Source organism: Neoarius graeffei, chromosome 9 (assembly GCF_027579695.1).
Source record: "Neoarius graeffei isolate fNeoGra1 chromosome 9, fNeoGra1.pri, whole genome shotgun sequence".
Taxonomy (NCBI): domain Eukaryota; kingdom Metazoa; phylum Chordata; class Actinopteri; order Siluriformes; family Ariidae; genus Neoarius; species Neoarius graeffei.
The window spans coordinates 71,615,730-71,687,818 of record NC_083577.1 but is presented as its reverse complement, the minus strand read 5'-3'; the positions used below and the strand labels follow the sequence as shown (position 1 = coordinate 71,687,818).

The 72,089-nt window shown below is 41.8% G+C and overlaps 2 protein-coding genes across 2 annotated transcripts; one reads left to right on the top strand and one right to left on the bottom strand.

Moving 5' to 3' along the window:
• The first annotated feature begins 16,041 nt into the window (after positions 1 to 16,041).
• On the top strand, positions 16,042 to 40,385 carry tmem198a (transmembrane protein 198a). Its single transcript, XM_060928842.1, has 4 exons — positions 16,042 to 16,210; positions 22,406 to 22,981; positions 34,599 to 34,873; positions 40,233 to 40,385. Exons 1-4 carry the CDS (start codon positions 16,042 to 16,044, stop codon positions 40,383 to 40,385), a joined length of 1,173 nt encoding a protein of 390 aa, XP_060784825.1.
• A 6,180-nt stretch (positions 40,386 to 46,565) lies between these two features.
• Positions 46,566 to 66,943, bottom strand: desma (desmin a). Its single transcript, XM_060930196.1, has 9 exons — positions 66,316 to 66,943; positions 58,517 to 58,577; positions 58,290 to 58,385; positions 51,422 to 51,583; positions 51,050 to 51,175; positions 50,571 to 50,791; positions 50,344 to 50,399; positions 48,244 to 48,338; positions 46,566 to 46,981 (listed from the first exon to the last, which is right to left on the bottom strand). The coding sequence occupies exons 1-9, from the start codon at positions 66,885 to 66,887 to the stop codon at positions 46,940 to 46,942; spliced, it is 1,431 nt and encodes a 476-aa protein (XP_060786179.1). The 5' UTR covers positions 66,888 to 66,943; the 3' UTR covers positions 46,566 to 46,939.
• Between the last annotated feature and the right edge of the window lie 5,146 nt (positions 66,944 to 72,089).

Here is a 72,089-nt window from a genome sequence, read left to right as displayed (position 1 = left end):
CAGCACTGGGACCATGTGCTTTGGTCAGATGAGACCAAGATAGAGCTTTTTGGCAACAAACACTCTAATACATCACACAAGATGAGTATGCGGAAAAGCACCTCATGCCCACTGTGAAGTATGGGGGAGGATCGGTGATGCTGTGGGCCTGTTTCTCTTCCAAAGGCCCCGGGAACCTTGTTAGGGTGCATGGCATCATGAACTCTTTGAAATACCAGGACATTTTAAATCAAAATCTGGTGGCCTCTGCCCGAAAGCTGAAGATGGGTCGTCACTGGGTCTTTCAGCAAGATAATGACCCTAAACATGTGGCCAAATTTACACAAAAATGGTTCACCAGACACACAATCAAGCTCCTCCCATGGCTATCTCAGTCCCCAGACCTCAACCCAATTGAAAACCTGTGGGGTGAGCTGAAGAGGAGAGTGCATAGGAGAGGACCCAGGACTCTGGATGATTTAGGCTACATCCACACGACAACGGCAACGAGATTTTTTTTTTTTTTTTAAATATCGCGTCCACATGGGCAACGGATCAGTAAAATATCAGGTCCATATGGCCATGGCCGTAACTACCATTGAGGACACCGAGGTCATGTCCTCTGTATTTTTTTCAGAAATTTCAAATTGGACTACGCTGAATTCGAGCAGTGATCAATGTAAAACACAGCATCAGCATCCACATGTTATCTGTATTTCCCCCCAATAAAATTCACATTTGTCTAATGTCATCTGAAATCTCTCAGCCTCTATCTCTATCGTTGCCGAGTCTAACGCAGCGTCACGCAACGTAGCCTATACTAGTGTCGGCCGGGGAAGTTGGGTTTTGGATAAAATAGGCAGGGTGTAGTCTACGCTCTATCACATATGCCTACCTAACCTAACGTAGGCTAATAGTCACACAGCATTATAGAGCTTTGCCCGAGTGCAAAATGAAAAAGTTGCAACAAACTAAATTAAGGTTTGGACAGCCAACAGAAGAGCAGAGAAAGAGAAGGAGGGAAGGTGAGAAAATATTGTCAATGCAGTGGCAGACCGTTCAGTGGTGTCATGCCAACTTTCCAAGGGGAAACGTTTCATTGTCATTGCCTATTACATTTTAGTTAGCATTTCGAGAAACATTCAAAACTACATTGTCACAGGCAGCCCTGTGCAGGGCTGAGTAAACGGGCTTGTTCGAGTAACTCTCTCTCATAACTCTCTCTCACTCACTCACACACACACACAAATAATACACTCACACACTCTCTCTAATGCATAGTCTTCACACAGAACTAATAGCTCTACATTCTAATGTAATTTAAGATAATGAAATGTAAATAATGCCAATACTTCAGGTAGCTGAGCAATACACTCAGTTCAGTTTTGACTTTTATGTCAGACAAAACTCCACAGTTCTGATGGCACAGTTTTAGAATTGTTAAAGTAAATGTGCTGTGAGCCAAACTTACATTACAGGCAATGGTGAGAACACTGTTTCAGAGAATGCATGCAAATGGATCTCAATTCAAGACAGCCAGATAGACTGATGCCTTTACATTACTGCTCAGAATGTCTCTACACATACAGACACCCACAAATAACACACAAACTCTCTCACGCTCTCTCTCTCACACACACACACACACACACACACACACACACACACACACACACACACACACTATTATTATAAGGTGTAATACTAAAGCTTACAATTCAGCAGTTCACACCCTTTCTGTCATGTGTATGCTGCAATGTAAATAATGCCAATACTTTAGGTAACTGGTACTTTAGGTATGTATACTCAGTTCAAGAGTTCACTACTTTTCTACTTTTATGTCAGATAAAATACCACAGTTATGGTGCCACAGTTTTAGAATCGTTAAAATAAATGTGTCCTCCACCAAATCTATCTTTATTTATTTATTTAAGTTGTGCCGGGGGGCTTCGGTGCTGTCAGCCATGTTTGACCTTGGTATTTGAAAAATCCTGGGTACGGCCCTGCATATGGCAACGCAACGCTTGCTGAAAACGATGCAATACACATGCCACACCACTACGTGCGCTGTAAGACGGTCCCATCGGAGATACCAGAACAATAGAAGAAGAAGTAGGACGCATGCGCATGTAACGGGTTTATTTTTTTCCACTTGCCATTGTGTGTAGTGGTGGGGAAATTCTTTAAGAGCGCAGGTAGTTATGGGAACGAGGCGCTGGCCTCTTTCAGTTCGTTTTGGAAATGTAAGCGCCAATGTGTGTGAACATTTTGAAAAGCAGTCTTATCCAATAAAAAAAAAAGAAATTCACGAAATGGTTCAGTTACTTGTTTATTTAAAAGAAAAGCTGTATACAAAAGTGAATGAATGCAATGCAGTGGTTCATACAAAACAGTCTGTTGAAGGGTCTTCTGACCCTTTTCCCCTCTGCCTCCATTATAGTCAGGTAACTGTTGCTTTGTGTGGAAGGCTGTACTTTCTGTTCATCAAAGCAGGTGTAAATTGTCTGTCTGGCAGGTCAGTCAGGTTAATGTGTAAACAATTTCAATTTCTGTTGTTACGAATGATGCGCGCGAGAGTGCTGCTTGTTCTAGTCATGTGGTTGTGATGTCATCGTAAACAAATCCGTTCTACTCATCCAGACGACTTCGCAACGGCTCCGTTGCCAGATTTTTCCACTCTGGAACCCGTTCTCAAAAAATATCGTTTTGGGGCACCCAAAACGCCGGTGCCGTGTGGACGCCAGGCCGAAACGATAAACAATTTTATCAGATTCACCTGAATCCGTTGCCGTGTGGACAGGGCCTTAGAGAGATTGTGCAAAGAGGAATGGTCGAATATCCCTGTCTCCGTATTCTCCCATCTTGTGAAATGTTATAGGAGAATATTAAGTGCTGTCTTGTTGGCAAAAGGGAGTTGTACAAAGTATTAACATCAGGGGTGCCAATAATTGTGGCCCACATGATTTCATGTAAAAGAATCATTTCTTAATGTGGGATTTCCCCCCCCCCCCCCCCCCCCCCAACTGAATAAATGCACTTGAATTAAAGGTTGGATTTTTCTCTTTTTTTTTTTTTTTTTGCATTGTTGTTCTATATTGTTAAAAAAATAAATGAATTTATTAGAAGCCTAAGAACATATCTTAACGAGGGGTGCCAATAATTGTGGAGGGTGCTGTATGCTTCAATTGATTAATATGACGCTGCTAGTAAATACATCCCCTGAAACACAAACACACTCAAGGCTGTCTGAGCTCGCTGTCTCGGTGAAAGGATGGTATTGTGTGTGTTGACGTGACTCGATCTTAAATCTTTATAGATTAAGACTTGCACAGAGGATGTTGTAGGGTTTCGGGCATCTTCGGTGAGGTGTGTAATGTTCTTTCTCAGTTTACACAATGCATTATGCATAATGGTTCACTTGTGTTTTACTTTCTGTAGTTATGAAAAGCAGTAAATAAACCTGCATTGGGCTGTGAATGTTTATTCCTCTCTGCTTTTAGTTCTCTTTGGGACGGAGTCCTTTGTCAAGTATTTTCTAGTTGAGTAATCGCTTTAATTAGAAGAGGCTTTGATAAAACGCACTTCCTGAAATAATAGGTTTGCAAATGAATGGGTTTGCTTTTGAAGGCCTAGTTGGTACATGTCAGAAAAGATGGTGATATTGTTCAGTTTATCTTGGTGTACTGCACTAGTGTTTCAGGAATGCAAAGCATGGCTGCACAAAAAACTTTATCATCATAATGGCATAATAGTGGCGTGCAATGTGCAGATGTGCACTGCACTCGGGGGAAAAAAAAAACCCTCGTTTTCTTTCTATTGCGAGCTGTGAGCACTCCAAACTCGCAGAGCTTTCAGGTAAGGGTTCCGTGGTGCGATCCAGAAAAACGAGTGCAGCTTAATTTTTAAATCCTAACACATGAGGTCTTGCAGAGTTTGCTTTATTAACTCGCATGGCATATTAATGACCAGTTGATAACTTCAACAAAATAGACTTCATGTCAAAACTCTAATGCATTTCCTGGTTACACAACTGTACTTTGTGACCATATAGGGGACAGTTATAGAAGCAAGTTATTTATAATCACGCTGTCTGTTATCACCCAGATGAGTCTGGGTTCCCTTTTGAGTCTGGTTCCTCTCAAGGTTTCTTCCTCATGTCATCTGAGGCCCTGTCCACACGACAACGGATTCAGGTGAATCTGATAAAATTGTTTATCGTTTCGGCCTGGCGTCCACACGGCACCGGCGTTTTGGGTGCCCCAAAACGATATTTTTTGAGAACAGGTTCCAGAGTGGAAAAATCTGGCAACGGCGCCGTTGCGAAGTCGTCTGGATGAGTAGAGCGGATTTGTTTACGATGACGTCACAACCACATGACTAGAACAAGCAGCACTCTCGCGCGCATCATTCGCGCATCATCGGTCACTTCTGTTCACTGCTTTTTTAATGTACCAATCACTTTTGTATATAGTATTCTTTAGTGTGGATTTAGTAAACTGTGTGGGTGTTGTACATAGACAAGTGACTCAAACCATTTCTTGCCTGCTTTCTATTGGATAAGAATCTTTTGAAATTGTTTACACATTAACCTGACTGACCTGCCAGACAGACAATTTACACCTGCTTTGATGAACAGAAAGTACAGCCTGCCACACAAAGCAACAGTTACCTGACTATAATAGAGGCAGAGGGGAAAAGGGTCAGAAGACCCTTCTAGGGATGGCGAAAACTAAAAAAAAATTTTGACCGACCACCGAGCCTCATTAGCCGGTTAAAGTCGGTTAACCTATGAGTTTAACAGGGATGCAAATGGCGCGCCTTTTGGCGGATGCCGCCTTTTTCATGACTGAATCGTGCAGATCCGATTTTTTTTTTTTGGGGGGTGGGGGTGGGGGGGGGGTGTTGGAGTGTCTGAATAATTTCAACGGCATTTGCTTATTTAGTGATTTTAATACAGAATTTACTCTGATGAAATTATTCAGACACTCCAACGCCCCCTCTAAAAAAAAAAAATCGGATCTGCACGATCCAGCCGTGAAAAAGTCAGCATCTGCGCCTTTAGTTTGTGTGGAGAGATGTGATCTGCAATAACATGCATTGTTGGCTACAGACCGAAACATACTTTCAGAATGCATTGGCCAAGGCAGGACTAAACTCGATGTGCCTTCTAATAATAATTTAAAAAAAAAAAGTAATTTGTAAGCTAAAAAGCCTGTGTCTACACTTTTCTCTCACCGAGTGGCAGCTGTTTTCAACTGGGGCAGGAGGGCGGGACATGACTGAATGGGTGTTTCTGATTTGTCAGCTGTCTTCAACTGGGGCGGGAGGGCGGGACATGACTAAATGGGTGTTTCTGATTTGTCAGCTGTCGTCCTTACACTGCATGGCATGCCCCAAGTGTTTACAACACAATTCCAGGTTCTCCGCTCCAAAATCGGCAGCTTCAAAACGATTTTTTTTTTTTTTAACCGACATCCAAAAAAAAATTTAACCGGTTGACGTTGATTCGGTCAACCACCGGTCAAATGGTCATCGGTTAACATCCCTACCTTCAACAGACTGTTTTGTATGAACCACTGCATTGCATTCACTTTTGTATACAGCTTTTCTTTTAAATAAACAAGTAACTGAACCATTTCTTGAATTTCTTTTTTTTTATTGGATAAGACTGCTTTTCAAAATGTTCACACACAATAATAAAAAGTTATATAAATTATATAAAAATGCTTTTCAAAATGTTCACACACAATAAGAAAATTAAGTTATATAAAACTATGCACACTAATAAAACTAATTTGTACACACAGAAGGCACGATTTCCTCGCGTAGTCGCAGCCATCTTCTTGTTGTTGTGTGTTTGTTCCTGTGAGTGCTTCACGCCGGGTAGAAGAAGGGGTTTATGCGCATGCGTCCTACTTCTTCTATTGTTCTGGTGTCTCCGATGGGACCATTTTACAGCGCACGTAGAGGTGTGGCATGTGTATTGCATCGTTTTCAGCAAGCGTTGCGTTGCCATATGTACCTGATATTTTACTGATCCGTTGCCCATGTGGACGCGATATTTTTTTTTACCCGCTAAAAAAAAAATCTCGTTGCCGTTGTTGTGTGGATGTAGCCTGAGTGAGAGTTTTTCCCTTGCCACCATTACCTTCTGGTTTGCTCATTAGGGATAAATTCATACGTTTAAAATGTACAGTTGTGGTCAGAAGTTTACATACAGTGACATGAATGTCATCTTGGATATGAATGTCATGGCAATATTTGGGCTTTCAGTAATTTCTTTGAACTGTTCTTTTTCTGTGACAGAATGATTGTACAGCATACATCTTTAATTAAAAAAAACACTAGAATTTGGTGCACAAATTGTAATCATCTTTGGATTTTCTGAAATCAAAACAGGGTCAAAATGATAAATACAGGGTCAAAAATATACATTCAGCACATCTAATATTTGGGTAAAATGTCTCTTTGCGAGATTCACCTTGACCAAACATTTTTGTTTACCATGAACAAGCTTCTGGCAGAATTCTGGTTGGATATTTCACGACTCTTCATGGTAGAATTGGTAGAGTTCAATTCTTTTTTTTTTTTTTTTTTCTTGGCATGGACTCGACTTATAGGCACGGTCCATATATTTTCAATCGGGTTGAAGTCAAGACTTGTTTTAAGCTTAATGCTAGCCTGCTTTATCCTCCACAACCAGTTCTGATGCGTGTTTGGGTTCACTGTCCTGTTGTAAGTCCCAAGTCATGTTCAAGTTTCTGATGGTTTATGCTAAAGAATTCTGAGGTAGTCCTCCTTCATTATTCCATCCACTTTGTGCAATGAACCAGCCCCAGAGCATGATGCTGCTACCACCACCACCACCAGCTGGTACAGTGTCCCTCTGTACATGGTCACTGTGGCCAAACAACTCAATCTTTGTCTCATCTGACCATACAGCTATCCTCCAGAAGGCTTTTTCTTTGTCCGTGTGGTCAGCTTCAAACTTTAAGCTTGAAGGTGTCAATTTTGGAGCAGGGGATTATTTCTTGGATAGCAGCCCCTTAGTCCATGGTGATCTGAACTGTAGACAGTGATCCATCAGCTTCCAGTTCATGGCAGGGCTGTGCCATGGTGGTTCCCAGGTTGTTCCTGACCATCCAAACCAATTTCCTTTCAGCTGAGGGTGACAGTTTGGTTTTTTTTGAAGCAACGTGGCTTGGCAAAGTGACTACACCTCACAATAACTTGCATACAATTGTTTGAACTGATCTTGGAATTTGCAGTTGTTTAGAAATGGCTCCAAGAGACGTTCTGGAGTTGTGCGCATCTGCGATCCTCTTTCTCAGATCTGCACTGAGCTCCTTGGACTTTCCCATTGTATTGTGTGTTGGTCGATCCAATAAGTGCTGTAAACAAACCCTTTTTATGAAGGCACAGAGAAGCTACCAGCTGTAGTCAGTCATGATCACTAACAGGAAGTTAAGAGACCTTGGCCTTGGCAAGATAAGAGATATTTTGGAAATTTCAGCCCCTCTGAATTAATAATCTAAGTGAGCATATGTATAATTTTGACCCTGTGTTGATTTCAGAAAACCCAAAGAAAATTAAGACTTGCGCACCAAATTCTCGTGTTTTTTTTTTTTAAAGATGTATGCTGTACAATCATTCTGCCACAGAAAGAGAACAGTTCAGAAAAATTACTGAAAGCCCAAATATTGCCATGACATTCATATCCAAGATGACATTCATGTCACTGTATGTAAACTTCTGACCACAACTGTATATTTTTCTGTAAAGCTGCTTTGCGACAATGTCTGTAGTGAGAAGCGGTATGCAAATAAAATTGACTTGACTTGATATTGTAGTTGCAGTGTGTAGTAGTATAATAGCAATGCTATTTTTGTCCATGTCTTGCAGCTCTGATAGAAAAAAGCTCAAAAGGAAGCTTTCAAACCCAGCACATCACCACCACATGGTCATTCTCCCTGCATGCCTTATTTATTCGTTCATCGCCTTTAGTACCGGTAGCTGTTTTTCCTCAGCAGGGTTGTGTCTGGAACGTATCCCAGGAATGCTCTCCATGAGGCAGTAATACACCCTGGGTGGGTTCTGCAATTAACAAGTGTGCTGTGGGCTTATCTAGGAGTGTCAGCAGCTCAAAGGTGTGATTTTAATCAGTGAAAAGGTGCATCTAATGGTGTGAGATGTGCCATGTTAATTTGGAAGCGCATTTGTTGTTCGATGGTGGGGAAAGCTTGTATAAGGCAGATCTAGGGACCGATTTGAACTTGTGTGTCAGAATTACTTTATTAATACCCGGAGGGAAATTCAAATTTGCAACCAAGCTCCTGAATCAAAGTAGTAGTAAATATGTCTAAAAATAGAAGATAAAATAGTCTGGAAAAAAATTTAAATAAAATAAATGTAAATAAGTTCAATAACTTAAGTAAAAGCAAAATGACGTGATTTTATATACAATGATTCCTATATCCAGGTGCTGGTCATATAATTAGAATATCATGAAAAAGTTGATTTATTTCAGTAATTCCATTCAAAAAGTGAAACTTGTATATTATATTCATTCATTACACACAGACTGATATATTTCAAATGTTTATTTCTTTTAATTTTGATGATTATAACTGACAACTAATGAAAATTCCAAATTCAGTATCTCAGAAAATTAGAATATTACTTAAGACCAATACAAAAAAAGGATTTTTAGAAATGTTGGCCAACTGAAAAGTATGAACATGAAAAGTATGAGCACTCAATACTTAGTTGGGGCTCCTTTTGCCTGAATTACTGCAGCAATGTGGCGTGGCATGGAGTCGATCAGTCTGTGGCACTGCTCAGGTGTTATGAGAGCCCAGGTTGCTCTGATAGTGGCCTTCAGCTCTTCTGCATTGTTGGGTCGGGCATATCGCATCTTCCTCTTCACAATAACCCATAGATTTTCTATGGGGTTAAGGTCAGGCAAGTTTGCTGGCCAATTAAGAACAGGGATACCATGGTCCTTAAACCAGGTACTGGTAGCTTTGGCATTGTGTGCAGGTGCCAGGTCCTGTTGGAAAATGAAATCTGCATCTCCACAAAGTTGGTCAGCAGCAGGAAGCATGAAGTGCTCTAAAACTTCCTGGTAGACGGCTGCGTTGACCTTGGACCTCAGAAAACACAGTGGACCAACACCAGCAGATGACCTGGCACCCCAAACCATCACTGACTGTGGAAACTTTACACTGGACCTCAAGCAACGTGGATTCTGTGCCTCTCCTCTCTTCCTCCAGACTCTGGGACCTTGATTTCCAAAGGAAATGCAAAATTTCTTTCATCAGAGAATATAACTTTGGACCACTCAGCAGCAGTCCAGTCCTTTTTGTCTTTAGCCCAGGCGAGACGCTTCTGACGCTGTCTCTTGTTCAAGAGTGGCTTGACGCAAGGAATGCGACAGCTGGAACCCATTTCTTGCATACGTCTGTGCGTGGTGGTTCTTGAAGCACTGACTCCAGCTGCAGTCCACTCTTTGTGAATCTCCCCCACCTTTTTGAATGGGTTTTGTTTCACAATCCTCTCCAGGGTGTGGTTATCCCTATTGCTTGTACACTTTTTTCTACCCCATCTTTTCCTTCGCTTTGCCTCTCTATTAATGTGGTTGGACACAGAGCTCTGTGAACAGCCAGCCTCTTTAGCAATGACCTTTTGTGTTTTGCCCTCCTTGTGTAAGGTGTCAATGGTTGTCTTTTGGACAACTGTCAAGTCAGCAGTCTTCCCCATGATTGTGTAGCCTACAGAACTAGACTGAGGCCCTGTCCACACAGCAACAGATTCAGGTGAATCTGATAAAATTGTTTATTGTTTCGGCCTGGCGTCCACACGGCACCGGTGTTTTGGGTGCCCCAAAACGAAATCTTTTGAGAACGGGTTCCAGAGTGGAAAAATCTGGCAACGGCGCCGTTGCGAAGTCATCTGGATGAGTAGAACAGATTTGTTTACGATGACATCACAACGACATGACTGTCAGTGCTTCACGCCGGGTAGAAGTGTAACGAACTCGATGAGAGGTGTCAACAAATCCTATAACTTGGTTCATGAAACGCGCTTACAAAATATTTTCACTGCTTTCCAAAAACAAAAACAATCCCGCCAGCAAAAATAGGGAAAAAAAAGGAGCGATCTCACCTCTTCAGATGTTGGTTTAAGTCCGACAATACATTCCTCAAAAAGGGTGTAGAAGAACAAAGTAATCCATCAACGTGTAGCATTCAATTTATTCCGGACCATTTAAGAATTCTGGAGTGTAGGTACACAGCCCGTCTCTTTAAGAAACTACATTTCCCATCAGCCCACTTCCGCGTTGACCTGCGTCATGCCGGGGCGGGGTCATCTACGTCACTTCCTACAGGAAGGCATAAGAGACCCGGAAACGCTCAGCTCGTGCTCTCTCTCGTCTGGATTCCAAGCCATCTGGACGCACAAAAAGAGACCCTCCACCAGAAAACCAGATAAGACGTCTTTTCTTCTCTTTCTTGCAAGATCCACCATTCAGCGCAATTTCTTTGTTTACCACTGGCCACGGTAAAAATCCAGAATAGCGCGATTTTAAACTCAGTGAGTTACAACCGGTTTTTCATTCATTCATGAAGTATGTACGACTGCAGCCCAAAGCAGTTAATTTTAATTAGGCGCGACCAGAATTCCTCCTGATTGAAGTGCTGTGCACATTATTTTGATCAGAGACTTTCTTTTCATCACGAGCAACCGTCGTCGGATCAAGAAGTTCTCTGCTCACGGAATCGATTCACGGAATCGACTCACGTGCTCCACAACGGCGAACCTCCAAAGTCTTGGAAAATCTCTTCATAACCTTGCTAAAGGCAAGATACTAAGTAAGACTGGCATTTTGGGGCATAATTAAAGCTAGTCTTAGAAATTTGCTTTTATTGAAATAGTGTGAATTTAAACCCAGGTTTATTTGTTACACTTAAACACACAGCGTGTTGATTTATTTTGTTCTTTGTTCTCTCAATTGTTTAATAGATAGGCTGTGCATGCTTCTCTTTACTCCTACTAACATATTTAGTTCTCTTATTATACATCTTGACCGCATCAAGATTTCAGTGGATTCAGTATTGTTATAAGCTAGTGGAATTAGCCTACGGCTAATTCTTTGTTCCATTAGCCTCCAGGGCTAATTGTATTTGTCTCAAGGGATCACAAGGCTTCCACCACGTGGAGTTAGCTACACAGGCTAATCTAGGCCTGCACAAACACGTGGCCACTCACACCCTCCTTAGCTAGCCACACAAAGCTAATTTTTTTTGTCTTAGCTACACAAGAGCCAACCCTCTTGTAGGCCACACCCAAGGCCTCACACACACACACACACACACACACACACCTTTAGCTAGCAACCAAGCTAGGCCTCCACCACACACACCTCACTGTTTGTATATATTTCAATCTGCTATTATCCATTTTTAGTTTTATAATAAATTCATTTATTATTGAACCTGTGTGTCTTTATTTGTTGTCTAACAATATCTTTGAAGTCCCCAATCTCCAAAGAATTCTAAAAGGTGCATATAGTTTATGTAGTATGGTAAGTGATCATAATAATTTGGAATATACCATAATTTAGCTGTTTGGTAATTTATTATTAAGCACCAAAATTAATGGTATTGATTAATGAGACTGATTCCATGAGTGATTTAATGATATGAGACTGATTCAATTTAAATAATTCAAATGAGACTGATTCAATTTAATTATTAACCTTCAGATTTAATGAGACTGATTTAATGAGATTGATCACTCAATTACCCAAATGCACCCTCAGGAGGATATCAGAATGTTGGCGTACCGGCTTCCATCTACCCCCATTCATTCCTCTTTCCGCGTCTTTCGTTTTACGCTACTGATTAATAATCAAAACTTTATGTGGCTGATGCTACAGAAGAAGGGGTTTATGCGCATGCGTCTACTTCTATTGTTCTGGTGTCTCCGATGGGACCGTCTTGCAGCGCACGTAGAGGTGTGGCATGTGTATTGCACCGTTTTCAGCAAGCGTTGCGTTGCCATATGTACCTGATATTTTACTGATCCGTTGCCCATGTGGACGCGATATTTAAAAAAAAAATCTCGTTGCCGTTGTCGTGTGGATGTAGCCTGAGAGACCATTTATAGGCCTTTGCAGGCGTTTTGAGTTAATTAGCTGATTAGAGTGTGGCACCAGGTGTCTTCAATATTGAACCTTTTCACAATATTCTAATTTTCTGAGATACTGAATTTGGGGTTTTCATTAGTTGTCAGTTATAATCATCAAAATTAAAAGAAATAAACACTTGAAATATATCAGTCTGTGTGTAATGAATGAATATAATATACAAGTTTCACTTTTTGAATGGAATTACTGAAATAAATCAACTTTTTCATGATATTCTAATTATATGACCAGCACCTGTACATTATATTGCACCGGAGTTAAGGATACATGGTAAGACAGTGTACCACAGTGATACAGTGGCATTGTACAGCTTGACCGCAACAGGTAGGAATGATTTCCTGTGTCTCTCAGTTGTGCAGCGTGGAAGAATCAGCCGTTTACTGAACGTGCTCCTGTGGCTGATCAGCTCCTCATGTAGAGGATGGGAAGGACAATCTAAGATTTTTATTTTGGACAGTGTCCTCTTCTCCAATACCACTGTCAGAGAGTCCAATTCCTCACTTACAACATGGCCGGCCTTCCTGATGATCTTATTGAGTCTGTTAATGTCCACCCTCAAGCCGCTGCCCCAGCAGACGACAGCATACAGGATGGCGCTGGCCACCACAGACTCATAGAACATCCGCAGCATCGTTTGGCAGATGTTGAAGGACCTCAGCCGTCTCAGAAAATAGAGACGGCTCTGGGCCTTTTTATATACAGTGTCCACGTTTTTGGACCAGTCCAGTTTATTATCCAAGTACACCCCCAGGTACTGTATTTTATATTCCTTCACCACGTCCACACTGACCCCTTGGATGTTAACAGGGTTCACCGGAGCCCTGATTCTCTTCAGATCGACCACCAGTTCTTTCGTCTTCGTCACGTTGAGCTGTAGTTGGTTCTTCCTGCTCCACGCGACAAAGTTGTCCACCACCATCCTGTACTCGCTCTCATCACCACCGGTAATGCGTCCAACCACTGCAGAGTCATCAGAAAAGTTCTGGAGGTGGCAGGTCTCTGTGCAGTAGTTGAAATCAGTGGTGTAGAGATACATACTTAAAGCTGGATGGACTTTCGATTTCATAAAATTGGTGAAAGTTAGTTCTGAAATTCAGTCATTGTGATGTATGTTTATTTCTGTAATATCTCACAAAATATCAGGCCATTCTGTGGCTGGAAAGTTATTTAATTTGAGGGGATTTCTTAGCAAATAATGTGCATGAAATCGCCCAGTTTGCGCAGTCGAGCAGACAGAGGAAGGGAAGTCCGTGTGCGCATGCGCAGGTTTACCTTGACCATGCACTGACCGTTACATCATTCTGTCGCTAAACGAACAGCTGATCACACCGAGGTGCTTGCTGACCGCCGATATTTATTAGTTTGGTCCTGCGCTTCCTTTCCTTCGTATACAACATAACATCTTTTCTTCTCACTTTCTGTTACTGCAGTCGGTCTTTCATGTTTCATTTGCACACTCACGTCCTCTGTTTTCTCTCCTGTTTCAAATTTGTATCCCACAATGCCTTGAGCGAACGGGGAAAGCCCACCACGACATAGTATCTTGAATTGGTTCATGGTGAAGCAGGAAAAAAATAACAGAATTTAGGGCCATGTGGCCCTAAATTCTTTAATTATTCTATTTTTAAAAAATAAAATAAAATTGGAAGTCTGTGATTCAAATTCAATAGCTCTTGGTCCACTAAACAAAAATAATTAGGTGTCGGGAAAATTCTTTTTATGACCGACACCTGAAAAATTTGAAAGGCAGTCTACCTTTAAGGTTATTTAAGCATGGAATCATTCACAAGAGGTACTAGGACTCCTTTAAGCCTTTACTTCAACACAGAACTTGATTTACAGTTGAACAGAGTCGAGAAGAGTTTTTGATCAACCAACAGTGAAGGAATCCGATTTTTCCCGTCAATTTACAAACCGAACACAGAATGACGCCACGGTTTTCATCATACTGTTAGCAGCTAAACGACCAGAGGTGTTTCTGTTCTAGTGATTGAGAAGACCAGGGGCTGAGTCACGTTTTCCTGGGGCTTGAAGGGAGATTGGCATCGATAGGTTTACGAAGTTATATCTCACTTCACAAGGTAATAATATCACCTACACATATTCAGAGGTTATGAGATCTTTATTAGTGATTTTTGCACTGCTGCTCTTTTTAAATGTGTGTAATTGACTTCCGATTCTGTCTCCTTATTATCATCAGCAACACCCATAATGTCTCAGGAAACTGACGCATGTGTCAACTGACTTAAATAACACTGGTAAAATTAATCATCAGTTTAATAAAAATATAATTTCTCACTCACACCTCTCTCCTTTAGGACCACAAAGACGGATAATCTAAACTACATTATTATATTATAACATTCAAAATCCCAGATGACATCCAAGTCAGTTGTTTTCTGTTAATCTCTTACTTTTTTTTGAGGGTGAAAATACCTGGGGGCTGTAACCTGAGTGATGGGGCCGAACGACGCCACAGTGTTAGCCACGGGGACTCGACACGCCATGCCGCCCGAAACATAGAGCGCTTCAGTTGCTTGCCAGCTGACAGCACTTTCATTTTGATGGTGTTTTTATTTTTATTTTTTATAAACCGACCCCTGTATTACTGACACTGTTCGATGTGCTCGGGGACGGTCGAGGCTCTGAGTGTGCCTCCCCCCTGCCTGTTTCAGCCCTTAAATCATCTTCAGTGCTTGAAGAAGCTCGCCCAGAAAACTTCATCAGCTTAGACTGTGCCATTGTTTGGTTCACGCAGAGATAATTACACCCCCACACTGCGACTGGTCAAAAGCTTGGTGCGCATTTGGTCATTATGTGTAGTCGACTTTTATTGGTCACAAGTACGTGCTCATTGTTTACACTCTGGCTTCCTGCTGTCTCTTCACTGGGGTTGGATTTAAGCAAACGTAGGGATTTGTGGAAGGATTTCTAGAAAAGATCTCATCTCATCTCATTATCTCTAGCCGCTTTATCCTTCTACAGGGTCGCAGGCAAGCTGGAGCCTATCCCAGCTGACTACGGGCGAAAGGCGGGGTGCACCCTGGACAAGTCGCCAGGTCATCACAGGGCTGACACATAGACACAGACAACCATTCACACTCACATTCACACCTATGGTCAATTTAGAGTCACCAGTTAACCTAACCTGCATGTCTTTGGACTGTGGGGGAAACCGGAGCACCCGGAGGAAACCCACGCAGACACGGGGAGAACATGCAAACTCCGCACAGAAAGGCCCTCACCGGCCACGGGGCTCGAACCCAGGACCTTCTTGCTGTGAGGCGACAGCGCTAACCACTACACCACCGTGCCGCCCCTCTAGAAAAGATGATGATGATATATGTTTGTCACTGTGATGACTGATGGTCATTTTCTCTTCGTTACTGATGGATTATGCTCATCAATGATGAGTGTGACGAGCGCCAGCGGGAACCCTGTATGGGTAATTTAGAGCAGCCAGTTGGTCTAATCCGTCTGTCTTTGGACTGTGGAAGGAAACCGGAGCACCCAGAGGGAGAACATGCAAACTCCACACAGAAAGGCCTCTGTCGGCCGAGCTGGGTTCGATTCGAACCCAGAACCTTCCTGCTGTGAGGCGACAGGGCTCAACACTGTGCTGCCCTGACCATTAGATTATCTAATCAAATTTGACCGTATGTTTAATAAACTGTAGCCTGTGTGTTGCTGTTTTTATTTTTAAAATGGCTTTGTCACATGATCATGATTCTTCTATCTTTTTCAGGTGAATCTTCTTGGATGGGAAATTCCTCTTGACCTTTTCTGACCCACCTGACCACACGATTCCCTCCATCTCCATCTCTGCCAACCGTAAGGTCCTCCACGTGATCATCATGACCTCCATGGCCCAGCAGCTACCCTTTAAGCTCGCCCCACTGTCTCAGGTTGGGAGCAGAGATGATTTCTTTAGCTGTGACGAGGAGATCGAGCGACGCTATGAAGTTGTTCCTTCTGTTGTCTGCTCTATGTGCTGCCTCTTCGGTATCATCTATTGCTTCTTTGGTAGGTGGCATGGCATGTTGAGTGAAGATGATGGTTGTGTTATTTACTGACCGTACCAATCAAAAGTTTGGACACCCGTACTCATTCATAGGTTTTTCTGTATTTTGACTATTTTCTATGTTGTGGAACATTGAAGACATCAAAATTATGAGATAACATCTGGAACATGTATGGAACTATGTGGTAAATAAATAAAAATGAAATTTTCATATTTTAGATTCTTCAGAGTAGACCGTTTACCTTGATGTTGCTTTGCACACTATTGGCATTATCTTAACCAGCTTCATGAGGTAGTCACCGGGAACGCTTTTCACTTAACAGGTCTGCCTTGTCAAAAACTAATTAGTGCAATTTCTTGCCTTCTCAAATAGTAAATAATAAAAATACAGTAAATAATAAAAATACAGTAAATAGCCCTATTCCACAACGGTAGTAATTAACAATTATTTGCCGAAAGTGAAGTGAATATCGGTAAATAATAACTGAAATGAAGTCGAATTTATTATTCGCTGAGCCTGAGGTGGATAAGTGTCTTTAGTATAAATACGCAGGTGATTATTTTAAAAAATAAATAAACCTTATTTAAAAAAAAAAAAAAATTCTATCTTCAAAAGTGGCATACAAATGCGGATTTGTGTCACTTATCTACGGTATGCAACTCGCGTAAAATACTTTGCTTTGAAATGGATAAAATAAATCACAATCCCGCCTTACCTTTGAATAGTTTTACACCAACCTTCGTAGCATCTTTTATGCTTTTAGGAACAGCATTTTCTTTCATGATTTGTAATTCTTCCTCTCTTGCGGTGACAAAACGATGGGCCGCCATTTTGCAGAGTTGCTTGAGGTGATTATTGAGAAATAGCCCGAATTTCTCGATAATCACCTCCGTATTTATCCTAATCCATATTATGTCAAGAACCGCTTAACTAAGTAAAGAGAAACGACGGTCCAACATTACTTTAAGACATGAAGTGTCTTTTAATTAATAAAAATAAAGAAGCATTGAAGTAGAAGGTGTGTCCAAACTTTTGACTGGTACTGTATATTGAAAACCACCAAGTTTTATTAATCCATTTACCTTCAGTCGGCTGTGAGAGATGAAGCGATTTTAGTGTGTATAGTATTAAAAACGGACACTGTGTGTGTGGGTGTGCGCGCGCGCACAGAGGAAAATACACACGCGTGCACACACGCAGTGCACTTTGAGCAGTTTGAGTTTAATGGGTGTTGATGTTTTGCTACACTGCACAAAGCTGTTCACTTCAACAACTCCGTTCACTTAATAATCCTTTGAATTTGATAGTTGGAGGATGATGGCTAGCGCTTGTTTCTGTCCATTACATAAACTTTATCACTTTCACTGGACTGTGAAATTTGCCTTCATCATCCTTCATTCCCACTGAGAAAGTGTCAGCGAAGAACGAGCCGAGGTTAGAAGAGAAGACTTCAGCTGGCACCAATAGCAGCTTAAACATTCAGCTTCTACATGAGCACGCGCGCACACACCTTGTGTTTCTCTAAACCACAGTTTCCCAACCTTAGTCCTGCCCTGTGTTCGAAATCGCTCACTCGATAGGGAATTACTATATAGAGGACTATACAGTGAGCTCATTGGTAAAATGAAAAAATGCTCTCGGACACTAGTTTATTGCGCCGGTATTTACGTCATTACTGTCACACAATTAAAACGTGCCAGATCAGTCGGCTGGTGGGTTTTCAAAATGATAAATACAATAAGCCCTCAGTATTTGCGGGGGTTAGGGACCGAACATGGCCGCGAATAAGCCAAAATCGCGAATACTTGCAACCCCCCCCCATAAAACTGCTCACAAATGCTTATTTTGATGTCTAAAACACCCCCTATACCCTAGGCTATGATCCCAAACACTTTAGATACACTTCTGACCAATTTGTAGACAGTTTTCGAAAATATGTATGACAGTATACGACACCCTAGTCCATACATGTCAACCTTTGGTCAATCAAACCTGTATAACCAACCTCCAAAATCCGTATTTCCCTTATAAAATCCGTATAAGATGCAAATTAAAATAATTTACCTAAAATTTGAATGATAATTAACAATGATGTATCCAAGTTACTTTTTATTCAATATTAATAACAATAAACCTTCAGAATGAATACAAAGCTCCAATGTTCGACAAAAACACAAAGTGTCACTCTAATGTTCTGAATTGTACTCCATGACAGCTTTTTTAGCAGTCTGCACCAATACCTCACAAGGCTGCATGTCACAGCAAGTGTCTGTGTTGATCTTGCCGGAGTGCCCATTCAGAATCTTTTCAGTTGCTAGTGAAAGTCGCTCAGGTGGAAATACGCGTTTCAAACAAAATGTTACTTCCTGGTTGGCGGGATTCTCGCAATGTGGTGTGCGCATGATCAAAAGTGGAACGAAGTCTCGCTACCACAAGATAAAGCGCGATTTCATAAGACTCTTTACTGGCTGTTTGTGCTTTCTGTGGTGTACAGTACGTTTGTAAATGTTATGCGCTCTTTTATCATCGTGGGAATTGATTATAGCTCTAAATAAATATTGAAGTTTTTTTTAAAGAATCCGTATAACTTTATTTGTACGCCTGTATACTACGTTTCTTGAATCAAATCCGTATAAAATACGGACATTCCGTATAGGTTGACATGTATGCTAGTCCGTATCGTAGGCTTAACTTTAGGCTAATATAGTATAGAAGTCCTACCTTCTCCTAGCCTGGGCCTGCCCATCCTAAGTGTGACGCAACACGGGGGCCTGTTGCGAACTAGTCTGGCAAGGCAAGCTATCTCCAGCTCTTCCAAGCTCCCGAAAAATCGGGAGCCAATCAACTTTGAGCATCTCCAACGGCCCTGGGTAGAGGCGTGTTCAAGGCAGTGATGTAGTAGAACTGCGACCGGAAGCCATAGATTGTTTACAGAATCTATGCCGGAAGCGCTTCATTCACTAGAAACATTACGAACATGGAGCAGCGGCAAGCCTTTGACACAGCGGTAGATGCTGTATTGAAAGCATTCAACGGGAAGTTCTCATTGAAAACGGAGCAAAGAGCAGCCCTGGAGGTATTTATCTTCTTCCTGTTACTCAAGCAGTTTCCGTCGCGTCACATACGTCAGAGGAAAGAGTGATGTGATTGGTTTAAGCTTCGTCACGGCCTTTTCTGGCTTCGACCAGTAGCAAACTGAGGCATTTCAGGGAGGCGGGTCAACCACGCGCTTTGGGAAACGGTTGGGCTTAATATCTTTGCCAGACCAATGCTCGCAGAGCTTTGAAGTTGCGTTAGCCAGACTAACCTTCTCCTGCAGCGTGATTACCTTCTTCTGGCGCTTAGGTTCCTTGGCAGGAGCCTTAGAAGATGCAGAGCGTTTAGGAGCCATTGTAGGGCGTAAAAATTATTCAAAAATACCAAGAACGCACAACACGTGAACAAGTCTGAACTGTGGGAACCGCGAGACTGTACTGTACAATGCGCTCATTCGTATCAGCCAATGAGCAGCAGCCCGCCATTCAAACTTCAGCCAATAGCAAGCGAACATTCGGCTCCGAGAATGTAGCAGTGCGTAAACGTTCGCAGTGCGTAAACGTTCGATATGTTCGCCGCAAATGACCGCGAATCGCTGAGATTTCCGCGAATGTATAGGAGATATGTTCTATATAAAATCCCGCGAGTATGTGAATTTGCGAATACTGAACCGCGAATAGGCGGGGGTCTACTGTACATGCATGTGTTTTTGTGACAAATCCATATTATACTGAACGTATTTCCTACATGAATCACTACAAAGTACCTGCATCTTTCAGTTTTTTTGAATCAAGGTTGAATACTTTCTTCTTTGCCGCTGCCTTTTATTAAATCAAATTTGAGACTTTGATTTCTTTCAGCGCGACTGCAATGCATGATGGGATATATTGCTTTGGTTAGTGACCATCAGTTGTACACTACTTTTCGTGATGCATTGTGGGATACTTTGAGTGCACTATATAGGGTGTAAATAATCCTCACTAAGGTTTCGGACAGCACTACAAAATGGCGTCCCCACTATATAGTGCCCTATATAGTGAGTAGGGAGCGATTTCAGACACAGGGCTGGAGTAACCCCTGTCCTGCACTTTTTATCGTCTTGATGCTGTTAACCTCCTCAGTAAACTCCATAACTATTTGCTATCATTTTCTTGTTCCAGTTTTTTTTTTTTCCTGTGCTTTACCTTTTTTTTTTTACATTTACAGTAGGATAGTATAAATATTAACCTTTTATTTATTTACTTTTTAAACGTAAAACCTGTTTATGAAATTTCCTGTTGGGAAAGGACAATATAACCAACGTTTGTGATTGATAATGGTATACACATTGAAAATGCAAATTTAAATCCACACATCTATTTAAGTCAAATGCGTCGGTCCACTTCAAACTTAAATTATGTTACACATTTTATCTGAAATCAACTGTGGCAAAATAAATCAAAGAACAAATTTACCAGTTCAGCAGACGAAGGCTTTTTTAAATTATTTGTCTTTTCTTCATATAAGCCTGTGCCTTTTATGCAGTGCAGAAGAACAGACCTCAGGCAATTAAAATTGCTTCACATGCACAGCATTTGCTGCTGAGGCGCTGTGGCTAGAAGTACAAGTGTTTTTATTACCGTGTGTTTGATTTGAAGCTTTGTAGAAGCATTGCGTTCTTTTGCATTCTGTCCGAATTGCATTTTGTAAGACCATGGTGCTGTGTGTGCGGTAGCTTTATAACAAATAGCATGTGAAAATCTTGACTGGGTGACATTTCTATCGGTATCTTATATATACATATATGGGTCTGTCTCAGAAACTGGGTACTGTGGGGGTACCCCACTAAATATACAGAGTCAATAAACTATACGGTTTTGAATGGTGATGTTGGTTTTAATTTGAAATAAAATGATGAAAGAAATAATACAGAGAAAACTAAATCTTTGCGAATATTCAGAATTTGGCAAAAATTCTGCAAATTTGTGGAAAAATGGTGGCTTGATCTGGGACATGATAAATGGTTGACTACATCGCATTCCGTTAAAAAGGTTGTAGTCCACTGAAAAGTCTACAGTTATCACTAATTAGGGCCCGAGCACCGAGGTGCATGGGGCCACATCAGCTTTGCGCACCAGTCGGTGCGAAGCCCTATTGTATTTGGAAGGATTATTATTAATATTATTCCCTTTTTTCCTGCCTCGTTTGGCCTTTTTTGAGCTGGTTCCCATGGTTCAAAACAAACAAAATTTGGTACACACATCAGTCATTGTAACCGCTACTCAGCCACAGAGATTTGGCCCCGGGCGTGGCTCAGGAACTCCATAGTGTCATGGAGTCCCCTGATCGGCATATAGCTTCAGCTACACACACCAAATTCGGTATGTATGTAGGGCTCCCCAAGATGAACAACTTTCGTATATACATTGCATTAGCCACGCCCAACAGGAAGTGAGGTAATTGGGGTTATATGCGTTTGGACACATCAATTTTAATATACTCCTCCTAGACGGTTCATCAGATTCATGTCAAACTTGGTATACATGATGCCAAGATGTTGCTGATGTTAAATTGCGAAGGGATTTTTGATATGTTGTGATTATGTTGAAATGGCAATATTATGAATTTTAATATCTTGCCACATAAACAGGAAATATGTCAAAAAGTTGGGGCGGCACGGTGGTGTATTGGTTAGCGCTGTCGCCTCACAGCAAGAAGGTCCGGGTTCGAGCCCCGTGGCCGGTGAGGGCCTTTCTGTGCGGAGTTTGCATGTTCTTCCCGTGTCCGCGTGGGTTTCCTCCGGGTGCTCCGGTTTCCCCCACAGTCCAAAGACATGCAGGTTAGGTTAACTGGTGACTCTAAATTGACCGTAGGTGTGAATGTGAGTGTGAATGGTTGTCTGTGTCTATGTGTCAGCCCTGTGATGACCTGGCGACTTGTCCAGGGTGTACCCTGCCTTTCGCCTGTAGTCAGCTGGGATAGGCTCCAGCTTTTTTGTTAGGTAAATGCAAAAAAAAAAAAAAGTAAAATTAGAACTTTTTTTTTTTTGACCATAATGTCCCAAATGAGAGACCAGTTTCTGAGACGGACCGTGTGTGTGTGTGTGTGTGTGTGTGTTTGCTTTTCTTTCTGTTCATAAGGAGTATGTTGTAAACCCTCCTTCTCTCCTCTCCTCTCTCAGGCTACCGCTGTTTTAAGGCTGTAATGTTCCTCACCGGCCTGATGTTCGGCTCCATCATTATCTTCATGCTGTGCTACAAGGAGCGAGTGATGGACACGCAGCTGAGTGTGGAGGCCAGCGTGGGCATCGGGCTGGGCATCGGCACGCTGTGTGGCCTGGTCACCATGCTGGTGCGCAGCGTGGGGCTCTTTATGGTGGGCCTGCTGCTAGGTTTGCTGGTGGCCCTGGCCTCCCTGGTGGTGCTGGAGGAGTTCTACCACCCTCGCACGGTGTGGCTGCCGCTGGGTGTGCTGCTGGGTTCAGGCATGCTGTTCGCCGTGCTCACGCTGCAGTGGCAGCGCTGCTTCACCACGCTCTCCACGGCTGTGTTCGGCTCAGCCATCGTCACCGTCACGGTGGATTATTTCGTGGAGCTGTTTGCACTCACACGTTACATCTACGAAAGGGTGAAGGTGGCCCCAGCTCAGCCTGTGTGCTGGTACACATGGGTGGTGATGGGCGTGTGGCCTGTACTCGCCCTGCTGGGCGTGCTCATTCAGTGGAAGGTGACTGCAGATGGATACTCGCACACAGAAGGTAGGGTTCAACACCCATCAGCCTGCACTCATAGGTTTCTCATCTTGGGCCAAAATCAACCCTACACATCTGTTTGGAGAGTTACTGAATAAAGAGAGGAGTGAAATTTTAAAAAAATGGCCTCTTTCCTCTGCCAATAATAGAACTCATAATTGTGAAGAAATGTAGGATGATTCCATGATTGTGGTGCCGTTTGTGTCCCACTGATCTCATTTGCAAATGTGTATGCAAATAAAAGATAAGAAAATGTTTAAGATGATGATGATAAACATTTTAGTCATGGACGTTTCAGTCGTCACACAACCGGTCACCTGAACACATGAAATATCTGGAAGCTCTGATACAAAGAATGTTGAATATATTTCAACAGGAAGTTACATCATCTGAATTTCCTGAAGGTCATGGGAAGGAGAAAAGAAAAATAATTCTTTCAGTAGTATTGTGATATTAACGGACAAGACATTTTGAAATCCAGTACTGTTGCCAAATTCTCAGCTGACAGTAAATCATTTACTTAAAGGAGATACGCAGAGCCTTTATTTTTAAATACATTTCTGAGTGGATAGTATCTCCATCCTTGACTCTTGTATGCTGCGTAAATGGGAATGAAAAAATATATTTTTGAGGGTTAAAATTGACCGCAAAGTTGGCATTGGAGGTGCCCCGCTGAGCCAGCCAGCCCTGAGTGCGTGACGTCACAGCGGGAACCGGTTTTAAGGCCGAGGCCTTTGACAACTATAGACCAAAGTCATATAGATAAAAATTTCTGGTTACAGTAAGAAATACCGTTACCAACTTGCTCAACTGAGACTGATTTGACTTCATTGATTGCGGGTTGACTCTCATTAAAACAGGATAGGTGTAATAACTTATGCAACATACATATACATGCATGCATTTTCACTGATAAAACGTAAAAGGCTAATTAAATAATCAGATGAACTGAGACAATTACATTCTGAAGCATATTAAATAATTTTATACCGGTAACTTAAACACACAATACAAGTTATATGTATTAATCTAAATCCAGGTGAAAATTGTGTTTTGTTTTTTTTTAATCCAAATGAGAGTCGGAGCTTACCCGTCTGTGTTCTCGCTTCTTGAAGGCCGATCTTGTGGCCGATTTGTTTTGAAACAATCTGACTTTCAGTTGTTCGTTCAGTTCTCCGTTCATTCACTTCTTCCACGTAAGGGCGAGATGGCAGCAATATCCAGTTTAGAAATGAGACGGCTGCTCCACTCATTCTCTCCATACTGTGTACTCCGCCATTACTGCTCGGCTCAGGCAATTACTAAAACCCGGGACGGAACAGGATGTCACCGGTTTTAGCAACAACTGCGGGGAGGTCACTACCCGAGCGATATGTCCTGTCCCGTTCTGTCCCGGGTTTAAGCAACAACCCTCGGCTCATGCTCCAGGAGGACTGGTGCAACTGAACTCACTGTAAAAAAAAAAAATAAAATAAATTTTTTCCCTTTAATTGTTGGTACTACACCCTCTTTCAATACGGGCTTATAGCCAACGCTCCTCAACAGATCAGAGGTCTCGTATAAGTCTTCAGTAAAATGTGCAGAGCAGAGGAGAGACCACTTCGTAGGTGCCCAATGTGCCCGTGAACTTCTTGCAAAACGCTTCCAAATCTTTGCAGTTTGAACATTCTTGGGCCATTAATGCAACATAAATCCACCTTCTGTCGTGTTGGCCAAAAACACATCTACGTGGCATGGTGATAAATGAGCTCAAAATGGAGGATCAGAGTTGCAGTCAGCTCTGTGTTTTAGTATAGCAGAAATGGCAATGAGACCGATACACTTCCTGCTTTGACGTTACGGACGTCAAGGTCATTCACTCAGACCGCTACCTATATAAATCACTTTAATCATAAAAATTACTATATTAGATTTATTGTTAACACTTAAAACTATTCCTGTGCCATTCTTGAGGTCTCAAGGCATTTATAAACGAAAGTGAGGCCATGGCTCTGCGTATATCCTTTAAGTAAGTCATTAGGCCTGATGCTGGTTAAAAAGAAGAAGAACCTTTATTGGTCACATGCACACTCAAGCACAGTGAAATTCCTCTCTGCATTTAACCCATCTGAAGCAGTGAACACATGTATACCCAGAGCAGTGGGCAGCTATGCTCCAGCACCCAGGGAGCAGTTAGGGGTTAGATGCCTCACTCAAGGGCACTTCAGCCCAAGGCTGCCCCCATGTTAACCTAACCGCATGTCTTTGGACTGTGGGGGGAAACCGGAGCACCTGGAGGAAACCCACGGGGAGAACATGCAAACTCCACACAGAAAGGCCTCCGTCGGCCACTGGGCTTGAACCCAGAACCTTCTTGCTGTGAGGCGACAGTGCGAGCCACTACACCAAATACACAAAATTAACTGCATTTTGTGTGTATTTGCTAATTCCATGCGAAAAATAATCAAACCCCTGACTCTGAAACCTGGTCCTTATTTAGCATCAAAATGCAGCCACGGTCACCCAAAAAAGCCTGTAAAAATAACACTGTTGCCTGAGATACCTGAATTTATTTTCTTCTAATCGACATTGAAAAATTATTAAATAAATAAATTTTATAATTTTAAGTGTTGATTAGGCCACACCAATTTAATTAGTTGGTTCTCGGATTTTTTCAGGAAAAATATGAAGCGAGCGGGTGAAATAAAAATAAAACTAGAGTCGACAATTCCCCAGGGGAAATTGTGAGAGTGATGCAGTGCGCGTAGCCACGTCTCTAGGTGAAAGCATGCCAGAGCAGCGGATGTCTGAAAATGTGTGTAGTTTTTCAAAAAATCCCATTTTTCCTAGGTATAGCGCCCCCTCGCGGCCAATTTGTTCCAATTTTTTTGTGGGCCTTTCTAGTGGGGTGCGGCATAATGCCACCAAGTTTCGTTAAGATACGCCAAAGGGCGGCCGAGATATGAGCACACTGCCTGTTTCGCGTCTGCGCAGGCAATTTTGATTGGCTGCCACGGCCAAACGCCTATGAAATTCTAAACACCGGTTAAGTTTCTTGTGCAGCCTAGTCCAAAGTTGCTACGTACCAAGTTTGGGAGAAATTGGTCAAAAATTGAGGGAGGGGAAGCATTTTAATTGATTTTCACAAATTCAAAATGGCAGGAAAACTTTCCGGGGTTGAAAATGATGTCATAGGGTGCGCTAGATTCGTCTTGGCCCAAGGATTCCAGGGATACCAAGTTTTTGAAAATCGGACCAACAGTTCAAAAGTTACAAGCAGAAATGTACCTGCGACTTTGAGCTGTTGGTGGCGCTAGAGAGTTTAAGGTGGTGACTTGAAACTTGCTGAGAAGAACCTTGAGGTTGTCAAGAATCAGTCTGCAAAATTTCACAGCTTTTCGCCAGACGGTTCTGGGGCCGCCCAAGCTCTTTAAATAATTCCATAGAAATGAATGGGAAATTTCGAGTCCGATCGAGCCGCACGTTTTGATATATTGCTTGTCTGTGTGCGATGTACGGTTATTGAGTTATTCGACGACAAAATTTGTACGGAAGATGAATAATAATAATAAGAAGAAGAAACACATAGAAGAACAATAGTGATGCTGTGCTTTGCACTGCATCACTAATTAAAAAAATGCTCTGATGGTAAAATTAGCGGTGGAAATAGACCAAACAATACAGGCAAACCAGTAATCAGAATTTCGACACACCTGTCAAAGATTTTACGCTTCTGTTCGCTGAATGTCCTAACAATCACAAACACAGGCTTTGCAGGACTCGCCTCCACAGGCATGTTTCTTCCACAAGTCTTTATCGAAAGTGAAAGGGGCGATTTGATTGGTTTTCAATGTCACGTGACCTTTTCTGTTGGCGGGAGTTTGATTTCGATTTTTTTTTTTTCATTTTGAATTTTCTTCAAGCGGCGATTCCGAGAACCAACTAATTGAATTGGTGTGGCCTTAGAAGAAAATAAATTTAACCATTCAGAAATGCATTATATACAGTACTGTGCAAAAGTCTTAGGCACCCTGGGGTTTTTTGTTTTTCATACAAGCTTTGTTATAGATTTCTGTTTTATGACTTCTACATTATCGAGTCAGTACAAAAACATTTTAGAGTTCCGAACGTTCGTTTTCCAGCACAAAATTAAATGTAACGGGAAATAAAATGTTTGTATCTGAGCAGCATATTACATGAGAAAGCACTTTTCAGATTAAAAAAGAAAACGTAATGAAGGCTGCTGGGTTTTGGTGCAAAATTAAGAAGCAAGTGTGACCGTCAAAGTGTCCAGAAGAACTGTGGCTGGTTCTGTAATGCCCCTTTTCCACCAAAGCAGTTCCAGGGCTGGTTCGGGGCCAGTGCTTAGTTTGGAACCGGGTTTTCTGTTTCCACTGACAAAGAACTGGCTCTGGGGCCAGAAAAACCGGTTCCAGGCTAGCACCAACTCTCTGCTGGGCCAGAGGAAAGAACCGCTTACGTCAGCGGGGGGGCGGAGTTGTCAAGACCAACAACAATAACAAGACTGCGAAAGATCGCCATTTTTAAGCGACGAGAAGCAGCAGCTGTACAAACACGAAGTCATCCATTATTATTATTGTTGTTGTTGCTGCTGCTTCTTCCGTGTTGTTTTTGCTTCGATATTCACGCCAAGGTTTATGCAAACGTAGCGACGTAACTGACGTGGCTTCCCTTAGCACCGCGAGCTATGGGAAAGCAAACTGGTTCTCAGCTGGCTCGCAAGTTGAACAAGTTGTGAACCAGCACCAGCACTGGCCCCGAACCAGCCCTGGAACTGATTTGGTGGAAAAGGGGTACAAGATGCTCAGTTAAACCTACAGCTCATTTCCTTAGAAAACTGCACTCATAATAGTCTCAGGTACGTTTTTTTTTAAAGCAAAGGGTCGTCTCACACCAAATATTGACTGTTTCATTTATTATGGCTTACTGCTTATAGTATTTTTTTTTTTTTATGTTGAAACATTTAATTTCATTATTTTTAAGCCATTTTTTGGTCCACAGCATTTCTTTACATGTGCCGAAGACTTTTGCACAGTACTCATGGGAAGCCATGACCTAATGGTTAGAGAAGCTGCTTTGGGACCAAAGGGTTGCCAGGTTGATTCCCTGGACCAGCAGGAATGGCTGAAGTGCCCTTGAGCAAGGTGTCCAACCCCCAACTGCTCCCCAGGATGTTCTGGGTACAATCCATAGGTATGTTGTATGTCACTGTGGACAAGCGCATCTGCCAAATGCCATTAATGTAATGTAATATATCCATACACACATTTTCAAGAGACAAAGGAAACCACCATCATGGAATATCACTCCACATTTCTCACATGCAGAGGTGATGGATGATAAAGGATTGCTATTTCATTGATGTTGCGTCGTGAGGGTTTTTAAATGTTCTGTAACATGCACTGCATTCCTCTACTGACCAGTGTGGTTCGATGAAGAGCAGAGGACTATGATGATGCTCTATTTCTGACTGTCCTACTTAATTATTCCCTGTGATGCTGGTCCTGTGGAGAAAAAAAAAAACTTGTTCCGTTGCGTCCTGTATCCCGGCTTAGCCAGAGCCACTGTTGAGCTGCATGTGTTGCCTGAGGATTTGTACAGCTGCCAAATCATTGTCCTTTTCCAACTATGTTGGAGTTCTGTCAAGTCAGCTTTTACTGTCCTCCGCCTATAGACTATACACCACAGCTGACTTCTGAAAAAATTGAATTCAAATATGAATGTACTTAAATTAGGATTGAACATATTTGAATGTTAAAGGGGAATTGAAGGCAATTTTTTTTTAATTATCAAAATTCTATTTCTCTCCTATTTTATTAAATATAGGAATGCATTTTTATAGCTATTTTCTCACTGCTATAGCAAGTTATGAGTGTTCGAAATATGCTATGTAATATATCAGTCCGGGCGGCACGGTGGTGTAGTGGTTAGCGCTGTCACCTCACAGCAAGAAGGTCCGGGTTCGAGCCCCGTGGCTGACGAGGGCCTTTCTGTGCGGAGTTTGCATGTTCTCCCCGTGTCTGCGTGGGTTTCCTCCGGGTGCTCCGGTTTCCCCCACAGTCCAAAGACATGCAGGTTAGGTTAACTGGTGACTCTAAATTGACCGTAGGTGTGAATGTGAGTGTGAATGGTTGTCTGTGTCTATGTGTCAGCCCTGTGATGACCTGGCGACTTGTCCAGGGTGTACCCCGCCTTTCGCCTGTAGTCAGCTGGGATAGGCTCCAGCTTGCCTGCGACCCTGTAGAACAGGATAAAGCAGCTAGAGATGATGTATGTCAAAGCAATGGCGGTAAACAAGATTCGTTGAGACCTGTGCGAGACATCGTAGGACGGAAGTAAAACGTACAGCGGAAATCAAAGTGACCAAGATCTGCCGACGTTGTCAAAAGACGCGCGCGCCCTCTTTCGAATGCTGATGTAATCAAGACGGAAGTTTTGTTTGTTTTGATAGCAGTCAGGAAAGTTTGGGGAAAAAAGTAGGCAGTAATCGTCATTTAAACTCGTTTTTGTGCAATATTTCGTTTGGAAAACAGTTTTCAAAATGGCGGCACTGACACCTGGCTGACACTTCACGTTTCGAAGTCTCGCACAAGTCTCGTGAAGATCGCACGCATAAGCGACGCCTGCCGTGGACCAAACGAACTAAATTCAACATGGCTAAAACCCGAATAGGCCGATAAGTATAATACTCTGCAAAAAAAAAATGAATTTGAGGGGAAAATTCCTTAACACTAGTGAAATTATCTTGTTGCATGGACAGATAATTTTACTTGACAAGATATCTTGGAATAAGTTGGTTACAATCTAGAACTAGTTTTAATAATCTCAGAGTTGGTGTCTTGTATTCTTCTAACAGGAAATGCTGGATCGTTTCAACTCTATTCAAGATATTCTAAATTAAGATATCATTTTTGCAGTGTAGAAGAAAACAAGACACCAACTCTGACATTATTAAAACTAGTACTAGATTGTAACCAACTTATTCCAAGATGTCTTGTCAAGTAAAATTATCTGTCCATGCAGCGAGAGAATTTCACTAGTGTTAAGGAATTTTCTCCTCCAGTTCAGTTTTCAGTTTTTTGCAGTGTATTTAATTGCAATTAGTTGCCAATACGAGTCACGATATAAGGTTACTAAAACCGAAAACGTAATTGAATAACACGTTAAGAAATAAAGCAAGTTTAAAAATGACTTCAGTTCTCCTTTAAGGAGCCTCTAAGTTTTTACCACAACGGACAGAATAAACATTAGCATGCGTTCAGCAGGTCATGTCGTATTGAACAAACCATGCAAGGAGGAGACATTATTTAGTATTTATTAGCACACACACACTGATTTATCATTGCTGATATTAATCAAGATTGGACGTTTCGAAGAATCCAGGCTCTCTTGTCAGCCTGGTGAACTTTCTAGGTGAAAGTTTCCTCCAGGTTTTTCCCTAATTTGGTCTTGACCAATTCCCCACCCACTAATCAGCTTTCCCCGATCATACCACAGCTACCAGGGAGGGCGAAGGCTAACATGCTTTCTCCGAGACACATGAAGCCAGCCAATGGGAGGAAAGCTCTATCTGCCCTCTTCTGCATGCATGAGCCTCATTACTGGCCAATGACGCTGTGATCGATAGGGGAGAGAGGGTATACCACCCCTCCCATCAAGAGAGCATGGCTAATTTTACTCTTTTGGTGTTGTACGTAAGGCAACTAAAAATGAACAGTGAAATCTCTGAAATTCATTCTGATATTATTACCTCACCCGGGATGGAGTCCACCAGGGGGCGAGGTATTGTTTTCAGTGGGATTTGTTTGTTTGTTCGTTAACGATATTACGAGAAAACGGCTGGAGCAATCTTCATGAAACTTTCAGGATCGATGGACATTGGTCTCAAATAGAACCTCCAACATTTTGGGGGGTCATCCGGTCAAGGTTTTTGTGGCTGCTGCTTCATATAGAGGCAGTACCCATTATGTCATTGTGCTGTAAGAATGTAAGAGTTTAACAATCGCGCAATAAGGTGCGTTCTGATTGGCTGAGAGCAGTACGGTGTGAGAGCAGTACAGTGCATTCTGATTGGCTGAGAGCAGTACGGTGTGAGAGCAGTACAGTGCGTTCTGATTGGCTGAGAGCAGTACGGTGTGAGAGCAGTACAGTGTGTTCTGATTGGCTGAGAGCAGTACGGTGTGAGAGCAGTACAGTGCGTTCTGATTGGCTGAGAGCAGTACGGTGTGAGAGCAGTACAGTGCGTTCTGATTGGCTGAGAGCAGTACGGTGTGAGAGCAGTACAGCGTATTCTGATTGGCTGAGAGCAGTACGGTGTGAGAGCAGTACAGTGCGTTCTGATTGGCTGAGAGCAGTACGGTGTGAGAGCAGTACAGCGTATTCTGATTGGCTGAGAGCAGTACGGTGTGAGAGCAGTACAGTGCGCTCTGTTTGGCTGAGAGCAGTACGGTGTGAGAGCAGTACAGTGCGCTCTGATTGGCTGAGAGCAGTACGGTGTGAGAGCAGTACAGTGCGCTCTGATTGGCTGAGAGCAGTACGGTCTGAGAGCAGTACAGTGCGTTCTGATTGGCTGAGAGCAGTACGGTCTGAGAGCAGTACAGCGCGTTCTGATTGGCTGAGAGCAGTACGGTCTGAGAGCAGTACAGCGCGTTCTGATTGGCTGAGAGCAGTACGGTGTGAGAGCAGTACAGTGCGCTCTGATTGGCTGAGAGCAGTACGGTGTGAGAGCAGTACAGTGCGTTCTGATTGGCTGAGAGCAGTACGGTCTGAGAGCAGTACAGCGTATTCTGATTGGCTGAGAGCAGTACGGTGTGAGAGCAGTACAGTGCGCTCTGTTTGGCTGAGAGCAGTACGGTGTGAGAGCAGTACAATGCGCTCTGATTGGCTGAGAGCAGTATGGTGTGAGAGCAGTACAGCGTATTCTGATTGGCTGAGAGCAGTACGGTGTGAGAGCAGTACAGTGCGTTCTGATTGGCTGAGAGCAGTACGGTGTGAGAGCAGTACAGCGTATTCTGATTGGATGAGAGTAGTACGGTGTGAGAGCAGTACAGTGCGTTCTGATTGGCTGAGAGCAGTACGGTCTGAGAGCAGTACAGCGCGTTCTGATTGGCTGAGAGCAGTACGGTGTGAGAGCAGTACAGTGCGCTCTGATTGGCTGAGAGCAGTACGGTGTGAGAGCAGTACAGTGCGTTCTGATTGGCTGAGAGCAGTACGGTGTGAGAGCAGTACAGCGTATTCTGATTGGCTGAGAGCAGTACGGTGTGAGAGCAGTACAGTGCGCTCTGTTTGGCTGAGAGCAGTACGGTGTGAGAGCAGTACAGTGCGCTCTGATTGGCTGAGAGCAGTACGGTGTGAGAGCAGTACAGTGCGCTCTGATTGGCTGAGAGCAGTACGGTGTGAGAGCAGTACAGCGCGTTCTGATTGGCTGAGAGCAGTACGGTCTGAGAGCAGTACAGCGCGTTCTGATTGGCTGAGAGCAGTACGGTCTGAGAGCAGTACAGCGCGTTCTGATTGGCTGAGAGCAGTACGGTCTGAGAGCAGTACAGCGCGTTCTGATTGGCTGAGAGCAGTACGGTCTGAGAGCAGTACAGCGCGTTCTGATTGGCTGAGAGCAGTACGGTGTGAGAGCAGTACAGTGCGCTCTGATTGGCTGAGAGCAGTACGGTGTGAGAGCAGTACAGTGCGCTCTGATTGGCTGAGAGCAGTACGGTGTGAGAGCAGTACAGTGCGTTCTGATTGGCTGAGAGCAGTACGGTCTGAGAGCAGTACAGTGCGTTCTGATTGGCTGAGAGCAGTACGGTGTGAGAGCAGTACAGTGCGCTCTGATTGGCTGAGAGCAGTACGGTGTGAGAGCAGTACAGTGCGTTCTGATTGGCTGAGAGCAGTACGGTGTGAGAGCAGTACAGTGTGTTCTGATTGGCTGAGAGCAGTACGGTCTGAGAGCAGTACAGCGCGTTCTGATTGGCTGAGAGCAGTACGGTCTGAGAGCAGTACAGCGCGTTCTGATTGGCTGAGAGCAGTACGGTCTGAGAGCAGTACAGCGCGTTCTGATTGGCTGAGAGCAGTACGGTCTGAGAGCAGTACAGCGCGTTCTGATTGGCTGAGAGCAGTACGGTCTGAGAGCAGTACAGCGCGTTCTGATTGGCTGAGAGCAGTACGGTCTGAGAGCAGTACAGTGCGTTCTGATTGGCTGAGAGCAGTACGGTGTGAGAGCAGTACAGTGCGCTCTGATTGGCTGAGAGCAGTACGGTGTGAGAGCAGTACAGTGCGCTCTGATTGGCTGAGAGCAGTACGGTGCGTTCTGATTGGCTGAGAGCAGTATGGTGCGTTCTGATTGGCTGAGAGCAGTACGGTGCGTTCTGATTGGCTGAGAGCAGCAGAGAATCAGAATCATGTTTATTGGCCAAGTATGTTCACACACAAGGTCAAAATCGAGGTGAAAGTCACCAAAAAGGTCAAAATCGTTTTTTCGCGATATCTTCTTTCATATTCATCATAAGTGCTACCGGGCGAGGTTTGTTTGCCTGGCAACACTTGTTTGTTCTTGTTTTTTTTTTTTTTACCTATACTATGTACTATATGGAAAGCCATTGGAGCTGCAGGATGTTGGTACCTGCAAATAAACTATATTTTCCACCAGTATGTGTGTTGGCAGTGCTTACTGATAGAGGTTCCCAAGAAAATCACTACAGCAACAAACAAGAGTGTTAGTGGTAGGAGGATTGTGACGTGAAGCGTGTGGTACAGTGCGAGGCTTTTGTTTAGTAGGTGGATTGTGTGATCCGGGACTGTTGCACGATCACCGTGATCAAGAATAAGAGCTTAATGTGCTGCGGCTGAGCAAACTAACAGGTCTTCGTCTTACAGCGAGTATTAAGTTAAGGTGTCTGCAGCACTACTTTGTGAGAAAGCAAGCTTGTTAAAATAACACACAAACTGACAAACGACCTCAGAATTATAGTGTGTGTGTGAGGGGAGGACGCTTCAGTGGTGCTGGGACGTTGCCATAGTGACAAGCTGGGACCCCTGCGTACAGGGGGAGGAATGAGGGGCATTGATCAAGAAGGGGAGAATATGAGCATGGGGTAGGAGGGGTGCTGCGTGTGTGTTGGGAAGAGGGAGCTCATTATGTGAATTCTCTGACAGATGGGGCCCGTATCTGTCGAGGCACAACAGAGTGAGTGAAAGGACAAAAATAATCTCGCTGCCTCTATTAGTGACGAGGAACAGAATGTGAATGCTGATTTAAGCGTGTGGAGAGGCAGAAAGTGTCAAAACACTCAGCGGTTTGTTTGGCATCGCAGTGGGGGAGGGATCCGACTCGTACGTGCAGCTTAGTGTCTTTAATTTTCAACAAAACTGAAATGAGTGAATGTGTGATATGAACTGGTGTGGAAAACGAGCAAGCTGGTCTTCTGAGTCAGTTTGCCTGTCCTGTTCTTTGTCACTGTTTTCTCTCTCTCTCTCTCTCTCTGCACTCCCCATTTCGCCGACTAGCACTCTGTCTTTCCAAACAGCCCTCTTTTTCTATAAGAACAAATCACTTTCCTCTTACTCACTTTAAATCTTCTTCTATCGCTTCCTCTCCCTCCCTCCCTATACTTCCTCCCTCTTGTCCACAAAGTGTTCATCAGTCATCAGCAGAGGCGGCTGCAGCTGATGAAGATTCGCCAGAAAGAAGAGAGAAGGGAGAGCAGGAAAAAGAAGAAGAAACGACAACAGAAACCTCAACAGCAGCAGCAGCAGCAACAACAGCAGCATCAGAAGCAGAAGTACCACCATCCTCCCCAGTCTCACCCTCACACCACCAACCCCCCTGCAAAAGCCCAGCATCAAGAACCCACGTACCGCAGGAAACCCAACCCCACACGACGCTATGATGGAGACGTACTCTCGCCGGTAAACACTCAACACAACCTTCATTCTGTTTCATCCTTTTTTAAATTCTATTTATCCTTATTCTTTTATAGCCATATGTCCTGCCATCCACCACATAATTATTTCAGTCCTTCATCATAAATTAGATACTTTGGCTTAACTTAAGCCTAAGCGATGTGACCTTATGATTATGATATATTGCGATTTATTCTATCCACATGCACTGGATATGAGCAATTGCGCACTCTGATTGGCTGCTCTACTACGAGGATATCAGCTGAATATACTGTGAGTAGAGGAAAAACAAAATGGTGGAGTGTGTTAGTGAACCAACTGAGGATGAAATAAAAACTCTACTCGAAAACAAAACACCAAAAAATACAAATAAAAGCAACAAAATATGCAATGAAAGTATTTGACGGTAAGAACGTATCTTTTTTTTTTCAAGAATTATTATTATTATTATTATTATTATTATTATTATAGCATTTTTCACAAATTGCAACGGTCATTTCTCCAGTTTGTTAAGCAGAAATGATTTTGTCTGACATTTTGTATAAAGGTTTTATTTATTGAATTTGCAAAAAAAAAATGCTCTGTTTCTCAAAATCCAGTGAATGTGGATAGACTAAAAGTTATTCCACTCAATCTCATCATACATGGATTATAGAGCGTTTGCACATGTCACACGTCCCATGACCCTCTCTGATGTAGCTGTGTCCACCATCTTTGTGGAATTCTGTAACACATGCGTAGCAACAAGTACCTTAAACGGGAACTTAAGGCAAATTTTTTATTATCAAAATTCCATTTATCTCATTTTATTAAATATAGGAATGCATTTTTGATAACTATTTTGGGCGGCACGGTGGTGTAGTGGTTAGCGCTGTCGCCTCACAGGAAGAAGGTCCTGGGTTCGAGCCCCGGGGCCGGCGAGGGCCTTTCTGTGTGGAGTTTGCATGTTCTCCCCGTGTCCGCGTGGGTTTCCTCCGGGTGCTCCGGTTTCCCCCACAGTCCAAAGACATGCAGGTTAGGTTAACTGGTGACTCTAAATTGACCGTAGGTGTGAATGTGAGTGTGAATGGTTGTCTGTGTCTATGTGTCAGCCCTGTGATGACCTGGCGACTTGTCCAGGGTGTACCCCGCCTTTCGCCCGTAGTCAGCTGGGATAGGCTCCAGCTTGCCTGCGACCCTGTAGAAGGATAAAGCGGCTAGAGATAATGAGATGAGATGAGATAACTATTTTGTCACTGCTATAGCAAGTTATGAGTGTTTGAAATATGCTCTGTAATACATCAGTCCATATGTCAAAGCAACGGCCGTAAAGAGATTCGTTGAGACCTGTGCGAGACATCGTAGGACGGAAGTAAAACGTACAGCGGAAATCAAAGTGACCGACATCTGCCAACGTTGTCAAAAGACGCGCGCGCCCTCTTTCGAATGCTGATGTAATCAAGCTGGAAGTTTTCCCTGTGTCCGAAATCGCTCCCTACTCACTATATAGGGCACTATATAGTGGGGACGCCATTTTGTAGTGCTGTCCGAAACCTTAGTGAGGATTATTTACACCCTATATAGTGCACTCAAAGTATCCCACAATGCATCACGAAAAGTAGTGTACAACGATGGTCACTAACCAAAGCAATATATCCCATCATGCATTGCAGTTGCGCTGAAAGAAATCAAATTAAAGTCTCAAATTTGATTTAATAAAAGGCAGCAGCAAAGAAGAAAGTATTCAACCTTGATTTAAAAAACTGAAAGATGCAGGTACTTTGTATTGATTGATTCATGTGGGAAATGCACTCGGTAGAATATGGATTTATCACAAAAATACATGCATGTATTTATTATTTTGAAAACCCACCAGCCGACTGATCTGGCACGTTTTAATTGTGCGACAGTAATGACGTAAATACCAGCGCGACGGACTCGTGTCTGAAAGCGTTTTTTTTTTCATTTAACCAATGGTTTGAAGTCATATGGAATAATCTCCATCACTGACGAAGCTGGCAAATCTCAAAATTAATCTAAATTGGAATGATTTGGCGATCTGGCCGCTGTGTGAACAGTTTTCAACATGGCGGCGCTGACACTTCACGTTTGAAGTCTCATGAAAATCGCGCAGATAAGCGACACCTGCCGTGGACCAATCGAACTACATTCAACGTGGCTAAAAACCAAAAAGGCCGATAAGTGTACTATAATATGCCAATACGAGTCACGATATAAGGTTAATAAAACTGAAAACGTAATTGAATAACACGTTAATTAAGAAATAAAGCAAGTTTAAAAATGACTTCAGTTCCCCTTTAATACAAAATGCCGCAAATTTGTGCAGTTATCGGCTGCTCAAACAATTCTGCTAAGGCTGGAGTCAGAGTGTTTAGTTTACCCGCTGTTAAAATGCGAGAAAGACCCCAAATGGAAGATCTAACCCATAGATGACCGAGACAGTGGCTTGCAAATCTGAACATAAGAGACCAGCTACGAATATGTACGATTATGTACAGATCAGGGTAAGTTTTTATATTTCTACTGTTTATGTGAACCATAGACAAAATATATATATATAAGATGTGATATACATGTAAGTGCTACTCCAATTTGTATTGCAGGTACAAATGCATAGCCCAAAGCCTCAGTAAAATGTACACTACCGTTCAAAAGTTTGGGGTCACTTTGAAATGTCCTTATTTTTGAAAGAAAAGCACTGTTCTTTTCAATGAAGATCACTTTAAACTAATCAGAAATTCACTCTATCCATTGCTAATGTGGTAAATGACTATTCTAGCTGCAAATGTCTGGTTTTTGGTGCAATATCTCCATAGGTGTATAGAGGCCCATTTCCAGCAACTATCACTCCAGTGTTCTAATGGTACAATGTGTTTGCTCATTGCCTCAGAAGGCTAATGGATGATTAGAAAACCCTTGTACAGTCATGTTAGCACGTGGGGAAGTCATGGCCTAATGGTTAGAGAAACAGCTTTGGGACCAAAAGGTTGCTGGTTCGATTCCCCAGACTAGCAGGATTGACTTAAGTGCCCTTGAGCAAGGCACCTAACCCCCAACCGCTCCGGCAAGTGGTGGCGTACCTTGTGTCTGATTAGCCAAAGAAAAACTGATGATGTGATCATCAGTTCAGGCATTGAACCCGACCAACTGATGTTAGCACAGCTGAAAACAGTTGAGCTCTTTAGAGAAGCTATAAAACTGACCTTCCTTTGAGCAGATTGAGTTTCTGGAGCATCACATTTGTGGGGTCGATTAAATGCTCAAAATGGCCAGAAAAATGTCTTGACTATATTTTCTCTTCATTTTACAACTTATGGTGGTAAATAAAAGTGTGACTTTTCATGGAAAAGAACAAAATTGTCTGGGCGACCCCAAACTTTTGAACGGTAGTGTAGATAGTTGAGCTCGGGAAAATGTTGCCTTAGAAGACATCAATAATTAGGTTGTTTTTTTTTTTTGGGGGGGGGGGTTGTGTTTTGTGTAACATTTGCCCACATCAGGAACCTACTAGATCCTTACAGTAAACTTGCACTAAACTTTTGTATGCTTTCATCTGCTTCCCAGTGACGAAGCTAGTAGTTAACACCAGGTAATTCACAACGTCTGTGTATTTCACACTTGGCCACATCCGTACATCGTCTTCATACTCTACAACGCTGCTGGATGGATCCACCCCTGAACATTCTTTTATCTTTTCCCTGTACCTGATCTTGTCACTGTTACTCAGTTTGAGATACATTTGCGAAAACTTACAGTTCGCCAATGTACTCTCCTCGGCCGCCATGGATGCTATCAGAGATGGACAGTAACGAAGTACATTTACTTGAGTACTGTACTTTTTGAGTATCTGTACTTTTTACTTGAGTATTTTTTTTAAACTTCTGACTTTAACTTCACTCCATTTGAAAAACAAATATTGTACTCTTCACTCCACTACATTTCTATCAAGGTCCTCGTTACTCATTACTATGAAGCAGCTTTGAAAGTGGATGTTTTATTCTTTTCTTTTCTAAAACGTGATTGGCTTTTTCGCAGGTGACACTGAGACAGCCTATCAGTAATCACTAGGGTCGCGTCATGTACACAGACTGGATAAAATCAAGTTCAATGATTTCTCAGCAGCATTATTTAACACGATCAGTTGATGGCAGAATGGAAGGAGCCGGTTCTTCTGGGGAATGCATGCACTCATGGCCATAGCTAGAACCCATGTTTCAGTTTTCTGAAAGGAATAAAGATTTGTTTCATTTTAAATGTTTGCTTTGTTTGCGAAAAACGAACCACATCACAGCCTACAAAAACTCACCGTCCAACCTGCGGAAGCATATTGAGGGATATAAACGTTTTATTCCAAGAGAAAGCTTGCAATGAAGTTGTCTGTGCTTTTAGAGCTAGCAAACATATTGCAAACGTAGCTATGCAGTCTGGTTAGTCAAATGACTTTCTATGGATTTGCCCGCCAAGTTGCCGTAGCCTTGTCCACGGCTAACGATAACACCTAGCTAGTTAACTTGGACACTATTAGTTCGCATGTAAAAATGGAGTTACGCTAACATGAATAACATTAACTTATCTGAAGTCCTTTCAGAAATGTGTTTTAGCATAATCTTGCCAAATAAACAGAATGTCGAAATCTTTCTTTTCTAGTAGCGTTAGCTACCAAATGATTTCGAGTTTGAAAAGAGTTTGCTAGCGTCAGATGGAGTTTCACTGACTAGCTAGCTTAACGTTAAACCACCATGATGGCACAGCATGCGCTCATTTTGTGAATTCACATTTCTGTCCTTGGTAACGGCACTAGGTTTTGTAAGCGTTGTGGCAATAAGACAATGATGCGTTGACAGAAAATGTACTTTTAATACTTAAGTACTTGCTTTTAAAAATACTTCAGTACTTTAACTTAAGTAAAAATTTGACTGGACAACTTTCACTTGTATCGGAGTAACATTTGACCAGTGGGATCTGTACTTTGACTTAAGTAATGAAGTCGGGTACTTTGTCCACCTCTGGATGCTATCCCGCAAAGACGCCGGACACAACAAAATCAGAGAGCATCATGGGAGGTTCATGACGTAAGTACAAACGGTCTATAGCCAACTTGGTGGCTATCAGCTCATTTCGTGGAATAACTTTAACTTAAATACTGACATCATGATTTTACTTTTTGATAAAACACTGGCAGTGCAGTTTCTAACTATAACAAGCAACTAAATGTGTACTAATCATTTCATTTTCCCATTACGATGCATTATCATGTCTTATAAAATCGTCTTCATGTGTTGCGATACATTACATTTCCAACCATAGTTCCACTTGTAGTCCTTCCCACGTCATAAATTACGTCTTTCTGTCTCATCCCTTCTAGAGCTATATTCAGCATTTCCGGGACAGACACGTGGACAGACGAGGCTACTCTCACGGCAGATTGATCAGCAGCTCTCATACAGTGGATATAGACTATGACTGCGGCTCTCAGGTCCCCCTGACCGCCCATACAGGACCTGCAGTGAGAGTGTGATCCTGCCCCCTTGTGTTCAGTGGCAGTGTTCCAACAAGACCTCCTCCTGTGCAGTCCTCAGTTCAGAGTCTGAAAGATGATGGAGCCACATGCCATGGCTCTGCTCCGTTGTGTAATAAGTGATGCACCGGGGAGATTTTTATTTTTTATTTTTGCCAACAGCCTTATTCGTCAGGGCTCCTCCTGGAAATGGTTTCTTTCTTTCTAGATTGAAATTGTGTGCTGCTGAGGCTGTGTGTTTGGGTGTGCGATGTGTGTCTGGCCCTCTGAGGCTCTCCAGACCATTATTTGACTCTACGCTGTCCCTTGGCAAGCGGAATGGGCTCATTTTAAAGAGCGGACATTATTCAGACTGAGCGATTGGACCAAATACAGCATGGCTCGGAAGCCTTCCCATCCACATACTGTAAATCATACACGTTTACATAAAACCAGTGTGCTTAACAGCAGCAGACTTTGTAACGCCTCTATGTGGGAGAGAAACATGCCCAGTTATGGGGATGCACTCTGTTCACGGGATGTTGTTTACAGTACAGATGAGGCTATATGTACCGTTTTACAACAGCTGGAAACCGTGAGCTTCATTTTTCAGGACTAATGGTGTGATTCTGTGCACTCGTACAAGGAAAGGTTCTTAAAGGGCCTTTACTGAAACCTATACTGCCAAGCATGTCGACGAGCTGGTGTTGGGTTACCTCAGTCAGGCAATGTTGGGGGAAATACTGTAAGGCACTATTGTTCGTTGTCTAATTAAGACTGAATTTAACGCTCATTATGTCCCATTCGGCTTAGTTAAAGCACGGCGCAGCGACTCCCATTAGACCTGCAGGGGATAAGGTATTACTGGATTACCCTAATGATGCAGGTAACACTGTGAACACTACGGGAGGTTTTGTACAGATGATTTAAAGTGTCCTTGTCTACTGTGATGGTTTTTCAGTGAGACCTGAACAAGAGGGAAGATTTATAATAACGGACCAGCCACATTAAACAGGGATAATATATAATTGTGTGTGTGTGTGTGTATACGTGTGTGAGTGGATGAGTTTCTGTGTGTGTTTGTGGGGGAGGAGATGTGAATGTATGAGGGGAATGGGAAAGGTGGTCAACTTGACCATTTGTCTTGTTTCTGAATTTTGGATTTGTTTACATCCTGCCTCTTCCTCTGGTGGACGCGCAATTCATCTTTCGTGTGGTCCGATCTCAAAATTGCAAAGAACTGAAACACTCAGCCTCGCTCCGCTTACCGTCTTTTACCACCGCAGCATCTGTTGCTCCTGGATGGTTAGTACATTTCACTGAATGCTGAACATATTTGTACAGATTATATCACTAGTGTCATGTTTTTTGTGTATTTTTCTCTGATTAATGCTTAACATCTGAATGCTGGTGCAGTGCCATCGTGTCTACCGGGTCTATTTATACGTCACTATTTTTGTTGTTGAAAAATGACTGTCGGATGAAGGGTGTCAGAAGGAGATGATGAGCCTGTGTTGGATGATGATGATGATGATTATTATTATTATTATTGCATGTGTGTACTAAAATGTGAGTATGATAAAGTGCTTCTAAAAGCCTTTTTTTTTATTCTGTAATTGTGTGGGGTTTTTTTTTTTTAATTATGACTCTCCACAGTAGGCTGAATGTAGAGATTTCGAACATGCATTATGAACGCCACTGACTTCAGCCCATGCATCAGCCATCACGTGCTCAAGCAGAGCTAGGAGGCAAATCAATTTTTCTGTGGGAATGAAAATTGTATTTCTCAGAATTAATTTGCACAGAGGAAGATCAGATCAGATGAAAAATCAGATCAGCTTAGTGTTGCTGCTTCTCTTTAAAGGGCAGCAAACATAGGAAAAATAATGAGATGATGCGACCGAGTTATCATATTTCTAAAACCTAAATTTTCTGCTCTATGTGAAAAATGAAAATATTCTTAAATTGCAATTATTCACAGTTCGTTCTTCACGTCTAGGCCGATAAGTTGTGTTTGTGTGGATGCTTTGATTATTATTATTTAATTCAGATTTCGGCAGCTGTAAATGAAATATCTGCTTACTGGCAAAAAAACTGTACTCGGCAAAAATAAAAACTTGACACTCATTATTTTTCAAATAGTGTTTAGAAACTTTTCTTGAAAGAGTTCTTGTTGTGATTATGGTTAAATGCATTGTCAAGGGCATTACGTCACACATTCATTCTACTGGTCGGGCCTACGTAGCACGTGCGAGAGCACTGCACGCTAAAATCACGTTTCCACGTGACACAAGTGACGTGACCTATTGATACACGTGCAATTGATCTCACGGTAGCAGAGTAGAGTGTCATCTCAGAAAAACAAGGTTTTATGGTTAATTATTTGTTAATTTGCAATGCCACGACTGTCAAACATTCAGTGTGAACGTGCCATTGGCATGCTGAATACGGGAACATCCGTCACTGACGTTGCGAGGGTTATGGGATGCAGTCGACAGACCATCCATAATCTCCAGACACGTCTCCATCAAACTGGCACCACAGCCGACTGTAAGGAACCCTCCACAGAACTTGCAGAAGCTTGGTGCCATGTTGGTACAAATATGGCGGCGCATTCCCAAAGCTGTGTCCAGTCCATGAGGAGGCGTTGTATCGCAGTTGTGAACGCCCATGGAGGACACACCCGATATTGACATGATTTCATTAAGTTGTGACTCACAGTTTTTGATCATGGACATTGTCGTCGCATTTCCGGTGGAACCGATTCCATGACAAACATGATTTGTATGCTATAGCATCTTTAATGACCAGATAATTGAATACAATCGTTATTTCAAACCTATTTTCCAAAATGTTCAAATTATTGACTTTGAAACGAGTGTAAAGTTTTTTATTTTTGCTGAGTATATGATAGCCCATGATCTATGAATGTGACAGAAATCTCTAATAATGTGGACCACCAACATCCCATAACTCTGGTCAATTGTGTTGTCGACCAACTGGGAAAGGTCCACCCGTTGCAGTAAAATTTAGGCGCTCCAGCCTGTGTTGCATTCAAAAGTACACTGAAAGGTTTTATAAATGTTGCCATTTCAAAATAATCCAAAACTCACTGATCTTTTAACACACATTTTTTGAAACTGCATTTTTGCTTTCAACTTTTCATCATTCCCCAACCACCCCGGTGTTCATCAAATCTTCCTTTTCATGTATTTGTGTGTGCTGTTCATGCTGTGCATGTCTCTGTGTTGAGTCGCTCCAGACTGCTGAGAGAAATGATGACCAGTTTTCACAAGATTATGAACGCTCAGTTACAACCCAGTGTTCAGGATCCTGCTGCTAATATACTCCTGTTCTCTAGAGGATGTGTCCAGACTGCTAGCCTTCAAAGTGAGCGAAGGGTAGGAGCACCTGTTCCTACTAGAACAGCACTCGCAGCTGGATATATGGACTTGTAGTCTGATAATGAGTGAGAGAGTATCCGAGAGTGTGCATCCTTCACAATTAAGGCGTGTAGACACAAAGCTGTATTCTCAACCCTTTTTTGCTCTTATCTCTTAGTCTATCTACATCGTGTCCCGTAATGCTCTGATCTGATGCCGAGACTGAGCTCTGATTAGAGCAGTGAAGCCTGAGTTTTATTTTTGGTGAAGAAGGAGAGCTGATAATGAGCAGTGAATAGGAAAGGTCACACTGGTAGAAATTCCACAAATCCTCTTTTTGAGCTGACATTTGGCTGCCAAAGTCAAGCGTAACGTTATTGAAAAAGGAGCTCAGTGTCTGTTTATTCTATCCACATTCACTGGATATGAGCAATCGTGCATTCTGATTGGCTACTCTGCTACTAGGATATCGGCTCATGTACTGTGAGTAAAGGGAAAAAATGGCGACGCGTGTTGCTGAACCAACCGAGGATTAAATAAAACCTCTACTCGAAAACAAAACACAAAAAAGCAACAAAATATGGAATAAAAGCATTTGATGGTAAGAACATATCTTTTTTTTTATTTTGCAAGAATTATTATTGTGATTATTATAGTATTTTTCACAAATTGCTACGGTCATTTCGCTGGTTTGTTTACATTCTAAGCGAAAATGATTTTGTCGGAGGTTTTGTACAAAGTATTTATTTATCGAATTTGCAAAAAATAATGTTCCATTTCTCAAAATCCAGTGAATGTGGATAGAATAAAACAGTTATTCTACTCAATCTCGTGATACATGGCTTACTGTATAGCCGACTCGGCTATCAGCTCACGTACACCTCGAGTTCATGGAATAACTTAAGTATGCTGCAGGTTTAGAAAGACAAGGAGAGCTGCTCCAGTTACAGACAAGTGACGATGGAAAAATCTGAATAAACAAGTAGTTTCTTAATGCTGTATGAGGTATTTTGTTGACTGACTTTAAGTCAATTTAAGAATGAAAGGTCATTTCTTGATGGGAGTGGTCTCTTCCAGGATGACTCCGCCCCATCCACAGTACATGATGGCTCACTGAATGCTGTGTCTCGGATGAAATTGATATAAATCATACGCTATGGCCTTTGCAGTCACCACAACTCAACCTAATTGAATAAATATGGGAGAATTTGGAGTGATGTGGAATAGCTTTTAAAGAATCATGTTCAACCCTGGGTGGCACGGTGGTGTAGTGGTTAGCGCTGTCGCCTCACAGCAAGAAGGTCCGGGTTCGAGCCCCGTGGCTGGCGAGGGCCTTTCTGTGCAGAGTTTGCATGTTCTCCCCGTGTCCGCGTGGGTTTCCTCCGGGTGCTCCGGTTTCCCCCACAGTCCAAAGACATGCAGGTTAGGTTAACTGGCGACTCTAAATTGACCGTAGGTGTGAATGTGAGTGTGAATGGTTGTCTGTGTCTATGTGTCAGCCCTGTGATGACCTGGCGACTTGTCCAGGGTGTACCCCGCCTTTCGCCCGTAGTCAGCTGGGATAGGCTCCAGCTCGCCTGCGACCCTGTAGAACAGGATAAAGCGGCTAGAGATAATGAGATGAGATGAGATGTTCAACCCTCCATACATTTTTCCAACGAATTGTAAAATCTATACTAAGGCTGTTCTGGTGGCTTGTGGTGGTCCTTAGAAATACACTTTTATGTTGGTGTATCCTTTAATAATAATAATAATAATTATTATTATTATAATAACACCCCCCCCCCCCCCCCCCCCCCCCCCCCGAAGGAGGGGGGGGCATACTGGTTTACTTCTGTCCATCCGTATCTCCGGCCGTCTGAAACACCCTTTTTCTCAGCAACCACAAATCATAGCCGCTTGGTACTTGGTACCGAGCTTCAGCTTGGGGTTCTATACTGTGTATACCATTTTCAGGTCTGTTGCAGACATCAACTAACTGTTTACTGTCAATGTATTTACGAAACATATAGCATGGATTTACACAATTTTCATCACATTTTTCTCAGCAACTACAAATCACAACTGCTTGATATTTGGTACCGAGCTTCAGCTTGGGGTTCTATACCGTGTATACCGTTTTCAGGTCTGTCGCACATCGACTTCCTGTTTACCGACTGAATGTATTTATGAAACATATAGGGTGGATTTTGATGCTGTTTCAAAAAGCAAAATGTTATTTCAAAATGACAGTTTACCAGGATGCTATTTGAAATCCCTGGAGAGAACACTGCTCTTTACTCACTTGTTTCAGGGTTCATTATTTGTTGAAGTCAACATTCATAACAAGTGTCCTATTCCTTTGATTGCTTGCATTCCTATATAAGCGAGAGCGGGGGGATACGTAAGTCAACAGTAGCTCACAGTTGATCTTGTTTGTCGTGTGTGTGTGTGTGTGTGTGTGTGTTATGGTAATGTTATTTGTGAAGGACAAGTGTGCATGCAGGATGTCGTTCCAGCCAAGCCAAAGCCACACCTGAGTCCATTTCATTCATCTTTGCCTTCACACAACTATTATGTGTCTCCTAATTGCTGCTATAAAATCCTGCAGCCTTGGTGAGAAAGATTGATGAGCCCTGGTGTATGAGGCCATCAGTAATCACCAGCAAGCACCAAGGAATTTTTTTTTTTTAACAATTCTAGCAAACAATATTTTATGTTCCAGGTTTTTATTCTAGTTCCTCTTCCCAAATGTGTGAGCCATTAACATTATCTCATGTTGCTAAGACATTGACATTTGTATGATCATATCATGCAGTATGTCCAATGACTGACTGACCATGTTTCAAGTTTCATTTTAATGAAAATCAATTAGCAGGCCTCATATGATTGGATGCGGTAAATCATGATGAACATATGACCCACTTACCCAAAAGCGCACACACACTTGCAGACAAAATTCAGAGATTGAGCATTTGACATTCTTTTCTAATAAATGACTACCACAGTTTCCTCTTCATAATCTTTTGGCCTTTGCACACTTTCAGCTTTATCTCCTTTGTTCCTCTGTAGCTGCCTGGAATTGTGGGTCATAGCATCACTGATATATACACACAGACACTTGTTAAAAAAAATTGAAGGCCTTTGTGGCTTGGAAATGTTTCAAACTGGATCAAATTCTGTTGCTCTGTATCTTGCCTTTCTTCTCTGGTTTTAGATGACGTCCTGCTGGTGCTGTGTGGATTCGCTGATGACCTTCAAGAATAGACAAGAGGAGATCAGTCACAGGTCACATGGAGGATGCGTGAAATTGTCAGTAAAATATTTAGAAGTTGTGCAAGGTAAAAAGTGCAGGAACTGACACGGTGTGGTTTAAGATGAATTCAAAGCAACGTGTGTCGAGTTTATCTTGGAGGAGAAGAATAAATCAAGTGTAAATCTTCAAAATCTAACGATAAATTGTGCAAACTCTCCAAGAACAACCACCATTATTCTATCCACATTCACTGGATATGAGCAATCGTGCGCTCTGATTGGCTACTCTACTACTAGGATATCAGCTCATATACTGCGAGTAGAGAAAAACAAAATGGCGAAGCATGTTGCTGAACCAACCGAGGATGAAATAAAAACTCGACTCGAAAACAAAACCCTAAAAATTAAGTATTTAAAAGAAACAGAAATGGGTATAAGAATATAGTTGTCTCCCTGCCCAATATCTCCTGTTCCACGCGCCAGCCCAGTCAGTGGTGGTAATGCACCTTTAAGTTCGTTTGCCAACCACCAAAAATCCCTTCAGAAGAAGAAGACGACCCCAAAAGATAATAATAAAAAGGGCAACAAAATATGGAATAAAAGTACTTGATGGTAAGAACGTATCCTTTTTTTTTATTTTTCAAGAAATATTATTATAGCGTTTTTCACAAATTGCTCCTGTCATTTCGACGGTTTGTTTACATTCTAAGCAGAAATTATTTTGTTGGACGTTTTGTATAAAGTTTTTATTTATCGAATTTGGAAAAAAAAAAAACCCAAAATCCTCTGTTTCTCAAAATCCAGTGACTGTGGATAGAATAAAACAGTTATTCCACTCAATCTCTTCGTACATGGCTTATAGCCGACTCACTATGCGCCTCGTCGGCTATCAGGTCATGTACGACTCGATTTCGTGGAATAACTGTTAATTATGAGTACTGAGTGGATTTTAATGATGCTGCAGGCCTATAGTGCTTCAGATGCGTATGTTGGGTCCAGTGACGTTTTAAATTAAAGTGGTTGGATTCTCTAAGGAAAAGTTAGGAGGTGCGGAAGGAGGCGTGAGAAAGGAGACAAAATGGAACTGCTGCTGAACTTACACACTGAGCGCTCATGGCACTCATTGCCTCATGAGAAGTTTTAGACTAAAGATGAATGAAAAATAAGCAAGCTGATGATTTCGGCAATTAGGTGTTTGCATAAATGTGAACGAAAAGATGACTAACACTTTAGAGAGGTGTGAGTGTATGTGCATGTGTCACCTCTCCATCACGGGTCTCTATGGTCTTGATCATAACTGTTTTCTTGGAGTGGATCTCAGAGGAACGTGGCTGTGAGAACTGCTCTGGGCTGGTCTCTGAAACATCCACCATTAGATTAGATTGTTGAACTACATAATGTTACAGAATGTGAATTTAAACAGAGACACACATTTATCCGCTTTCATCACAATAAGTGTAATAGGTTAACACTTCCTATGAATCCTGTATTTATCATGTATTACATAATGATATCTCTCAATACGAAGATTCTTGCCATTATTTATAATGCCAAGATCTTGTATGTTATCTGTACTGCAGGTTGTGTATTATTATTATTATAGGTTCGTGCTTTATAACCATTAAACAGGCTTATCTTAGTCCCTATAAGATGTCATGGATATGGATGATGCTTTATAAATGCTTTTATAATTCTTTATGAATACAGGTTTGTTAGGAAATAGTGGTTTTGCTCCCCCTAGTGGAGATTTTAAGGAGTTCATATCTATTCAGGTGACGGTTTAAAGGAGAACTGAAGGCAAATTTTTATTATCAAAATTCTGTTTATCTCATTTTATTAAATGTAGGAAATGCATTTTTGATAGCTATTTTGTCACTGCTATAGCAAGTTATGAGTGTTTTGAAAAATGCTAAATGGCCATAAACGAGATTCATTGAGACCTGTGCGAGACATCGTAGGATGGAAGTAAAATGTACAGCGGAAAACAAAGTGACCAACATCTGCTAACGTTGTCAAACGCGCGCACCTTCTTTCGAATCCTGATGTAATCAAGCCGGAAGTTTTGTTTGTTTTGATGGCAATCAGGAAAGTTTGAAAAAAAGTAGGCAGTAATCGTCATTTAAACTCGTTTTTGTGCAATATTTCATTTGGAAAACAGTTTTAAAAATGGCGGCGCTGACACTTCACGTTTCAAAGTCTCACACAAGTCTGGTGAAGATCACGCAGATAAGCGACGCCTGCCGTGGACCAAATGAACATGGCTAAAAACCGAATAGGCCGATAAGTCTCATCTCATTATCTCTAGCCGCTTTATCCTGTTCTACAGGGTCGCAGGCAAGCTGGAGCCTATCCCAGCTGACTACGGGCGAAAGGCGGGGTACACCCTGGACAAGTCGCCAGGTCATCACAGGGCTGACACATAGACACAGACAACCATTCTCATTGACATTCGCACCTACGGTCAATTTAGAGTCACCAGTTAACCTAACCTGCATGTCTTTGGACTGTGGGGGAAACCGGAGCACCCGGAGGAAACCCACACGGACACGGGGAGAACATGCAAACTCCGCACAGAAAGGCCCTCGCCGGCCACGGGGCTCGAACCCGGACCTTCTTGCTGTGAGGCGACAGCGCTAACCACTACACCACCGTGCCGCCCAGGCCGATAAGTATAATATTTAATTGCAATTAGTTGCCAACACGAGTCATGATATAAGGTTACTAAAACTGAAAACGTAAATAAATAACACGTTAATTAAGAAATAAAGCAAGTTTAAAGATGACTTCAGTTCTCTTTTAATCTCTGGGTTGGTGAGTAGATGTAGTCAATCGACATAATATGTAGATATTATTATATTATAAATTATTCTATCCACATTCACTGGATATGAGCAATCATGTACTCTGATTAGCTACTCTACTACTAGGATATCAACTCGTATACCGTGAGTAGAGAAAAACAAAATGGCAGTGTGTGTTGCTGAACCAACCAAGGACGAAATAAAACCTCTCTACTCGAAAACAAAACCACAAAAAAAGAAAGCAACAAAATATGGAATAAAAGTATTATTATTATCGCGTTTTTCACAAATTGCTACGGTCATTTCACCGGTTTGTTTACATTCTAAGCAGAAATTATTTTGTCTGACATTTTATATAAAGTTTTTAATTTATCAAATTTGCTAAAAATACAAATAAAAATGGTCTGTTTCTCAAAATCCAGTGAATGTGGATTTAATAAAAGTTATTCCAATCAATCTCGTCATACATGGCTTATAGCTCGTCAGCTAGAGCTCATGCACGACTCGATTTCGTGGAATAACTTAATTATTATATCATTATTAATATTATAAAGGGCTCACCTCTGGCATCACTTCTGAAGCTCAAGGAGGAATATGATTGTGGAGGCAGAGAGATCCTGAAAATTCAAAATGGCACATAAGGCTTATAATGTCTGGCTCAAAAAGGGTTAATACAGAAAAGCACTAATAAAAAATCTTCCTCATCAGTCTTTACAAAATGAAAATATTCTAATGAAAGAAGAGAATGTTTGTTTTTCTCCTCTGGGTCTTCCTGACCCCCTCTTCACCTGCTCTCCTCTCCCTCCAGCAGCTTCCTGTAGGTGGCGATCTCTACATCCAGGGCCATCTTGACATTAAGGAGGTCCTGGTACTCGCGAAGATGACGAGCCATGTCATCTTTCAGTTTGGCAATCTCAGCATCCAGACGAGCAATGGTGTCCTGGTAACCGGCAGCCTCGCGGCCCGTCCTTTCTTCCATCTCCCTCATCTGCCTTATCAGAGACTCGTTCTAGATGCGTAGTAGAAAAACGAGGTGTAAACTGTTAAAAAGGATTGATAAAAACAACTCCATAGAGAATGGAGTTGATAATGTCAGTCCTGAGGTTCTCTCCATTTCAGCCAGTGTGTAAATACCCACCAAACTCCTGAGCAAACATCATAAAGACCTGCTAATAAGTACCCAGGTGTACTGTGGCTGAGCTCATGTTTGTGTTAACGTGGGCGCCGGTGATTGTTCCTGAGGAAAGTGAAATTAAATCTGGCTTACGGTGCCCTTCAGGGAGTCGATCTCGCAGGTGTAGGACTGGATTTGGTGACGGAACTCCATAGTCTCCTGCTTGGCCTGTCTCAAAGCATCGTTGTTCTTGTTCACAGCTTGGTTCAGATCTGATACCTGGGAAATGGAGAGATAAGCTGCAATCAGTGAGGCTGCTAGAGAACATCTTATCATTCCACATTAACGTCCCACCTATCAGTGGCACGACCACTATCTGTCAGTGCTTATTTAGTGATGTATTGAATGGAAGAAGTTGTAGATTTATAAATAAATTAAAGCCAGACTTTTCCGTTGATTTACTCAGACCTTATTGAGCTGAGATAATTATATTTGCTTAGGATTGTTTGTATTCGGATAACAGACCTTGGACTTGTACCACTCCTCAGCTTCGGAAATGTTTTTGGCTGCGATGGCCTCGTACTGGCTGCGGATGTCCCTCAGAGCAGCGGTCAGGTCAGGCTTGGACATGTCCATTTGTATCTGGACCTGAGTATCCTGCATCTGGCTCTGGAGCTCACGGATCTCCTGCACATACAGTCGGCATATCAGGTGAACATTCAATCCAAATTGCTTGAAACTGGTCTCATTGAATTCAGAATTGAATGCAGAACAACACACTTTTTCCAGAATTAAAATGTGTTTATCCGTTCTTGAGATATTACAAATCAAAGACTGAAAAAAGGGCTCCATTTTTTGAAAAGTGCCGTAATATTCTGTATGAGGATCACATGGTCCAAAATGGGCCTCATTAACCAATGAGATCAAATGTTTTTTCTTAATAACTTTTTCTATTTTTCCAAGATACAACCCCGATTCCAAAAAAGTTGGGACAAAGTTCAAATTGTAAATAAAAACGGAATGCAACGATGTGGAAGTTTCATAATTCCATATTTTATTCAGAATAGAACATAGATGATGTATCAAATGTTTAAACTGAGAAAATGTATCATTTAAAGAGAGATATTAGGTGATTTTAAATTTCATGACAACAACACATCTCAAAAAAGTTGGGACAAGGCCATGTTTCCCACTGTGAGACATCCCCTTTTCTCTTTACAACAGTCTGTAAACGTCTGGGGACTGAGGAGACAAGTTGCTCAAGTTTAGGGATAGGAATGTTAACCCATTCTTGTCTAATGTAGGATTCCAGTTGCTCAACTGTCTTGGGTCTTTTTTGTTGTATCTTCCGTTTTATGATGCGCCAAATGTTTTCTATGGCTGAAAGATCTGGACTGCAGGCTGGCCAGTTCAGTACCCGGACCCTTCTTCTACGCAGCCATGATGCTGTAATTGATGCAGTATGTGGTTTGGCATTGTCATGTTGGAAAATGCAAGGTCTTCCCTGAAAGAGACGTCGTCTGGATGGGAGCATATGTTGCTCTAGAACCTGGATATACCTTTCAGCATTGATGGTGTCTTTCCAGATGTGTAAGCTGCCCATGCCACATGCACTAATGCAACCCCATACCATCAGAGATGCAGGCTTCTGAACTGAGCGCTGATAACAACTTGGGTCGTCCTTCTCCTCTTTAGTCCGAATGACACGGCGTCCCTGATTTCCATAAAGAACTTCAAATTTTGATTCGTCTGACCACAGAACAGTTTTCCACTTTGCCACAGTCCATTTTAAATGAGCCTTGGCCCAGAGAAGACGTCTGCGCTTCTGGATCATGTTTAGATACGGCTTCTTCTTTGAACTATAGAGTTTTAGCTGGCAACGGCGGATGGCACGGTGAATTGTGTTCACAGATAATGTTCTCTGGAAATATTCCTGAGCCCATTTTGTGATTTCCAATACAGAAGCATGCCTGTATGTGATGCAGTGCCGTCTAAGGGCCCAAAGATCACGGGCACCCAGTATGGTTTTCTGGCCTTGACTCTTACGCACAGAGATTCTTCCAGATTCTCTGAATCTTTTGATGATATTATGCACTGTAGATGATGATATGTTCAAACTCTTTGCAATTTTACACTGTCGAACTCCTTTCTGATATTGCTCCACTATTTGTCGGTGCAGAATTAGGGGGATTGGTGATCCTCTTCCCATCTTTACTTCTGAGAGCCGCTGCCACTCCAAGATGCTCTTTTTATACCCAGTCATGTTAATGACCTATTGCCAATTGACCTAATGAGTTGCAATTTGGTCCTCCAGCTGTTCCTTTTTTGTACCTTTAACTTTTCCAGCCTCTTATTGCCCCTGTCCCAACTTTTTTGAGATGTGTTGCTGTCATGAAATTTCAGATGAGCCAATATTTGGCATGAAATTTCAAAATGTCTCACTTTCGATATTTGATATGTTGTCTATGTTCTATTGTGAATACAATATCAGTTTTTGAGATTTGTAAATTATTGCATTCCGTTTTTATTGACAATTTGTACTTTGTCCCAACTTTTTTGGAATTGGGGTTGTATTTACATGGAAATTGGCAGCACATAGATGGTTCTATACTGAATACAAAGTTTTAAAATGTGATAAAAACCAATTGTGCAAATTAGTGTTTAATTAGTATTAATTATTCTAATTAGGTAAAAACGTTAAATCGGTACACTCTCTTCTTAGGCCAAGTTTACATTAGACCGTATCTGTCTCGTTTTCTTCGCGGATGCACTGTCCGTTTACATTAAAACGCTGGGAAACGGGAATCCGCCAGGGTCCACGTATTCAATCTAGATCGTGTCTGGTCCGGTGCTGTGTAAACATTGAGAATACGCTGTGCTGAGCTCTAGCTGGCGTCGTCATTGGACAACGTCACTGTGACATCCACCTTCCTGATTCGCTGGCATTGGTCATGTGACGCGACTGCTGAAAAACGGCGCGGACTTCTGCCTTGTATCACCTTTCATTAAAGAGTATAAAAGTATGAAAATACTGCAAATACTGATGCAAATACTGCCCATTGTGTAGTTATGATTGTCTTTAGGCTTGCCATCCTTCCACTTGCAAGTGGTAAGTGACGCGCATGCCCGACATGCACTGAGATCACACACACAGCAGCTCAGTCCCAAATCACTGCTCGTGCGCTATACTCGCGCGCTCTGTGAGCTGCGCAGGGCTGGAGTGCGCACCCTCCAGAGGGCACTCGCTGTTCAGGGCGGAGTGATTTGGAGCGCTGGATGCCTGCGGAGCCGAGCGTATCCGTGTATTGGCGTTGCTGTGTGCAGGCGAATCGTGTATTGGTGTTGCTGTGTGCACACTAATCGTTTTAAAAACGTTAATCTGATGATCCGCTGATACGGTCTAATGTAAACCCCACCTAAAAAGTTTCACCAAATGGCTTTATTTGTGTAATATAAAGCTGATCTTAACTCTCATTTATATATCACAAAGAAGGAGAAATCAATGTTAATTATAAAATATGCATAAATAAGCAGTGAATGTCATTCACATCGACCATTCTTTATCAAAATAAAAAAGGAATAAAAGATTATTTCTAATACCCTCTCTGTGCTCTGTAGGGCTTTGTATTTCTATGTCAGGCCTACTGGTGTTTATATGAAAAAGTATAAATGATTATTTCAATTAATATTCACAACTTTGAAGGCAAACCTTGGAAAAAAACATCTGATCCACATCCAATAAACAATTCCAGTTAATGGAACTGAAATTGACGCTCGTGTTTCTGACTTAAGGTTTTTTAAAATATAATTCCGTCCACTAAGGTCTCAATATAATTCATCAAAACGGCTACAGTTATATTCTAAAATAGTTATTCATTTCCATTAATTAGTTTGACTTGAAAAAATAAGTAGGTAAAGCTATGAAAACTCACCTCAAAGTCTCCTGTGAATCATAACGTCAAAACTAGCAGACGGAAAATTTTGCCTAAGTACTTCATCAGAAACAGTGGGAGTGAGAGAACATCCCTATTAAAGTTATCTGATTGATATTCACGAGTGGGGCGGCACGGTGGTGTAGTGGTTAGCGCTGTCGCCTCACAGCAAGAAGGTCCTGGGTTCGAGCCCCGGGGCCGGCGAGGGCCTTTCTGTGCGGAGTTTGCATGTTCTCCCCACGTGTCCGCGTGGGTTTCCTCCGGGTGCTCCGGTTTCCCCCACAGTCCAAAGACATGCAGGTTAGGTTAACTGGTGACTCTAAATTGACCGTAGGTGTGAATGTGAGTGTGAATGGTTGTCTGTGTCAGCCCTGTGATGACCTGGCGACTTGTCCAGGGTGTACCCCGCCTTTCGCCCGTAGTCAGCTGGGATAGGCTCCAGCTTGCCTGCGACCCTGTAGAAGGATAAAGCGGCTAGAGATAATGTGATGATGTGTGTGATGTGATATTCACGAGTAATCCACTTGGAAAGCAATCAGGAGAGAGAGAGAGAGAGAGAGCCTGACCGCTGTCCCGTGACTCAAAAAGAAAAGCACTGGCAGTTTCCCGATGTCATGCGAGCAGAGTGTGTACTCTGTTGTACCAATTTTAACCTGCTGTTACTCCCACAGTACTGAACAGATCTTAACGAGATTAATTACTTTGGAAAGCAGAAATTATAAGCTTTTTAAATTGTATTCACGATAGAAAATATTCAAGAGTTAAGCAATGACAGGTTTGGAAACTTAGATGAGCATCTGCATGCACAATTTTCACAGCACGGACAGCGAGCGTCTGATACGCCTACATGCAAAGACAATGTAGAGAGAAAAATAATGAATGTGTATACTCTAAGAAAAAAAAAGAACTTTTTTTTTAAGACTACTAAAAAAAATGGGTTCTTTGGAGAGTTCAGAGTTCTTAGCTCCATAGAATGGTTCTATATGGATGTCTTTTTTTGTTTTTTTTTTTTACTAGGGAAGCACTGAACTGTATGGTTCTCCATAGACCCTTTAAACAGGACATATTATGAAATACTCACTTTTTCAGTGCTTGTGCACATACATTTAGGTATCTGGAGTGCCTACCAACCCACAAACACTGAAATAAGACAACGCAGTCGGTTTCTTATGGGCTGCCTATTTTAGAAAACGTGCTTAAACAAGCCGTTCAGATTTGGATCAACTATCTGCCATGTACGATGAGATTGAGTGGAATAACTATTTTATTCTATCTACAGGTATATTGACTGGTTTTTGAGAAACGGAGCATTTTTATTTTTTGCAAATTCGGTAAATAAAAATTTTATACCAAACGTCCGACAAAATCATTTCCGTTTAGAACGTAAACAAACCAGCGAAATGACAGTAGAAATTTGTGAAAAATGCTATAATAATAATTCTTGAAAAATAAAGTTCTTACCATCAAATACTTTTATTCCTTATTCCACTGTTACTGTTTTTTTTGTTTTTTGTTTTTTTTTTTTTTGGGGGGGGGGTCTTCTTCTTTAGGGTTTTTTTGGTGGTTGGCAAACTATCTTAAAGGTGCATTACCACCACCGACTAGGCTGGAGTGTGGAACAGGACATATTTTTTGGGGGAGACGACCATATTCTTTTAGCTCTTTCTGTTTCTTTTAAATACTTGATATTTTTAGGGTTTTGTTTTCAAGTAGAGTTTTTATTTCATCCTCGGTCAGTTCAGCAACACGCTCTGCCATTTTGTTTTTCTCTACTCATGGTATATGAGCTGATATCCTAGTAGTAGAGCAGCCAATCAGAGCGCACGATTGCTCATAATTGCTCATATCCAGTGAATGTGGATAGAATAATTTGGATTATACCGCCCTGTCATCCGAGTATCTCCACTCGTTACTTGAGAACTGCCCTTGTGAATGAATATTCATTAGCACAGTGCTACCTGATTGGCCAGCGGTAGAGGAGGGTGGGATGAGCAGTGGCTCATTATCATTTAAAGAAACAGACGCTCAAATCGGCCGTTTGGAACCAGGCTGTTTAGAGAAGGTGAGAAGAGAGCTGTGGTGTTTTATGCTTGTGGTGTTTTGACCAAAGCATGTCACAGATATATCATTAAGACCTCAGGGAACTGTGTCAGCTTGTGCAAAAGGGGTATAATGTTTCAGCTTTAAGTGTTTTCACAGGGGGATACCTGCAGAGCTCGGTCTTTAACCTTTAACATTGTACCTTCCTGACATTTAATATGATGATGATCCAGCATTCCAGTGTAACTTCTATAATGTGATCAATGTAAAAAAAAAAAATCTATAAGCATATAATCCAGAAGGGTAATTTTGCACAAGGCCATCTGTCTACAACAGAAGAAAATAAAATAACAAAACACGTCTGGAAAAATCCCAAGGGAGTCTGGAGCCAGATTCGTGACGTCACCTGCGGAAGCGCCAGCAGGCTGCGAGAGCTTTGCACGGTTTCAGTGCACAGCCTGTGTAGACCAAGTTTAGCAGCGAGCGATTTTGCACTGAAATATGGAATTGTCAACTGAGTGCAATGTGGAAAACGATGAGTACTAATCCCATCAAGATTGGTGTTGCTACGCCCTCCTACGATACATCTGTTAACCATTTTAATAATTATGTGATAATGTTGAAGAAATTTGCAGAAAACCACCAGGTCGTTTTCTCATAAACAAACCAGCGCTGACGTAGGATTCAGAAGGAGGCATCCCGCACGCGACGTCACAAAAATCAATGTTTCCCAGGAAATCCAAATGCCAAGTTTTTTCAGAGGCGGACCAATTCACCTCAAATGGCTTGATTTCAAATGAATTTTTCTGGTATTGAGCAAGGTAAAAAAAAATTACGAAAAATGTGACCGATATTTGCTCAAAGTTTAATATAAAATAGGAGAATTACATTGATCTTGCTCCTGAATTTACCCGTGATATGCACTTTAAGGGCTGGAGATTTGACCTTTTTATGAGTGCAGTATGAGTACATAAGTAAAACAAGTATTACAAGCTAATTGATGATTAATGTAAACTAGTCCTATCAAACTACACTGTGCAAATAGACAACATGGGACGTGACTTTTTTTTTTTTGTGCGTGCGTGCTCTGCTGTGTCGCAGCTGTGTGTGAATCTCTGGTTTAATTATAGAAATACATCTGTTCCAGTGCATTTCACTGCCCCTTCCCTGTCAGAGCACAGAAACAAACACACACAGCTAAATTTTTACCCTTCAATGTCAGACAAAAAAAGGAAGAGACCATGAACGACATTAACCTTTGGAAGTGTGGTATGGGGGCGTGCGCACACTTGGTTCCTTTTATATATAGTATTACGTGATTTTACATTTGGACAGAAATAGAACAGATCAAGACTGTTTATAGTCTGTTAATGTCTACATGAGATTTGTGATGAAGTGAATGATTTGAAAAGCACACGCACCTCCTCATGGATCTTCTTGAGGAAGGCAATCTCCTCTTGAAGGCTCTCAATACGTCTCTCCAAGTCCAGCCTGGCGAGAGTGGCAGCATCAACATCCTACAGAAAAGCCACATGGCTTAAGCGCAGTTACAATGAAAGTATGAAAAAAATGAATCATTTAAAAATTAAATTTGAAAGTTTTAAGAGATGAACATTTCATCTCGTTATAACAGGATGTGGGGACTTACAGCTCTGAAAGCTGAGAGGTTATTCTCAGCCTCTTCTTTCTGGTGGATCTCCTCTTGAAGTCTGCAGAAGAACACAAATGGAGGTCAGTGACCTTCAAATGTGCTTGCTTTTGAGGTTGAACATATGTTTTCACACCCCAAACACTTTGAGATGTATATAATTTATTTTTATTCTATCCACATTCACTGGATATGAGCAATCACACACTCTGATTGGCTACTCTACTACTAGGATATCACCTTATATACCAAGAGTAGAGAAAAACAAAATGGCGGAGTGCATAAAGTCAGATATATCACTTTGTCAAGTATTTAAAAGAAACAGAAATAGATCAATAAAAGAATAGTCCCCCCCCCCCCCCCCCCCCCCCAATATCTCCTGTTCCACACTCCAGCCCAGTCAGTGGTGGTAATGCACCTTTCAGTTGGTTTGCCAACCGCCAAAAAAAGAAGAAAAGAAAATGGTGATGTGTGTTACTGAACCAACCGAGGACAAAATAAAAACTCTATTCAAAAACAAAACCCCAACAAATACAAAGAAAAGAAAAAAATATGTAAGAAAAGTATTTGATGGTAAGAATGCATCTTTTTTTTTCAAGAATCATCACATTTTTCACAAATTGCTACTGTCATTTCGCCGGTTTGTTTACATTCTAAGTGGAAATGATTTTGCCAAAAGTTTTGCATAAAGTTTTTATTTATCGAATTTGCAAAAAATAAAAATGCTCTGTTTCTTAAAATCCAGTGAAATGTGGATAGAATAAAAGTTATTCCACTCAATTTCAGCGTACATGGCTTGTAGCCAGCTCGGTGCTATGCACCTCGTTGGCTATCAGCATCATATATATATATATATATATATATATATATATATATATATATATATATATATATATAAATAAATTCCATCCCCTGTAAGCTAGCCTCTTTTGTTTCTCCCCAATTTGGTCATCTGCCAATTCCTTCTCACAATCCTGCTCTCCCCTATCACATGACAGCTGCCAAGCCGGGAGGATAAAGGCTAATACATACTTCCTCTGAGACATGTGAAACCAGCTAAATGAATCTTTTCAGACTGCTGCTCATGCTGTGTCAGAGGGCAATGTAACATATATAGAGGAACGTGCTGACTGCCCTCTTCCACATACTCGCAGATACCCACGGTTGGCTCATGTTACTGTGATTGACAGGGGATAGAGAGTATGCCATCCCTCCCACCTAGAGTGCATGGCCACGTACTTCCTTGGCTCCTGGCCATGAATGGCTGTGGAATTGTCCAGGATTCGAACTCATGATCTCCTAAAAATAGTGCCATGGACAAGCCCCTGGGAATTATTTGTTGCTATAGAAATAATAACATATTAAAACAAGTGTTACCAGGCAAAACAAACCTCACCTGGTAGCACTTATGATGAATATGAAGGAAGATATCGTGAAAAAAATAGGTACCCTATGGGTACATGTGGCTACTGCTTAGAAATAAAATAGTTTTCTGATACCATGTCCATACATTAAATATAGCATATATATTTACTCTATGAGGCAGTAGCCACAAAAATGAAGCATAATCCAAAAATGAACAATTTAAGAATCACAGAAGTAAAATATACCAAGTGTCTGTACTTTTATATTATTCTACTCTTACCTCTTACAGTTTTCAAAACTGAAACCTCTGAACCGAGGCTGACATACACATGCTGTCACCATGACCGAAACTCTTATTTCCCTGAAATGGCCTGGCACTAGAGCTCAGCAGAACGCACTTTCCCTCTGTAATAAGCATAAACATGTCTGAAAGCGATTTCTTTAGTCCATTTATTTCGAATGGTGAACCGAATTGTATACACTCACCGGCCATTTTAATCGGAACATGTGTATCCGCATGTGCAGTGTGCAATTGTTACATTCTTACAGCATGATGACGTAGTGGCTGTACGCCTCTATCTGAGGCCGTAGCCACAACAAAAACGATTTTGACCTTTGTGGTGACCTTGACCAGATGACCCCCAAAAACTTGGAGGTTCTATTTGAGCCCATCTATCGTGAAATTTTCATGAAGATTGATCCAGCCATTTTCCCGTAATATCATGAACAAAAAACAAACCCGACCAAAAACAATACCTCGCTCCCTGGATACAAACTCGTGATTTACCATACGCTACTGTCAGAGCTGCTGTTATAGAAAATTAATCAACAACTTCTGATTAACCAGAATGAGGCATTCAACACCACTGTGGTATAAAATGTAATGCACAATACACTTTTCGGGCATACTGACTCACTGAACCATTACTCCCAGTAACAAGCATCTGGTTGGAGGTGAAAGTGTATTTATGTACTGAGTGCATCATTTTCACTTGAAATAAATGGATGCAAGTTTATTTTTATGATAAGATATTTTTGCCATATTGCCCACCCCTTCCTCAAAAGACATTAATCACAAATGCAGTTGCTTTCCATTTATAGAGGAAAAGGTTTTTAAAAGGGGGGGGGGGGGTTTAAAGGTGTGACCTATGAGCAATGAAAGAGGTCAGTGAGGGTGTGGCATTTAGCCAATGTGGAATCACACAATTGCACTGGTCATTAAAATCGATGTCTGTGACTCCTTTGAAATGGCCGCACAGAGATTAGCACATATCTGGTTGCGTGCGTGTCATTGTTGGCATGCTGATTATGTCTGATGATACTTCAGTGACAGATGCAGGAGTCACTCCATGACCATTGGTATGCCATTGCTGATCACTCAAGTACATGCTACACTCCTGGAAACATGATTGAACTGCAACACTGTGCCATGTTAAGACTTACTAACAGGTGTCGCTGCTTTTTTTTTTTTAAAGCCCTGCATGATATATTTCTTCAAGCTAGTCCTCATTCTTCCTCTTTTTGGACGTACTCTTAATGCGGAGATCCACTCTGCTTGAGCAATGCCTAGAAATAGCATCTGCTTGTACCAGCCTGCAAATGGTTTACTGTGAATCATTGTTAATGTAGGGCAGTTATACTCTAATGCCTACATTCCCTTGGGTACTATGCACTCAGTCCACAAACACACACGCACGCACACACACATCTCCCCCCGAACACACACTCGCACTGAGGGAGGTTGAGCGATAAGCGTATTTTAGGAGATGAGAATTCTCCACAGTGCTGAGCAGTGGGTATATCAAGGAAGATAATAATAGCTTACTAATCTAGGAGCCATGTTACATTACACTGGATCGTCTTGCAGCTGGGAAAGCAACTCGAGCAAAGTCAAACCACACTCCCAATATCATATACGCTTCATATATGAGCTGCAGTTGTGGTCACTGTACACCATGAGTTAAAATGGTCCACTCGTTCATATCCCCTCTCTCTCTCTCTCTCTCTCATTGTCTGTTACAGAATTAAAATACGTTTATCCGTTCTTGAGATATTACAAATCAAAGATTGAAAAAACGGCTTAATTTTTCAAAAACTGCCATAATATTCTGTATGAGGATCACGTGGTCCAAAATGGGCCTCATTAACCAATGAGATCAAATGTTTTTTCTTAAGAACTTTTTCTATTTTTCAAGATATTTACATGGAAATAGGCAGCACGGTGGTGTAGTGGTTAGCACTGTCGCCTCACAGCAAAAAGGTCCTGGGTTCGAGCCCAGCGGCTGGCAAGGGCCTTTCTGTGTGGAGTTTGCATGCTCTCCCCGTGTCCGCGTGAGTTTCGCCCACAGTCCAAAGACATGCAGTTTAGGTTAACTGGTGACTCTAAATTGACCGTAGGTGTGAATGTGAGTGTGAATGGTTGTCTGTGTCTATGTGTCAGCCCTGTGATGACCTGGCGACTTGTCCAGGGTGTACCCCGCCTTTCGCCCGTAGTCAGCTGGGATAGGCTCCAGCTTGCCTGCGACCCTGTAGGACAAGATAAGCGGCTACAGATAATGGATGGATACATGGAAATTGGCAGCATATAGATGGTTGTATACTGAATACAAAGTTTTAAAAATTAGTAAAAACCAGTTATGCAAATTGGTGTTTAATTAGTATTAATTATTCTAATTAGGTAAAAAATGTTAAATCGGTTCACTTTCCTTCAAAGTTTCACCAAATGGCTTTATTTGTGCAATGTAAAGCTGATCTTAACTCTTCATTTATACATCACAAAGAAAGAGAAATCAGTGTTAATTATAAAATCAGCATAAATAAGCATTAAATGTCATTCACACCGACCATTCTCGATCAAAATAAAAAAGCAATAAAAGATTTCTAATACCATCTTTGTGCTCTGTAGGCCTTTGTACGGTATTTCTCAAAAGTAGGGCCTACTAGTGTCTTTTATATGAAAAAAGTATAAATGATGATTATTTCAATTAATATTCACAGCTTTCAAGGCGAACCTCGAAAAAACTGTGTGAGCCACATCCAATAAACAATTACAGTTAACTGAATTCAAATTGACACACTCGTTTCTGACTTCAGGTTTTTTAAAATCTCATTCCGACCACTAAGGTGTCAATATTTTTCATCAAAACAACTCCAGTTATATTCTAAAATAGTTATTTATTTCCATGAATCAGTTTGATTTGAAAAAAAAATAAGTAGGTAAAGCTCTGAAAACTCACCTCAGAGTCTCCTGTGAATCTCATCTCATTTTCTCTAGCCGCTTTATCCTGTTCTACAGGGTCGCAGGCAAGCTGGAGCCTATCCCAGCTGACTACGGGCGAAAGGCGGGGTACACCCTGGACAAGTCGCCAGGTCATCACAGGGCTGACACATAGACACAGACAACCATTCACACTCACATTCACACCTACGGTCAATTTAGAGTCACCAGTTAACCTAACCTGCATGTCTTTGGACTGTGGGGGAAACCGGAGCACCCGGAGGAAACCCACGCGGCCACGGGGAGAACATGCAAACTCCGCACAGAAAGGCCCTCGCCGGCCACAGGGCTTGAACCCAGGACCTTCTTGCTGTGAGGCGACAGCGCTAACCACTACACCACCGTGCCGCCCCTCCTGTGAGTCATAACGTCAAAACTAGCAGATGGAAAATTTTGCTGAATACATCAGAAACAGTGAGCGCGAGAGAACATCCCTATAAAAGTTATCTGATTTGATATTCACAACTCCTCTCTCTCTCTCTCTCTCTCTCTCTCTCTCTCGCTGTCTGTTACACACTTTAATTCTTGAACAGTCTCTGTACTTTGAAATACTCTCAATGTTTCCCTACTGCCCCCCTCCCCCCATCTGGGATTCATGATTACACTCGGTTTTAATATTTTAACAGCTGGAATTGAGTCCAGCGCTTTTGCCCTTTTACCCCACTTTTTTTTTTAAGCCTTCACCAAGACTTTAGCTGCTAATTGAATCTTCTGTGCAAAACAGATATCTACAGGCTAACATGAAATTGCTTTCCTGCAATATTTGTTGAAAAATAACACGTTTGAACTTCTCCGTAGGCACTCTGATGATGAAATATGATGTGGCTGTTAGAAAGTGTGCGTGCCTGTATTCCAGGAATCTGACCATGAAGGTCTTTGCTCATATCTGGGCAATGTTACTGTCAAATTCTGTAACTTAGACCATAAATTTTCATTAAATTCAAATAACTGTAGTTCACTGTTATGGCCACAGTAAATATCCTTTATGGAGAAACTCAAGAATATCACGAGATATAAACTCCCATGACAATATAAACTCGACAATAAATTGTACATTTTTGTATCACCTTTTTCAGTTCCACACATACACGAGCTATGGAGAGAGTCTGCTTGTTTCCAGTCTAAACCAGACCTGTTGTGTAATAAAGGTCACTATAGTGAGGAGCGTAGAAGCTTTAGCACTTGGCTAAAGACTCACCGTGTCCTTCAAAACAGCCTTCCATATCGTTAAATGATTCGCTGCTAATTGAATGCTCACATTTTTTTTAAGGATGTTGTTACATTGGAATCTCAACGTATGAAGAAATAATCTGTTTCCCAGTAGATTCCAGAGGTGACTATTTTTCTGCTTAATTTCATTCAATTAAAGCGAGACGGCCTTTAGATTTCATGAAATCAGTGAAATTTAGTTCCCTCTCAAATTTGGTCATTGTGATAAATGTTTATTTCTGTAATATTTAAAAAAACAGGCCATTCTGTGGATGGGAAGTTATTTAATTTGAGGGGATTCCCGAGCAAATAATGTGCATGAAATCGCTCACTTCGCGCAGTCAAGCAGACAGAGGAAGTCCATGTGCGCATGCGCAGGTTTACCACCTTCTTTTCCTTCTTCTTTTGGGTTTTACGGCAGCTGGCATCCACAGTGTTGCATTACCGCCATCTATAGGTTTACCTTTGACCGTGTACTGACAGTTATATCATTCTGTCGCTAAACAAACAGCTGATCACACCGAGGTGCTCGCTGACCACTGATATTTATTAATTTGGTCCCGCGTTTCCTTTCCTTCGTATATAACATAGCGTCTTTTCTTCTCGTGTTCTGTTACTGTAGTCAGTCTTTAACATTTCATTCTCACACTCACGTCCTCCATTTTTCTCTCCTGTTTCAAATTTGTATCCCACAATGCCTTGCGCAAATGTGTGAAAGCCCACCACGTGATGCATAACATAGTATCTTGAATTGGGTCATGGTGAATCAGGAAAAAAATAGTGGAGAATTTAGGGCCACATGGCCCTAAATTCATTAATTGTTCTCATCTCATTATCTCTAGCCGCTATTTAAAAAAAAATGAATAAAATTGGAAGCCTGTGATTCAAATTCAGTAACTTTTGGTCCACTGAACAAAAATAATTGGGTGTCGGGGAAAATTCTTTTTATGACCTAAACTTGAAAAATCTGAAAGGCAGTCTACCTTTAATTAAACCTTTAATTTAATTTTGTTTGTTTGTTTTTGTATAGCGCTTTTAACAATAGACATGGTCACAAAGCAGCTTTACAGAAATCTTTCAGTTCTGTACATAAATGTTAAACCTTTTGAATTTATAAATTTATCCCAAATGAGCAAGGCTGAAGTGATGATGGCAAGGAAAGGCTCCCTGAGAGGATGTGAGGAACCTTGAGAGGAACCAGATTCAAAGGAGAACCCATCCTCATCTAGGTGATAACAGATAGCGTGATTTATAAATAACTCGCTTCTATATGTGTGTCCTCTATGGTGAAAAAGTGCCAATGTGTTAACCATTATAGTTTTACATGAAGTCTATTTTGTTGATGTTATCACCTGTTTACTGATGGAAATATAAGTGCGCAAGTTTATTCTCCTTTCTAGAAAAATGGTGCATCTCTGACAAGAATACTGTCGCATAGCTTTCCTACTTAATTTATATAATATATAGCAGGGTTTCTTGAACTTTTTCACAGATTCAAAACATTTCACATAGTTTCAAAAAGTACTATAATGTTTTATTCATATTATTTATTTACTTTTATTCCTGAAATTTTAAACTTTTAACTCCTTTTAACTCTTCCCAAGTAAAATATTTCAAAATGCTTTTTTTCTATTATTATTATTATTATTATTATTATTATTATTATTATTATTATTATATTTACCCTTTATTTTACCAGGAAGGTCCCATTGATGTACAATATCTCTTCTTCCAGGGAGTCCTGGCCATGTATTATTAAAAGTTTTAATTTAATTTAGACGGCATAAAATTGTAAAGATTTAAATCAACATATTTTGTGAGTTTAGAAAATGAGCTATTTCATTCAAGTGACTGGTTTAAAGCAGCGTTGTCACTGACCCCACAGAAAATAGAAAACTGTGTATCTTTTGCGACTCATCAAACTATCAGCTTTTGAAATTTCTCTCACCTGAGTTTGAGTTTCTGTAGATCGTCAACCAGGTTGTCGCGCTCCACCTCTACGCGAGCTCTTTGGTTGGTCAGAGCGTCCACCTGCCTGCGCAGGTCCTTCATCTCCTCTTCGTATATCTCAGCAATGCGTGTGGGTTCACGACCCCTCAGGCGCTCGACCTCTACAGCCAAAGCCTGGTTCTGCTGCTCGAGGAAGCGCACCTTCTCAATGTAACTGGCAAAGCGGTCGTTCAGATGCTGTAGTTCGGCCTTCTCGTTGGTGCGGGTGTGCAGGAAATCCTGGTTCATAGCATCAGCCAGGCTGAAGTCCAACTTCTCACCCACACCTGCATAGGAGCGTGTCACAGCTCCACCACCATAGCCGAAGGAGGATGCTCCGGAACGGAGGCTTGAGTAAAGAGGGGAGGAAGAGGCGCTCTTGGTTACCTCGTAGACTCTGGAAGAAACACGGGATGAGCCAGAAGAGCCATGGCCAAACAGAGAGCTGGACATGGTTGAGCCCAGGCCTGAGCCGAAGGTTCGACGGTAGGAAGAGGCTGTCTCAGCAGATGAAGAGTAGGTCTTGCTCATGGTTGTGAAGTTATGGGGTGGGGTGTATGCTGGAAAGAAAGCAACTGGATAGACAGACTTGGATAGAATGAAGATCAGGGGCCAGGGAAGCTGCTATATGTAGCCGTGGTCACATTTTACCCCCTCCCTCTCATACATCACCCCTCTCCTCCGCCCACCATGTTCACTCAGCTGTCATAGGGTTTCCAGTAGTTAGGTGGAGTAGATAGATGCCAGTAAGTGTCTGAGATAGCATGACGGAGTTAGTGGTGGTGAACGATGGCTTAGACCCAGGTACTTGAAAGTCTATAAGTTTGAAGCCTAGAATTCTATACTAAATGGGTGTTCAGTGACTGTCACAGTACCAACAATCTTCAAAATGAAGTTTCCTGTTCCATTCAGTTTTATATCAAATATAAAATGGGGGGAAAAAAATCATACTTATATCCAGGACTATGTGAGTACTGTACATTCAGCTGTGATTCAGGAAAACTCTACAAAAACCAAGTTGCTTTTTAGAAAACACTTTTTAGCGGTGTATGACATAAATCTAAGGGTCCATCTGCCATGTGAAAGATCATCCATTTTGGTGTTGGTTATATTAGATCATGGCTCCAAGTTTTGTGCTACAATCATACACACCTCACACCTTCCGTGTGGCGGGTTGCCAGATATTCACACTTGATCAGGAAGCCCGTGGGCGACAGGCTGTTTGCTGGAATGGCATGTGGCAGTGTTTGTTTGGCATGGGTTCTGTTTTTGGGAAGATGGAAGACAGAAATCCCTAAACTGGGATTCAGTGCTTCATTCATGATTAGCTGTGATGCCTTGTCTTTTATTACAGACTCACAAATCAGATTTCACTTCTTGATACAGACAAAATGTTACTTCTGAGGTCGATAGTGTAGTAATTAAGTCGTGAATAATTAACATAGCTTTTGGTTTCTGCATGCCTGGAACAAACTACTGTCCCTGTTACTGTTAACATTTAAGATGATGGACCTGACTGTAGTGAAAGCTATTTATGAGGTCTTGTATACTGGTGATAACACAAAACCTTTTAAGGTTAGTTAAATGTCAGTGTTGTGGTAATGTTATCCGGAAGAAATATTTAACGCTAGTCGAGCTCAGGATATCACCTGGTCAAATTCATCTCCCATTTCTTGTCATTCTAATTACGTTCCTTATATCACATTTTATTCAGAACTTTAGATGACTATGATTTCGATGAATAAAACAGATATGAAACCCTGTAAGAGCTTTGGCATGCCCACCTCCCCCTCTGTCTGCAGGACTGTTTCCCTGGCTGAATGGTCTGTGTTACTCCACAGCTGCTGCTGTCACTGCTATTAATAGGCTTTTAGTCTGAACACTGTCCCTTGAATGTTGTTCTTCGAGCCCCTCAGAGAGCACGAGAGCCTGGACCTGACAACTTTAAACATTAACCTCTTTAACTGGAGCATCTCTATAAATCAGAGGTGGACAAAGTACCCGACTTCATTACTTAAGTCAAAGTACAGATCCCACTGGTTAAATGATACTCTGATACAAGTGAAAGTTGTCCAGTCAAATTTTTACTTAAGTTAAAGTACTGAAATACTTGCTTTTAAAAATACTTAAGTATTAAAAGTACATTTTCTGTCAGCGCATTGTTGTATTATTGCCACAACGCTTACAAAACCTAATGCCGTTACCAAGGACAGAAATGTGAATTCACAAAATGAACGCATGCTGTGTCATCAAGGTGGTTTAATGTTAAGCTAGCTAGTCAGTGAAACTCCACCTGACATGCTAGCAAACTCTTTTCAAACTCGAAATCATATTGAGTAGCTAACGCTACTAGAAAAGAAATATTTCTACATTCTGTTTATTTGGCAAGATTATGCTGAAACATATTTCTGAAGGGACTTCAGATAAGTTAATGTTATTCATGTTAGCGTAACTCTGTTTTTACATGCTAGCTAACTACTGTAAGTGTCCAAGTTAACTAGCTATGTGTTATCGCTAGCCGTGGACAAGGCGATGACAACTTGGCGGGCAAATCCACAGACTAACTAGACTGCATAGCTACATTTGCAACATTATCGCTAGCTCTAAAAGCACAGACGACTTCATTGCAAGCTTTCTCTTGGAATAGAATGTTTATATACCTCAATATGCTTCTGCAGGTTGGACGGCGAGTTTTTGTAGGCCGTGATGTGGTTCGTTTTCGGCAAACAAAGCAAACATTTAAAACGAAATGTATCTTTAATCCTTTCTGAAAACTGAAACATGGGTTCTAGGTATGGCCATGAGTGCGTGCATTCCCCAGAAGTACCGCCTCCTTCCATTCTGCCATCAACTGATCGTGTTCAAATAATGCTGCTGAGAAATAATTTAACTTGATTTTATACAGTCTATGGATGTGACGTGACCCTAGTGATTACTGAGAGACTGTCTCTCAGTACTAATCACGTTTTAGAAAAGAAAAGAAAAACTTTCAAAGCTGCTTCATGGTAACGAGGACCTTGATAGAAATGTAGTGGAGTGAAAAGTATGATATTTGTCTTTCAAATGTAGTGAAGTTAAAGTCATAAGTTTCCCAAAAAAATAATACTCAAGTAAAGTACAGATACTTAAAAAGTGTACTTAAGTACAGTACTCAAGTAAATGTACTTCGTTACTGTCCACCTCTGCTACAAATATTGAAACACTGATGTACAAAACAAAGCTATCAAATAGTGGCAAAATGGATTATTTGGATGCAAACTCCTTTCTGTGTGAAGTTTGTATGTTCTCCGCGTGCATGCATGGGTTTCTTCTGGGTGCTCTGGTTTCCTCCTACAGTCCAAAGACATGTGGGTTTGGTCAGCTAGCTACTCTGAATTGCCCATAGGTGTGAATGTGAGTGTGAATGTTTGTTCATCTCTGTGTTAGATTGGTGACGTCCAGAGTGTACCCTGATTTTTGCCTGATATGTGGTATAATGATAATGGATGGATGGATGGCTAGATGGATGTAGAGTAGATTGAAAGCCAATGGCTGCAACCATCTACTAATAATATACTGAAAAATGCTATCTATCAAGTCATCCATCAACCCTAATGAGTGGGATGGTGGTGTAATGGTTACATTTACATGGCATTTAACAGATGCTCTTATCCAGAGCAACGTACAATGAGTGCAAAAGTCAGGTCCACAAAGTGCTGAACTTCTAGACAAGAAAGTTCTAGTGCCAACTGAACAAGTTACAGCAATACTAAGTGAAATATTCTGTTGAAATACCAATACTCAAACAGCCAAGGAAACAAACCAACCATATAAAGTACAACTAAATAGAGAACTCAAAATGGCTAAGCCCAGGCTAGACTGTACACAGCCAGGGTTGGCCTAGACCAAAATGCAGTTACACAGTGATCAGGGAAGAAGGGGAGCTGTGGAGCCTGAAGAGGTGAGTCTTCAAGCATAGAATAAAGGTGGTCAGGGAGTCGGCAGTTCTGACCTCAATGGGAAGGTAATTCTACTGATGAACAGACAGACAGCAGTCTTGAGCGAGCTGGGCAGGAGTGGAGAGGAAAGGAGGAGCGGCCAAGTGACCAGTAGTAGCAGAGCGTAGGGATCTGGCTGACATGAAGGGGCAGATCAGACTCTGGAGGTATGCTGGTCCTAACCCCTTGAGCACCTGGTAAGCTGGCACCAATGCCTTAAATTTGATGCGAGCTGTGATGGGTAACCAGTGCAAGTCGGCAAGAAGGTTCTGGGTTTGAGCCCAGTGGCCGGCGGGGGCCTTTCTGTGTGGCGTTTGCATGTTCTCCCTGTGTCTGTGTGGGTTTCCTCCAGGTGCTCTGGTTTCCCCCACAGTCTAAAGACATGCAGTTAGGTTAACTGGTGACTCTAAATTGTCCATAGGTGTGAATGGTTGTTTCCCAAACCCAGAAATGGGAGGGTTGCAGCAGGAAGGGCATTTGGCGTAAAACTATAGGGTCCACATGGACCCTGACCTTGCAACAGTGTTGGACAAGGGAGATGATAATGATGATGATGATCAAATATCTCTTAATTTGACCACTTGAGATGATCAATCCTTCAATAAACATATTAATTTGAAACTTGTGATAGAGGATTGTGTTTAATTTCATTTAAATCTTCTTGCATGGAACTGATCACAAGCAACAAGAAACTTCCAGACTTCCAAAATCACAACAGACTGCAGTCATTCCGCAAGCATAGAGGCACCAAAGGATCCAGTTATAGATGAGCAGGTGCAAGAACAGCTGTGTTTTTTTTTTTTCCCCCTAAATTAATTATACCTGCAGACTATCGGGTTACAGCATAGTCTCAAATTCATACTCTCAATACTGTTCAAGCTTATCATTATTTATTAAAATGATCTTGTATTTATTACTACAGACATGAGCTTATGCCAAGTTTCAAGTCAAGTTATTTTTATAGTGCTTTTAACAATAGACATTGTCGCAAAGCAGCTTTACAAAATTTTAGTGACTTTAAACATGAGCTAATTTTATCCCTGATTTATCCCCAATGAGCAAGCCTGTGGCGACGGTGGCAAGGAAAAACTCCCTCAGACGACATGAGGAAGAAACCTTGAGAGGAGCCAGACTCAAAAAGGAACCCATCCTCATTTGGGTGATAACAGACAGCGTGACTTATAACAGTTTTAAGATGAAGTCTGTTTTGTTGAAGTTATAAACTGTTCATTGATGGAAATTTGAGTGTAAAACTTTTCATGACAACTGCAGTCCTAAAGTTAGCAGGTCAACTGTAGTCTTCAGCCACAAAAGCATTACTGTAAGTGTCCAGAGCATCTTCCAAGTGCAACTTTCGACTGTCTATATGGGGCCGTCCTCCACAGGAACAATGTAATGAGACTCCAGCCAGACACAGGGCATCAGGATGGATCAGGCAGGTCCGAGGAGCAGAAAAGGTCAGCATCTTACTGGTGTCTCAGGATCGACATGTAACTCTGAGGGACAGTGAAGGGGGGGGGAGGAAACACAGGTTGTTAGGTATGCCCAATGTCACCTAAAGAGTAAGAACAGGATACATTTTGCACTGAGCACAAGCAGGGACTCTGGTAAAACTAACTATAACAGCATAACTAAAAGGGGAGAGCCAGAAGGTAACACAGGCATGAGGGCGCCCCAAGACATAAAGCAGCCAGCCACTACACCGTCAACAAACCCGAGTGAGTGAGTGATAGTGGGGGACTAACAGCATCCATAC

Bases quoted from the DNA above. Each gene is read 5' to 3' on its own strand.
- tmem198a (XM_060928842.1), top strand. From the start codon at position 16,042: ATGACCTCCATGGCCCAGCAGCTACCCTTTAAGCTCGCCCCACTGTCT. The intron at 16,211-22,405 runs GTAGGTGGCATG...CTCCTCTCTCAG, and splicing joins TATCATCTATTGCTTCTTTG to GCTACCGCTGTTTTAAGGCT. The intron at 34,874-40,232 runs GTAAACACTCAA...CATCCCTTCTAG, and splicing joins ATGGAGACGTACTCTCGCCG to AGCTATATTCAGCATTTCCG.
- desma (XM_060930196.1), bottom strand. From the start codon at position 66,887: ATGAGCAAGACCTACTCTTCATCTGCTGAGACAGCCTCTTCCTACCGT. The intron at 50,792-51,049 runs GTAAGCCAGATT...CTACGCATCTAG, and splicing joins TCGACTCCCTGAAGGGCACC to AACGAGTCTCTGATAAGGCA. The intron at 50,400-50,570 runs GTGAAGAGGGGG...TTGAATTTTCAG, and splicing joins CTGGAGGGAGAGGAGAGCAG to GATCTCTCTGCCTCCACAAT.